The sequence below is a fragment of the Triticum aestivum genome, chromosome 3D, assembly GCF_018294505.1.
Source record: "Triticum aestivum cultivar Chinese Spring chromosome 3D, IWGSC CS RefSeq v2.1, whole genome shotgun sequence".
Lineage (NCBI taxonomy): Eukaryota > Viridiplantae > Streptophyta > Magnoliopsida > Poales > Poaceae > Triticum > Triticum aestivum.
This window is the reverse complement of record NC_057802.1, coordinates 416281158-416353246: the sequence shown is the minus strand read 5'-3', so window position 1 is coordinate 416353246 and position 72089 is coordinate 416281158. Positions and strand designations below refer to the sequence as shown.

The window sequence follows — 72089 nt, the reverse complement described above, 5'->3', positions numbered from 1 at the left end:
TGAATATGCGGTAAGCCTATCCCTTGTTCATTTAGTTCCTTTGACATGGTGTATATGAATCTATAATGTATTAATGCAATTCATTCATGTGTGCAGTATGATGCTGGAGATGATGTGTACAAGGGCAACATCGCGTCCTTCACAGCCAAGGAGGTGGAGAAGATGAAGGCCAAGGGAGTTGCTTCCTTCTACAACCGCAAGTTCAAGAAGTGGCACTGCCCCTACTGCACCACCAAGACAAAGCCAAGGGATGGCCGCTTCGATCACCTTCTGTCTCACGCTGAGGATGTAGCGATTCGCGGGGATGACTACATGATCAGGGGGCAGCATGCCGCCCTCGCGAAGGCCCTGACTCCGGCGTGATGTGATTGATGATGTGATGTTGTGAACTAAATCTTTAAGTTTATCTGTTGGGTTACTTTTGGTTTGTTGAACTGAATCTCGTTGGTTATGCTAGTAATCTGGTTCCTATCTTTATTTCTCTGTCCTTAAATTTGCATGTGGTATATTTGTCTGTCCTGAATCTATGGTTAGTTATGTCTAGATGTTGTGAACTATGATTTTAGGTGCTGCAATGATCACACATGTTGTGTAGGAAATCAAATGCATGCTCCAAATGAGATCATGTAAACCTTGGCAAACCTGGACCGTATAAGTTCAAGAAAGTGCAAAAGCAAGTAAAACCTTGGCAAACTATCTATGGTTGTGTAGGAGATCATGTGTGCAAAATTTGAAGTGATTTAGAGGAGGTCAAATAAATTTGAATTTGAGAAATGTGCTCCAAATGAGCTCCCAGGCTAGGGTAAACAGCCCATTTGTAATCAAGTTTTTTTGGACCTACTCCAAATGAGCCAAATGTTTTTTATTAACACATATTCACTTTCCATAGTGTAGATTCAAAGTCTCACTATTTTTTGAATTAATCTTCATCTTTTAACATTTTCTTTTGAATACATATGCTTTAATATAAAAACTATTAAAAACACGTTTTGAAATATGAAAATGGAAAACTAACTTCAGATCCTTCTTATTCACTTTAAAATAAAGCTTTGGTTATTTTTTTTCAAAAACAGAAGGTAACACTACCTCCTCTCCTTGAACTCTATGAAATCATGTACATGATAGCTCATATGTGTGAAGGTTTTCTCATGAAAATGACCATAGACCAAGTTTATGATTTTTGGTTGGTAACATGTCACATAAGACAACATTGTGCGCAGGTTTTATTTTTTATTTTTTATTTTTGATTTTTAAAAAATTAATGGTGCTCATTTGATCTCGATCGTGCCAGCTAGGGTTTTTTCATGAAAATGACCATAGATCAAGTTTAGTATTTTTCCTCGTTAGTTTGTCTTATAAAACGATGAACGGCGAAGGTTTCATATTTTTCGATTTTTTTTAAATTAGTTATGCTCAGTCAAAGACTTCGAAACCCCGTTGACTAGCTCAAAACCCCTCTAAACCCCACGGGGTTTCGCCTAACCCTAGCTCCCAACGTTAGCCGTCCGATCATACCCTCGCGTCAAGTGACAGCCCTCAGATTTGGTCTTCTAGAAGGAATTAGGCGGGCTGGCTGCATGCAGGCTCCGCGCCGTTGGATCACAAGGACGGCTCCGCATCGTTGGATCGTGGGGCGTCCGCGAGAGGCGATCCTATTAGTTGTGCTCGGCTGCTCACCCACCACTGACTCCGTGAAAAAAAATGTTGTTATTGGGCCCAAAAGGAAACCAAGCTCTGGTTGGGCCGTCGAATTGCGTCATTTTTTTGCATCGTTTGCTCTGTTTTTTGTGAACGTGCTGGCTCTATATTTTTGCATCGTTTGAAATCAATTGACATTGCGTAGCAAATGACAACATTTTTAAGGGCCAAATTTATTTTTATCATGCAAAATGGCCACAAACTATTCAAAAATTGTCTCTTTTTGTTCATATAATATATATGACCACGGATTCCCATGCGTGCAATTAGCTTCTTTTTCTTCTTCTTTTTCAAACCACCGCTTCCCACGCGTGTACACTCCCGATGCTGCGGTGGGTTTGAAAACGGATTACTTCACATTTGACCCCATTATTGCCACGGCCAAATAACACGTAGCACTACGGCTATTTAAGCCACCCTCTGCTTCTGCCATCCCTCATCCATATCCCATCCTCTCTGCCATCTACCCTTCTTGCTCTTCGACCACTTCTCCTTCTTCTAACACATCCTCAGCCATGCAGTACACCGGACCAACCTACCACTTCCCACCCACCATGTCAGAGAGGCTCTATCCTCCTTGCGTGTACGTTGAGCGCACACTACGTGTGTGGGCAATATCAAGGTGGAGGACCGCAAGGAACTTCACCGAGTTCTTCCTCGTGTCCGGCTACCACCACCTCCCGTGGGGATCTCCAAGGATGTTCCCTGTCGAGGAGGTCATCAAAAACGGGGTGGTGGTTGCTCTCCTTGCCCACTTCACCAACACATTTGACGCCTTCTACCTCCTCAGCCGGGTGTTTTGGTGTGGCTGCGAGTTCATCGCTTTCACCACCCACAACATGTTCATTGAGTACACCAACATCTTCCCCACCGCGTCCCGCATGCACACTCTTCCGAACCCCATCGACAACGCCCCGGAGGAGCAGTGAAGGGCGCCCGGAGGAGGAGCGAGGTGGAGAAGGCGGCGTCTAGGGCTCTAAACTCTGTATCTATTTTTCTTTTCTTTTTTTGAGTCTATGTTATGTTAAGTTGTAATCCCATTGAACTATGTGAGAGATGATATGGGCTTGTTGGCCCTTTTATCAAGTTCTATTATTAAGTTTTCTATCTATTCTATTATGAAGTTCTTCCTAGTTTCAACTATGTGATCGTGCTATGGGCTTGTTGGCCCTATCTACATGTATGTTGATTGTTTTCTTAGAGAGCTCGCTTTGTTAGTAACCACCTAGTGCATGCAGCAACAACGAACCCTTCTTTTCTTACACAAGCCACAAATATGTAACCACCTAGCTAGTGCATGCAGCCACAACATATTTGTTCAATTTATTTGTCGTAGCAAAACGGGTGCAGATGTGAGTGGATCGAAAAGGCTGCAACTGATCGTAAAAAATGATGCTCTAAATCGAGGAGACAAGTGTGCGAGAAGAGAGGAACCAGCGGCAGCGACCGTCGCTGCATCCATGGCGGCTGGCATGCACGAAAGCGGCTCGGTCAGTGCATCGTGGCGGCACGGATTAGCGCATGCAGGCTCGGTCGGCGCATCAACGCATGCAGGCAGGCTTGTTGGGTGCATGCATAGCAGGCTTCTATCGTGGCAGCGCGGTAGGCGTTTAATGCAAGGGACAGCCCAACGAAACCACGGCCCAACGGTCGAAGAGCTACACCCCAAGGCGGCCCCACTCGTCAGAGTTAACGGTCAAAGCACTGACCCTACAGCGACGTCTGTTGTGACCTCTTCTGAGGGTTTCGGGCAAGGGAGTGGGGAAAACTGAGCAAAAGTTAAGAGCGTGGGGATGGATGAGTAGAGCTAAGGAACGAGGGGCACAGATGTAAAAATCCCTTTCTTTTAATGGAGCATGCTATAGTTGGTACTCCTGGATCTCCAAGTTTCTTTGGTATTCCACCCTTAAAAGTATAATTAGCAAGCATGGTGGAAATTTCAGCTTCCTATACCTTTCTTCTATTACTAACAATATCTTTCATATACTTAGCATAAGGGGGCATTTTAACCATATTTGTCACACGCATACGCAAGAAGATAGGTCTAATCATTTCAGCAAAGTGCTCGAAATCCTCACCATCCTTTTTCTTGGATGGCTTAGGAGGAAAGGGCATGGGTTTCTGAACCCATGGTTCTCTTTCTCTACCATGTTTCCTAGCAACTAAGTCTGTCTTATCATATTGTTGATTCTTTGATTGTGGGTTATCAAGATCAACAGCATGTTCTATCTCTACATCATTATCATTACTAGGTTGAGGATCAATATGAATATCAACATTAACATTATCACTAGGTTCATGTTCATCACCAGATTGTGTCTTAGCATCAGAAATAGAAATATCATTAGGATTCTCAGGTGTATCTATAACAGGTTCACTAGAAGCATGCAAAGTCCTATTAGTTTTCTTTTTCTTTTTATTACTAGGACTAGGTGCATCAGTATTAATTCTCTAAGAATCTTGCTCAACTCTCTTAGGATGGCCCTCAGGATACAAAGGTTCCTGGGTCATTTTACCACCTCTAGTCATAACCCTAACAGCATTATCATTATTATTACTATTCAACTCATTAAGCAAATCATCTTGTGCCTTAAGTACTTGTTCTACCTGAGTTGTAACCATGGAAGTATGTTTACTAATAAGCTTAAGATCATTAATGGTTCTACTCATATAATCACCCAAGTGGTCAAGCATGTAAGCATTACATTTCAATTGTCTACTAACATAAGCATTGAAATTTTCTTGTTTAACAATAAAATTATCAAACTCATCCAAGCATTGACTAGAAGACTTATTAAGAGGAATATCGCCTTCATAAAATCTATGTTGAGAGTTTACCTCTACTACCTGTGTCGGGTTATCAAGACCATGTATTTCTTCAATAGGTGGTAGATTCTTAACATCTTCAGCTTTAATACCTTTTTCTTTCATAGATTTCTTTGCCTCTTGCATATCCTCAAGACTGAGAAATAGAATACCCCTTTTCTTTGGAGTTGGCTTAGGAATTGGTTCAGGAAGTGTCCAATCATTGTCATTTCTCAATATATTATTCAATAGCAATTCAGCTTGCTCAATAGTTCTTTCCCTGAAAACACAACCAACACAACTATCCAGGTGGTGTCTGGAAGCATCAGTTAGTCCATTATAAAAGATATTAATTAAGTATTTCATTTTTCTTGAGAGGATGATCAGGAAAAGCATTAAGTAATTGGAGAAGCCTCCCCCAAGCTTGTGGGAGACTCTCTTCTTCAATTTGCACAAAGTTAAATATTTCCCGTAAGGCACCTTGTTTCTTATGAGCAAGGAAATATTTTTTAGAGAAGTAGTAAATCATATCCTGGGGACTACGCACACAACCAGGAGCAAGAGAATTAAACCATAACTTAGCATCACCCTTTAATGAGAAAGGAAACAACTTAAGAATATAGTAATAGCGATTTTTTCCTCATGAGCAAATGGGGTGGCCATATCATTCAATTTAGTAAGATGTGCAACAACAGTTTCAGATTCATAACCATAGAAAGGATTAGATTCAACCAAAGTAATTAACTCAGGATCGACAGAGAATTCATAATCCTTATCAGTAACAAAGATAGGTGAAGTAGCAAACATAGGGTCATGTTGCATTCTAGCATTCAAAGACTTTTCTTTCAGCTTAGCTAACAGTTTCGTAAGATCATCTCTATCATTACAAGCAATAAAGTCTCTAGCAGTTTCCTCATCCATAATATAACCTCAGGTACAACAGGCAATTCATATCTAGGGGGAGAATCATAATCTTCAGTTTCAATAATATCATCAGTTTCATTAATTTCATTCTCTCTAACCCTAGCAAGTTGTTCATCAAGAAATTCACCTAGTGGCACAATATTATCAAGAAGAGAAGTAGTTTCATCATAAGCATCATGCATAGTAGAAGTGGCATCATCAATAACATGCGACATATCGGAATCTATAGCAAGTGTAGGTGTCGCAAGTTTACTCAAAACAGAAGGTGAATCAAGTGCAGAGCTAGATGGCAGTTCCTTATGTACCCTCGTAGTTGAGGGAAAAAACTTGGTTCTTTGACCTTTCAAATTCCTCATAGTGATCAACTTATATAAATCCCAAGTGACTCAGAGAATAGAGCTATTCTTCCCGGCAACGGCGCCAGAAAAAGGTCTTGATAACCCACAAGTATAAGGGATCGCAACAGTTTTCGAGGGTAGAGTATTCAACCCAAATTTATTGATTCGACACAAGGGGAGCCAAAGAATATTCTCAAGTTTTAGCAGCTGAGTTGTCAATTCAACCACACCTGAAAGACTTAATATCTGCAGCAAAGTGTTTAGTAGCAAAGTAGTATGGAAGTAACAGTAACAGTGGCAAAAAAGTAACAGTAGCAGTTTTGTAGTAATCGTAACAGTGGCAATGGAAAAGTAACTTAGCAAAGATCAATATGAAACAAGCTCGTAGGCAATGGATCAATGATGGATAATTATGTCGGATGGCATTCATCATGCAACAGTTATACCATAGGGTGACACAGAACTAGCTCCAATTCATCAATATAATATGTAGGCATGTATTCCGAATATAGTCATATGTGCTTATGGAAAAGAACTTGCATGACATCTTTTTTCCTACCCTCCCGTGGCAGCGGGGTCCTATTGGAAACTAAGGGATATTAAGGCCTCCTTTTAATAGAGAACCGGGCCAAAGCATTAGCACTTAGTGAATACACGAACTCCTCAAACTAAGGTCATCACCGGGAAGTATCCCGACTATTGTCACTCTGGGGTTGCCGGATCATAACACGTAGTAGGTGACTATAACTTGCAAGATAGGATCAAGAACACAAATATATTCATGAAAACATAATAGGTTCAGATCTGAAATCATGGCATTCGGGCCCTAGTGACAAGCATTAGGCATAGCAAAGTCATAACAACATCAATCTTAGAACATAATGGATACTAGGGATCAAACCCTAACAAAACTAACTCGATTACATGGTAAATCTCATCCAACCCATCACTGTCCAACAAGCCTACGGTGGGATTACTCACGCACAGCGGTGAGCATCATGAAATTGGTGATGGAGGATGGTTGATGATGACGATGGCGATGATTTCCCCTCTCCGGAGCCCAAAACGGACTCCAAATCTGCCCTCCCGAGGAAGAACAGGAGGTGGCGGCAGCTCCGTACTGTAAAACGCGATGAATCCTTCTCTCTGATTTTTTCTCCCCGAACATGAATATATGGAGTTGGAGTTGAGGTCGGTGGAGCCTCGTGGGACCCATAAGACCAGAGGGCGCGCCCTCCACCCTTGTGGACAGGGTGTGGGTCCCCTCTAGTTGATTCTTTTGCCAATATTTTTATTTATTCCAAAAATAATTTCCGTGAAGTTTCAGGTCATTCCGAGAACTTTTATTTCTGCACAAAAGTAACACCGTGGCAATTCGGCTGAAAACATCGTCGGTCCGGGTTAGTTCCATTCAAATCATGCAAATTAGAGTCCAAAACAAGGGCAAAAGAGTTTGGAAAAGTAGATACGATAAAGACATATCAGCTGGCTAGTCATATTTGTAACAACAAGATCAAACAGAGTTTGTAAAAAAAATTCTTTGTCACTTTCAGTTTGTCAACTGAATTGCTTGAGGACAAGCAATGGGTTAAGCTTGGAGGAGTTGATACATCTCCATCGTATCTACTTTTCCAAACTCTTTTGCCCTTGTTTTGGACTCTAGTTTCCAGGATTTGAATGGAACTAAGCCGGACTGACGTTGTTTTCAGCAGAATTGCAATGGTGTTATTTTTGTGCAGAAATAAAAGTTCTTGAATTGACCTGAAAATTTACAGAGAATATTTCTGGAATATATAAAAAATATTGACGCAAGAATCAACCAGACGGGGGCCACCGAGAGGCCACACAAGCCCTGGGGGCGCGCCCTGAAGGTTGTGGGCCCCCTAGAGCTCCTCCGACCCTAATTCCAACTCTATAAGTACCTATTCACGGAGAAAGAAATCAGAGAGAAGGATTCGTCGCGTTTTACAATACGGAGCCGCCGCCACCTCCTGTTCTTCATCGGGAGGGCTGATCTGGAGTCCGTTCGGGGCTCCGGAGAGGGGGATTCATCGCCATCATCATCACCAACCTTCCTCCATCACCAATTTCATGATGCTCACCACTGGGAGTGAGTAATGCCATCGTAGTCTTGCTGGACGGTGATGGGTTGGATGAGATTTATCATGTAATCGAGTTAGTTTTGTTAGGGTTTGATCCCTAGTATGCACTATGTTGTGATATTGGTGTTGCTATGACTTTGCTATGCTTAATGCTTGTCACCAGGGCCCGAGTGCCATGATTTCATATCTGAACCTATTATGTTTTCATGAATATATTTGTGTTCTTGATCCTATCTTGCAAGTTGTAGACACCTATTACGTGTTATGATCCGCATACCCCAAGATGACTATAATTGGGATTCTTTCTGGTGATTACCGTAGTTTGAGGAGTTCATGTATTCACTAAGTGCTAATGCTTTGGTCCGCTTCTCTATTAAAAGGAGGCCTTAATATCCCTTAGTTTCCATTAGGACCCCGCTGCCATGGGAGCGTAGGACAAAAGATGTCATGCAAGTTCTTTTCCATAAGCATGTATGACTATATATGGAATACATGCCTACATTATATTGATGAATTGGAGCTAGTTCTGTGTCACCCTAGGTTATAACTGTTGCATGATGAATGTCATCCGACATAATTATCCATCACTGATCCGTTGCCTACGAGGTTTTCACATATTGATCTTTGCTAAGTTACTTTGCCGTTGCTACTGTTACAATCACTACAAAACTGCTACTGTTAGTTTTGTCACCGTTACTGTTACTTCCATACTACTTTGCTACAAAAAACTTTGTTGCAGATATTAAGTCTTTCATGTGTGGTTGAATTGACAACTTAGTTGCGAATACTCGGGAATATTCTTTGGCTCCCCTTGTGTCGAATCAATGAATTTGGGTTGAATACTCTACCCTCGAAAACTGTTGCGGTCCCCTATACTTGTGGGTTATCAAGACACAATCTGGTAATGGACATGCACCTAGTGATAATGATAATGATGATGTTCATGTTGATGCTCAACCAAATAATGATAAAGAACCTGATAATGATGTAGAAATAGAACCTGTTGTTAATCTTGATAACCCACCTCCTAAGAATAAAAGATATGATAAAAGAGATTTCATTACTAGGAAGCATGGTAAGGAAAGAGAACCATGGGTTCAGAAACCCATGCCTTTTCCAACTAAACCTCCAAGGAATAAGGATGAAGAAGATTTTGAGCGCTTTGTTGAATGCAGGGGCCTATTTTCTTGCGCACTCGTTTGACTGATATATTGAAAATGCCTCCATATGATAAATACATGAAAGATATAGTCACTGATAAATGAAAGATACCTAAAGCTGAAATTTCCACCATGCTTGCAAATTGTTCTTTTAAGGGTGGGGTACCTAAGAAATTAGGAGATCTAGGAATACCAACTATACCATGCTCCATTAAAAGAAATTATGTCAAAACTGCTTTATGTGATTTGGGAGCCAATGTTAGTGTTATGCCTACTGAAATAAGCTCACGCCTACTGAAATATCTTTGCAAATGGCTAATAAATCAACTGATGTACCTATTGGAATTGTTGAGGATATGCCTCTTGTAGTTGCAAATGTTACTAACTTAACCGACTTTGTTATACTTGATATGCCTGAGGACGACGCTATGTCGATCATCCTTGGTAGGCCTTTCTTGAATACTGTAGGGGATGTTATTGATTGCAACAAAAGCAAGGTTACTTTTCATGTCAATGGTAATGAGCATACGGTCTATTTCTCGAAGAAACAAAGTTCGGTGAGTAGTATCAACATTATTGAAAAAAATTGCTACAATCACTATTGGAGGTTTCCAATTTCCTCTTCCATCGGTCAAAAAGAAATATGAAACTCTTATTGTTGGGGAGATACATATCCCATTGAGGTAACCTAGTGTTATATGAAAATTCTTTGGTTTCATGTTACTCGGAAATAGTTTGTTAATAAGACATGACCAACCTTATTAATGGATTCTTTTTTAGGGGCATGTGGTCGATGAATTCAGTAAGCACAACCTAGTGTACCTACCTATTGCTCTTTGTTATTTAAAGTTAATAAAGTAGAAACACCGTGATTATCCTATTTTTTTATTTATCCTTGCAATAAAAAATGTCCCAAAAATAAAAGTTCTCGGATGACCGAAAAATTTAATATGATTTTTTCTATAATATATAAGAATTTTTGGCACTGGACACACCCCAGGGGGTGCACCTATGAGCCACAAGCTCACAGGGCACGTCCACCCACTGGGCACGCCTAGTGGGCTTGTGGGTCCCACAGGCCCACTCACGTAGTGCACCAGTCCAGCACCTTCTTCCACCTCCAAAAAAAATAAACTTGCCTCATAGCCCGTGTTCTTGCCATTTTCCTGCAAATTTCGATCTCCTTGCTCGAAACTCCGTTTTCGAAACTGTTTTGGGGGATTACTCCTTGGTATGTGACTCCTCCAGTGGTCCAATTAGTTGTTTCTAGTGCTTTATATTTTGCAAATTTTTGCTACTGTGGTGACCATGTTTTTGAGCTAGCATGTTGAATCTGTGTGGTCCAAAGTAGTTCTGATGCATGATATAGCCTCTAGACACTTGTGGGAGTAGTATCTATCAATTTTGTTGAGTCTTGTTCACTTTTATTTTGAGGTACTAAAAATTTCAGAAATTTTCAGATGAAGAAAATGTTTAGGAAGATGGACCATGGTGGTTGTTTGAGCCGGACCTCGAACCACCATGAGAAGCTCTTGTGCACCCATGTGAATGGCTGTCGGACTCCCTCATGACTCGAGCCAGCATCAAGGAAGAATTTGACATGTACGTATGCAATGCCGAGCTGACGAACTTCGTGTCAGATAAGTGCTCACAATACTATAATCTCACTGATTCTTTTGTGCGGAAATTCGAGTATGTATCGCATCGCAGCTCACATGATGTTATGTTTAATATATATGAAAATCCTTTTTGCATGACTATCGAAGAATTTAGTGAATTTTGTAAAATTCCCTATTGGGGGACATGCATTGAGCCTCGCAAATCTGATTGCAATGAATTTCTTATGAGTATTAGTAGGGGTGAAACTAGAGGCATAACACAAGCTACTTTGTGGAGCATTCATTTCTTGCTATACATTATTTTTGAGGTAAATACACCAGTGGTGCTTGAACTTGCCACGGATGTGCGGTTTAGTGCCTGAACTTGTAAAATACATTGAACTGGTTCCATAACTTGGCATGAACGTGCATATACGGTTCAAATGACGTTTGTATACGTCCGCGACCCTAATGAGGCGCGCCAACATGGCATGGGACCCATTGTCAGTGATTGGACAACGGAGACAAGGGTGTGTGACCTGGTTTTTTTGCGAAAACTCCTCCGGATTTTCTTTTCATACAATAAGGCCCTTACAGAGAAACTGACAAATTTGCTGCTTCGTGATGATTCATAACCTTGCGCTATAATTATTTTTTGTACTATAATTATAAAAGACTAAAAGACTAGCGTTGTGGTGGTTAGAAAGGGTGACCTACCAGTCAAGTGCATGCCGGGCTAGCCAATAGACCACTTCACATTTGCTGCTTCATGATGATTCATAACCTTTATAAACTAGGCGGAACAACATAAATAAAAGGATTTTTTGTGAAGTATAAATAAAAGGAATTTAATGAAGCAGCAAAAATAGTACCAATTATGTGACTCGAACATCTGACCAAAGCATATAGACCAGGCACAGATGCCACTCAAACCAATGAGTTCTCATGTATCAAAAGTACAAGTAATCTTTATGACTGTCTAACAAACATAATTTCAAAAGAATGCAAAAATCTTCATGCCATTTAAAAAAATCACATGTTATTTTAAAACATACCCATTCAATTGAAAATATTTATGAATGATAAACATGTTTATATGATTCAAGTATTATTCATATGAGGATCCTCAATCAAAGGGCGCACTAGGCTTGTATTTTTTTTAGAAAACACACATTTTTTTACTTAAAGCATGAACACATTTATATACTACATGAATATTTAATTCAAAATGTGGGAATTTCAAAATTACATGAGAATTTATTTACATATATGAACGTTTGTAAAACTACTTTAATATTTTATTAAAATGCAAACATTTTTTCAAATTATAAGACATAATCTTAATTCATAATTTTATTATGTGTTTTTTTAAATTATTGCATTGGTATTTTATGAAATTATATGAAATTTTTAATGTAATTTGTTTTAGTCTATTGTTTGTAACACATGATTATAATTTACGTCTTTTTTACAAAATTTTGAAATAAAAGAAAACACGTCGAAAACTGAGCCACACTATGGTCTAGTTTAGCGAGAGGGGCTTGTTATGTTATAAACCTAAATTTATCATTTTTACTATTCGATGTCGTCAGTTGGAGTGGTATTTGCATCAGCTATATAGCCCCTGGTTGCAAGTTCAAATCAACAAGGCTATAGTGCTGGAATAAATTTTTAAATTTATGTTGTTTAGCTTTATATATATAGTGTATGAATCCTTTTATGACGCTAAATTTGAGCCGGCCTACTGGCTAGCCACAATCACATGCGCATGTCAGGTAGCTGGTTTGAACCACATACCCGTTTTAATTATTCATATTTTTTTATAATTTATCATTGCAAGAAAATAATATTCTAGAGGGTTCTCCGAGAAAACCACGCCGCACACCCTGTACCTGACAGTGAGTCCCATGCCATGACGGCACGACTCATCAGCATCACGGACGTATACAAACGAGATTTGAACCGTATATGCACATCTATGCCAAGTTACGGAACCAGTTCAATGTATTTTGCGAGTTCAGGCACTAAAGTGCACATTCATGGCAAGTTCAAGCACCAGTGGTGTATTTACCTCATTATTTTTCTTTATTCATAGGTAGATGCATTAATGGTAAACACGACCCTAGTCATCTTTGCGCTCCTGATTTGAGCATTGTTAAGAGCGCCATATTGAGAGATAGACAATTTAACTTGGGGGCTATTGTTCCACATTGCTTACATAATAATGCCCTAGTTGGTGATCTTTTTGGTAGAATTTTTGCTACTTGCTTAGTTGCAAATCTTGGTATACCCATAAAAGAAAAATGATACCTTGTTGCCACCTAGCTTCTTAGATTATGAGGCTATGGAGCGTCACCAGTTCCTTGAATAGGACGACCCACTGTTTCAATACAGACTAATCTTTAACACGCGCAGTGTCGTCCGTATTACTTTGCCTGCTCCTGCCTTATTTAACTTTCAGGAAAAACACAGATATTTTATACTTGAGGAGGAGGCCGAGGAGTACGAGAGACAAGGGAGACCGCCCGTCGTAACGAGGCAGCCCACTAGGCTGTGGCAGCTGCACTCGAGTACAACCCAAACTACGACGACGTGTATTATCCAGGCCACCAGGGGCCATAGACCAACTTAGGCCAAAATCCTAAGCTTGGGGGAGAACATATTTCTCACCGACATTATATTCATGTACCACAGATTCATTCCAGTTGTCGGTGTACATCCTTTTCCATTTTATATCCATGTTACTTTTATTTTCGCTTTCTTCTTGTGTGTTTGATAAACTTCGAAAACCCAAACATATTTCTCGCTTCTTTTCGATTATTCTTTCTTGTTGGGAGCCTTCCTGTGTAGAATTAAAAGAAAAACCAAAAATATTCCTCCTTTTGTTCTTTTGCTTGTTGGGAGCTTTCCTGTGTAAATAGTTTTTCTCATTTTTTTCCTTCGATAGTTTGCTTTCTTCAGAAAAAAAAACAAAAACTCCAAAAATATTTCAGTGTGTTTCTCTGAAATTCTTTTGTTTTCTTTGAGTTGTCGTAAGGAGAAGACCACGATGAACATTTTGAGTGGCTCTCATATGCATTATTGTTGATCTAATAAAGAGCCAATATTACCTTGTATTCTCCTTTGAATAAAATATTTGTAGATTCCAGTTTAGTCCACGGCGTACTTGCACTATTATTATTTTCACACCATCTGGTCGTGCAAGTGAAAGGCAATAATGACGATGATTTGATAAAGTGATTGCGGTGAAGGGATGTTGGTTTGTACTCTTCTTGTTTTTGTTTTTGCAAATATGTTTAGCTCATTGTTCTTGATTTAGCATATTATGAGTAAACATGTTTGTGATGACAATTAGAGATTATAGTTGCTCATGCCATGCTTTAATAACTAGAAGTGGATAATGATTTATCTTGAGTGTCAACATGCATTAAAATGGTTATGATATAGTATGATAGTATGGTATCCTCCTCTGAATGATTCAAGTGGCTTGACTTGGCACATGTTCACACATTTGGTTGATTCAAAACCAACAAAGCCTTAAATATATTTATGTTCATGGTGTTTTATATTCTACTCATGCTCGTATTCGATGTTAATTATTCTCAATGCATGATTATGACAATTTTTTCTCTCTGGTTGGTTGGTTCTCAATCTATTTGCTAGCCTTCGCCTGTACTAAGCGGGAATACTGCTTGTGCATCCAAATCCCTAGACCCAAAGTTATTCCAGATGAGTCCACTATATCTACCTATATGCAGTATTACTCTGCTGTTCCAAGTAAATTTTCATGTGCCACCTCTAATCATTTAAATACTCATATGTTTTGTGTGCCTGTACCGCTCATGGAGCGACAGGGGGCAGTCAGTATCTTCCATGCTAAGCGGGTTATTCTCATGATGGGTGTTTATTCGCTTGTAATTGCACCAGAGAGGCTGGTAATTGGGATGCCCAGTCCTATAATCAAAATGAAAAATTATATTTAATGAAACAAACTCCCCCGAAAAGTTGTTGATATGGAGGGCGCCCGTGAATTCGGCTAGCCATGGCTTGTGTTTGTTGGTTGAGGGGGGTAAACTTTACCTTTTCGCTTGGGAACCGCCGATAATGTGTTTAACATGGAAGATGTTGAAAAGTCTTAGTCGTAATATTGACAGGAAAAAGCATACCTCTCAAAATTATATTCATCTCTGTTTTAAACTTTGAGTTTTGGCACCTCTGCAAATCCCTACTTCCCTCTACGAAGGGCCTATCTCTTTACTTTTATGCTATTTACTTTTATTATTGAGTCATCACCTTCTCATTCAAGCACCAATTGGAGAGCACTATTGTCATTCTTATGCATTGAGTATAGTTAATGTTGAGTGTGACATGACTGGATCTCTTTTACCATGAATTACAATGTTTATTCGTTGCTTGAACTTCAGAGGTGCTCTGCATTTATGTTTTGCGTCCTCAGAAAGGGCTAGCGAGATACCATGTTATCATATTATATCATGGTTGTTTTGAAAAATTGTTGGCATCTGAGATATCTTATTATTGCTCGCTAGTTGGTTATGTTATTGGTATGAGTAAATATGAGACCTAAGTGTTATCATTCAGATGGTTAGTTCATAATCTTTGCTGAAAACTTGAACATTAGTTAAGCATATATACAACAAGAACAAAAAGAGATTGTAGAAGTTTTTCTTTATCACTTTTAGTTTGTCAACTGAATTGCTTGAGGACAAGCAATGAGTTAAGCTTGGGGGAGTTGATACGTCCCAAACGTATCTACTTTTCCAACCACTTTTGCTCTTGTTTTGGACTCTAATTTGAATGATTTGAATGGAACTAACCTGGACTGACGTTGTTTTCATCAGAATTGCCATGGTGTTGTTTTTGTGCAGAAATAAAAGTTCTCGGATTGGGCTACAAATTTACGGAGAATATTTCCAGAATATATAAAAAATATTGGCGAAGAGAACTACCGGAGGGGGCCACCCAGGAGCCGCAAGCTTAGGGGGTGTGACCACCCTCCCAGGGCGCGCCCCCAAGCTTGTGGGCCCCTAGAGCCTCTGGCAACCCTAATTGCAACTCCATATATACCTATTCGTGGAGAAAAAAATTGAAGAGAATGAATCATCCAGTTTTACGATACAAAGCCACCACCACCTCCTGTTCTTCATCGGGAGGGCTGACCGGGAGTCTGTTCAGGGCTCCGGAGGGTGGAAATCATCGTCGTCGTCATCATAAAAATTTCTCCATCAACAATTCCATGATGCTCACCACCGAAAGTGAGTTATTCCTTCGTAGGCTTGCTGGACGGTGATGGAGTTGGATGAGATTTGTCATGTAATTGAGTCAATTTGTTAGGGCTTGATCCCTAGTATCCACTATGTTCTGAGACTGATGTTGTTATGACTTTGTTGTGCTTAATGCTTGTCACTAGGGCCCGAGTGCCATGATTTCATATCTGAACCCTTTATGTTTTCATGAATATATTTGAGTTCCTGATCCTATCTTGCAAGTTGTATGCACCTATTACGTGTTATGATCCCCATACCCCGAGGTGACAATAATTGGGATTCTTTCTGGTGATCACCGTAGTTTAAGGAGTTCATGTATTCACTATGAGCTAATGCTTTGTTATGGTTTTCTATTAAAAGGAGGCCTTAATATCCCTTAGATTTTTTATGGACCCCACTGCCACGGGAGGGTTGGACAAAAGATGTCATGCAAGTTCTTATTATAAAGTACGCATGACTATATACGGAATACATGCCTATATTACATTGATGAATTGGAGCTATTGTGTATCGCTCTAGGTTGTGACTGTTATATGATGAATATCATCCAACACAAATATCCATCACTGTTCCAATGCCTACGCTTTTCGCATATTGATCTTTGCTAAGTTACTTTCGTTTCTGCTACCGTTACTATTGTTACTATTACTATTGCTATCAAACTATCATACTACTGTGCTACTAAACACTTTGTTGCAGATATTTGATTCTCCAGGTGTGGTTGAATTGACAACTCAACTGCTAATACTTGCAAATATTCTTTGGCTCCCCTTCTGTCGAATCAATAAATTTGGGTGAAATACTATCCTCGAAAACTGTTGCGATCCCCTATACTTGTGGGTTATCAGCAAGCAAGTTGGATGCACACCCACTTACTTCTCAATTTGAGCTTTCATACACCTATAGCTCTTATTGTATCTGTTGCATAGCAATCCCTACTCCTCTCATTGACATCGATTGATAGGCATCGCCATAGCCCATTGATCAGCCGCGTCGATGTGAGACTATCTCCCTTTTTGTCTTCTCCATATTAATCTCTACCACCGCATTTTGTTCCACTCATACTGCTATGTCCATGGCTTACACTCATGTATTGTGTGGGGGTTGAAAAAGCTGAAGCGCGTTAAAAAGTATGAACCAATTGCTTGGCTGACACCGGGGTAGTACATGATTTATATTTTGTGTTATGAAGATGGAGCATGACTAGGCTATATGATTTTGTAGGGATAGCATTCTTTAGCATTTATAGTTTGAAAGGAATGATTGTTTGTTGGTATGCCTGAGTATTGATGTCTTTATGTCAAATTATAGACTATTTCTTTGAATCATTCGGATCTAAACATTCATACCATAAAACAAAGATTACATGATGAACATATGTTAGGTAGCATTCCACATCAAAAAATTTGTTTCTATCATTTACCTACTCGAGGATGGGCAGGAATTAAGCTTGAAGATGCTTAATACGTCTCTAACGTATCTATAATTTTTGATTGTTACATGCTATTATAGTATCAATTGGAGGTTTTATAATCAATTATATGCCATTTCATATCATTTTTTGGGACTATTTATTAACCCAGTGTCAAGTGCAAGTTGTTGTTTTCTGCTTGTTTTTGGTTTTCCAGGAAATCAGTACAAAACGGAGTACAAACACTACGAAAATTTGTAACAATTTTTTTCTGGACAAAAGAGACACTAGAAGCTTCGGGAGGAGACCAGACGAGAAGCGAGGAGATGGCAAGGCAACATGGCGCACCCTGTTACCTTGTGGGCCCCACGTGTCTCCGTCTGACCTAATTCCACCTCTATAAATTCTCTAAAATTGGGAAACCAACAGAGAGCCACCCCAAACACTTTTTCCACCACCGCAACTTTCTGTTCTTCCGCGATCCCATCTGGAGGCCTTTTCCGGCACCCCGCCGGAGGGGGAATTGATCACGGAGGGCTTCTACATCATCCTTGTTGCCCTCCGATGATGTGTGCGTAGTTCACCACAGACCTACGGGTCCACATCATATTTTCTCTCTTTGATCTTCAATACAATATTTTCCTCAATGTTCTTGGAGTTCTATCCGTTGTTATCTTCTTTTGCGGTGTATTTGTTGGGATCCAATGAATTGTGGGTTTATGATCAGATTATTCATGAATATTAATTGAGTCTTTTCTGAATTCTTTTATGCATGATTATAGCTTTGTATTTCCCTCCGATCTATCCATTTAGTTTGGCCAACTAGATTGATTTATCTTGCAATGGGAGAGGTGCTTTGTACTGGGTTCAATCTTGCGGTACTCTATCCCAGTGACAGAAAGGGACAAGACACATATTTATATTGTTCCCATTAAGGACAAAACGACGGGGTTTATATGTTGCTTGGTTTTACTTTGTCTACATCATGTCATCTTGCTTAAGGCGTTACTCTGTTTTATACTTAATACCCTAGATGCATGCTAGATAGCGGTCGATGGGTGGAGTAATAGTAGTAGATGCAGGCAGGAGTCGGTCCGTCTACTTGTCTCGGACGTGATGCCTATGTACATGATCACTGCCTTGAATATCGTCATAACTATGCACTTTTCTATCAATTGCCCAATAGTAATTTGTTCACCCATTGTATGTTATGTGCTCTAGAGAGAAGCCTCTATTGAAAACTATGCCCCCCCCCCCCCCCCGGTCTACTTTTATCATATATAAAAACACAAAAATACCTTGTTGCACTTTTACTTATTTTATTTTATTTTGCAATTTATCTTATTACCTACCACTACGAGATTTAATCCTTGCAAGTAACCGCCAAGGGGATAGACAACCCCCTTGTTTGTGTTGGGTGCAAGTATATCCTTTTGTGTGTGCAGGTGCTGCTAATGAAGTTCTGTGTGGTTCTCCTACTAGATTAATAACATTCGTTCTTAACTGAGCGAAATACTTATCTCTACTTGTAGGATCGAAAGTAGGTCTAGAGGGGGGTGATTAGACTACTTGACCAAATAAAAATCTAACATTTTCCCAATTTTAGTTGTGGGCAGATTTTAGCAATTAACACAAGTCAAGCAATCAACCTACACATGCAATTCTAAGATTGTAGCAGCGGAAAGTAAAACATTGCATATGAAGGTAAAGGGAAGGGTTTGGAGAGTGCAAACACAATGATGACACAGAGATTTTTGGCGTGGTTCCGATAGGTGGTGCTATCGTACATCCACGTTGATGGAAACTTCAACCAACGAAGGGTAGCGGTTGCGCGAGCCCACGGAAGGCTCCACCCACGAAGGGTCCATGAAGAAGCAACTTTTTCTATCCCACCATGGCCATCGCCCATGAAGGACTTGTCTCACTCGGGTAGATCTTCATGAAGTAGGCGATCTCCTTGCCCTTACAAACTTCTTGGTTCAACTCCACAATCTTGTCGGAGGCTCCCAAGTGACACCTAACCAATCTAGGAGACACCACTCTCCAAAAGGTAATATATGTTGTGTTGATGATGAACTCCTTGCTCTTGTGCTTCAAATGATAGTCTCCCCAACAGTCAACTCTCTCTCACAAATTTGGATATGGTGGAAAGATGATTTGAGTGAAAAGCAACTTGGGGAAGGCTAGAAATCAAGAATCTTGTGGTAGGATTGCAATATCTTGATCTCAACACATGAGTAGGTGGTTCTCTCTCAGAAAATATAAGTTGGAAGTGTAGGCACATTCTGATGTCTCTCTCACATATGGAGAAGGGGGTGGAGGGGTATATATAGCCTCGACACAAAATCCAACTGTTACACACAGTTGACCCAACTCGGTCAGACTGAATAGGAGAACTCGGTGAGACCGATTCGGTTCAAAATGTGAATGTTAGGAATCTCTATGGGACCGATGTGCTAGGGCTAGGGCAAAACCTCATCACAGTGGTGCCGATTGCGTGAACTTGGTGAGACCGATTTCAGCAAAGAGCAAACAGAGAGTTGGTCAAGCAAACTCTGTGTGACCGATCGCTCATTTCGGTGAGACCGAAATGTTACAAAAGGGAAACATAGAGTTTGCAGGGCCATCCCGGTGAGATCGAGATCCGTGTCGGTGTGACCAAGGTGTTAGGTTTTCTGGCAGTGGCTATGTCAAATGAACTCGGTGGCGCCGGATAGGAAAATTCGGTGGGGCCGAGTTTGATTTTGGGTTCTGGACATATTTGGAATGAGAAAGTGGTTGAGGCCTTTGGAGCAATATCACTAAGCATTTTGAGTAAGTAGACCATTAAGCAACACCTCACCCCCTTTTAATAGTATTGGCTTTCCTATGGACTCAATGTGATCTTGGATCACTAAAATAGAAATGAAGAGTCTTGAGCTTTTGCCAATATGTGTCCTTAGCATTTTGAGGGGTCCACATCTCTAGTCCATGCCATTCATTGAACTTTCTAAAATATTAGACTTGAATGGATATTAGTCCAATGACCTATATGTTTTTATGAATTACCAAAATCACCCGGGGATTAGTTGCACTTTCACTACTGTACTGCTTCATCCTCTCCTCTTCGGGGAAATCCCAACGCAGCTCACAAGTAGCAGCCATCATCATCACCAACCCTTTCTCATCAACAACTTCATGATGCTCACCACCGGGAGTGAGTAATTCCTTCGTAGGCTTGTTGGACGATGGAGTTGGATGAGATTTGTCATGTAATCGAGTCAATTTGTTAGGGCTTCATCCCTAGTATCCACTATGTTCTTAGATTGATGTTGTTATGACTTTGCTATGCTTAATGCTTATCACTAGGGCCCGAGTGCCATGATTTCAGATCTGAACCTATTATGTTTTCATGAATATAACTATGTTTTGGATCCTATCTTGCAAGTTGTATGCATCTATTACATGTTATGATCCGCAGTCCCCAAAGTGAAAATAGTTGGGTTTCACTCCGGTGATGATCGTATTATGAGGAGTTCATGTATTCACTAAGTGATAATACTTTGTTCCGGATTAAAAGGACGCCTTAATATCCCTTAGTTTCCTTATGGATCCCGCTGCCATGGGAGGGTAGAACAAAAGATGTCATGCAAATTCTTATTATAAGCACGTATAACTATATACGGATTACATGCCTACACTGAATTGATGAATTGGAGTTATTGTGTATTGCTCTAGGTTGTGGCTGTTACATGATGAATATCATCCAACACAAATATCCACCGCTGATCCAATGCCTACGCTTTTCTCATATTGATCTTTGCTAAGTTACTTTCGTTGATGCTACTGTTACAATCATTACAAAACTGCTATTGTTACTGTTATTACAACTATCAAATTATCATAATATTGTGCTACTAAACAATTTGCTGCAAATATTTATTTCTCCAGATGTGGTTGAATTGATAACTCAACTACTAATACTCATAAATATTATTTGGCTCCCCTTGTGTCGAATCAATAAATTTGGGAAATACTATCCTCGAAGACTGTCGTGATCCCCTATACCTGTGAGTTATCACTAGGTAGTATCCCTTATTGTATTGGTGGCCATTGACCTCAAAGTTGACCTTTGGGCAGTTGCCTTTTGCAAGCATTCCGAACACTGGAGACCGCTGAAGCACGTTGACGTCATTGTAAGAACCTGCCATGTCAACAAAGAGTGTCAAATCTAGATATCTTGTGATGCCATAACTTCGAGTATGCAAGCTCTAACATGCCCCTTATATTGCCCCTGCCAAGCAAATGGAAAGTTCTTCCACTTTTGGTGCATACACTCTATGCTATCGAGCATTCCTGGAAACTAGGCATGTCCAAGTCCGCCTGTCGGTGCCATGTACAACAGCAGGCATGTCCAAGTCCGTGCCCGCCGGCGATGATCATGGAGGTGAGGGCGGCGCCGGTGCTGGTGAAGGACCCTGCCTTCTCATGCTCCGACGGCGGCGAGGGTGACCATAGATGCCGGCAAGGGGTGGGCCTCGGTGGATGCGGCGTGGCCGTGGGGAACTGGTTGGATGCGGCGGCGGCCTGAGTACTGTCGAACCGACCAGAAAATGGGTGGCGGCGACGAGGGCAGGGGTGTCGAGCATTGAGGAGGGGGGAGGAATTACTGATGTGCCACCAATGGGCGGACCAGGGAGAGGACAAGGACGGGCGTCGTGCACGTCGGCGCTGTGTCTGCGATACCGCAAACTGACTGCGGCTTGAAGCTACGTCGGTATTTCCCCAAAGAGGAAGGGATGATGCAGCACAGCGGCGGTAGGTATTTCCCTCAGTGATGAAACCAAGGTTATCGAACCAGTAGGAGAACCAAGCAACACAACGTAAACAGCCCCTGCACACAAATAACAACTACTCGCAACCCGACGTGTAAAAGGGGTTCTCAATCCCTTTCGGGTAGCGGCGCCTCAAGATAGGCAAACGAACGTGAATAAAAATGTAGTAGATTGATAGATCGAACGCCAAATAAAATAAATAAGAATAAAACGCAGCAAGGTATTTTTGTATTTTTGGTTTAATAGATCTGAAAATAAAAGCAAAGGAAAAGTAGATCGCAAAGGCAAATATATGAGAAAGAGACCCGGGGCCGTAGGTTTCACTAATGGCTTCTCTCGAGAAAAATAGCAAACGGTGGGTAAAGAAATTACTGTTGGGCAATTGATAGAACTTCAAATAATAATGACGATATCCAGGCAATGATCATTATATAGGCATCACGTCCAAGATTAGTAGACCGATTCCTGCCTGCATCTACTACTATTACTCCACACATCGACCGCTATCTAGCATGCATCTAGTGTATTAAGTTCATGGAGAAACGGAGTAATGCAATAAGAACGATGACATGATGTAGACAAGATCTATCTACGTAGAGATAGACCCCATCGTTTTATCCTTAGTAGCAACGATACATACGTGTCGGTTCCCCTTCTGTCACTAGGATCAAGCACCGTAAGATCGAACCCATTACAAAGCACCTCTTCCCATTGCAAGATAAATAGATCAAGTTGGCCAAACAAAACCCGAATACCGAAGAAGAAATACGAGGCTATAAGAAATCATGCATATAAGAGATCAAAGAAACTCAAATAACTTTCATGGATATAAAAAGATAGATCTGATCATAAACTCAAAGTTCATCCGATCCCAACAAACACACCGCAAAAAGAGTTACATCATATGGATCTCCAAGAGACCATTGTATTGAGAATCCAGCGAGAGAGAGGAAGTCATCTACCTACTAACTACGGACCCGAAGGTCTACAAAGAACTACTCACGCATCATCGGAGAGGCACCAATGGAAATGGTGAACCCCTCCATGATGGTGTCTAGATTGGATCTGGTGGTTCTGAACTCTGCGGCGGCTGGAATTGATTTTCGTCGACTCCCCTAGGGTTTCTGGAATATTGGGGTATTTACAGAGCAAAGAGGCGGTCCGGGGGGCACCCGAGGTGGGCACAACCCACCAAGGCGCGCCTGGGCCTCCTGGCGCACCCTGGTGGGTTGTGCTCCCCTCAGAGCACCCCCCCAGGCGCATCCTTGGCCCATTGGGTGTCTTCTGGTCCATAAAAATTCTCCCTGAAGTTTCGTTGCATTTGGACTCCGTTTGGTATTGATTTCCTGCGATGTGAAAAACATGCAGAAAACAGCAACTGGCACTTGGCACTATGTCAATAGGTTAGTACAAAAAATGATATAAAATGATTATAAAACATCCAAGATTGATAATATAACAGCATGGAACAATAAAAAATTATAGATACGTTGGAGACGTATCACAAACCCGGCCCAACTTTGGACCGAACATGGGTCACGGCGGACAGAAAAACGGACACCCGTCCATTTTCGTCGGTGCATTGGGCCACGTTTTCTATCTGCACATATCCAACTGGACGCGGCCGGACCAAATGGGTCGCCGCATTGGAGCTGGCCTAATTTCATGTCTGGAGAGTAGAGAAAACCTTTTAAAAATTGGGGGTCGGGTGTTGTTAAATCTTGTACAAACATGATTTTTGGTTCTTAAATTTGGTTTTAGCTTTGCTAAAAAAGATAGTCATTTATCAAAAGACAAGACTAGTCTTTTTTTGGCAAAGACGAGTCTAGTCTTTTTTCTTGCATGGTAATACGTGTCTTATTAATAAAATAAAGATTCAGTTACAAGCCATGTAAACACCGACATTTCATGACTGAAAAGATAGGATAATCCTATGCAAAAAACCAGCGTCCGTCTCTCTCTACCAAGGAAAAGAAGACAAATCACCTCTTCACCCGAGCTCGATGCGACTCCATCGCAGTTCTGCAGCTTTACGAACCTCCAAAGTAGTTTGTCTGAAGCAAAATCATAGCCGTTGAAAGAATCAGACCGGCGCAACGTGTCCGCGGACACGCAATCTAATTGCAGAATTGGCACCTCGCACGACTACGATGTCGGAGGAGGAAACCGGAACTCTCAGCTGCCAACCACCAACCCAGCACAACATGCACCTTCTTCCAGCTGTCACCTGCGTAGACAACCGTCTGTGCGTACTCCCGGACGGCAAAACCTCCTAGCTCCACCGTGACGTCGGAGACAACGCCACAGCTACGGGGATAAAGCAGAAGGAGAAACACACCTGAAGGGGTCGCCGCCGCCGCCGCCTCCCCGAGACCATCCGTGAACCCTAACGCCGCTGATCTAAAGGATCGGTAAACACACGATGCCATCAACTCCCAGACACCGCCGTGAAGGACACTGCCGATGTGAGAGTGGAACTGAGACAGATTTATTCGCCCGGGCGCCGCTCCCACAACTCCAACGACGCACCACGACCTGCAGAACCAAACCCTAACTACTATGCAGTGGAACAGGGTCCCCCTCCCTTCTCCCGTCAGAGCAGTAGTCTTTTTTTTTTTGCGGGTGATCGGAGCAGTAATCGGAGGGAGAAGGGACCAGCCCTGGCCGGTGGAGATCTGAGGTAGAGGATCGCCTCCCTAGTCGCCCTCACGTGGCAGCGGCTAGGTTAAGACGAGCCCAGTCTAACACGACCAATTGATTTGGCAGCTCGTCGTAGTGGATGTGCGTACCGGACCTACGTATGCGTAAAGCGACGCGTGGCCCGGGCGGCAGCGCACGGCGCGCGTACCCAACCCAACCCTCGGCGGTCCGGGCCGGGCGGGCGCCGCGTCTTGGATCGTGCGAGCCGCCGCCGTCGGAGCGCGCGGTGCGGGGCCGTAAAACGCACCCGTTGTCGAGCGACGTCACACGCCGCCCGCATGCGCGGATGAGTCCCACAACCGCATGGCATCGCTCGCGTGATCAGTGTGTAGGTGCAAGGGGGGCGCATGCGTGCTCTAACAAACTGGCCATGAGCATCTAACTAATGGTTCATGCATATGCATGAATGGAGAAGATACTCGTTTTTTCGCAAGGAACATGCATGAGGGTATGGATATGGCCAAGGTAGCGTGCCTTTTGCAGGTAGGCTAGCAGCTCTCCGGTCTAAGTTTTGAGGCCTAGCTAGTGCATGGAACTGAGCAGAATTAGATAATTTTTCCTTGATTGCTAATGTCGTGTCAGCCTTAGAATCAAGTATTGGAGAGCGGTTGATGCGGATGGAAGGCAGATATATGCTTGGGAGAGCCGTTAATTTGCTCACACCACAGACCAAATTGGTCCTGATTTATTAAGAAACTCCACTAGTAAAGCATATATCTTTCTTTAGCATACATGTACATTCCAAGCATATATATTTTGAGTGGAATCAGTTGAAACACACGTTATGTATTGGTTGATGAATTAACACTTATTGGAATGACAGGCTCATCCACATATTGTTTACGTTTCATTTCTATGCTTGTTCAAGTCATGTAGCTGGTCGCCGTTGCTTTCATACGTACGACTTGTTCCAATTCAGAAACCAAATCAAGAAAAAATGAGTTATTGGATCTCTCTTCTCTTTCCAAAGGATTCCAAGACTTGTCTAGACCACATTTTGTCCCAGAAATCAAACAACAGCTTAATTACGACGACTCCAGAATAAACGCACACCTGACTGGCCAATGATGATAACTTACTTAATTTCTCCCATAGTTTATACAGGACTGACGAAGGAGACGGTATCTAGCTATCTATATATCTATATCTAGCAGCGGGAGACAAGATGATGATCAAGTCCAACCTGAACCAACTACAATTCCCGCTGCACCTGATGTCTGTTGGATCGTCGTCCTCGTCCATACCAAGTCAAAACCTACACCGTTTTCTACACACGTAGCCGCTGGAACTACACGCCGGCACCTGGACATGCGCTGAAAACAATCCGGTACGTGGTACTTGGATCCATCCGTTTAATTCCTGCCTGCACCACGGTTCACGGACAAGCGGATGATGAAAACCCTAAAAATGATTAACTAAGTGAGCATCATCCATGACACCTACTGTGCGTGATGGATGGATGCCGGGAGGAAGAATTGGGCACAACGCTGGCTGCTGGAGGCCATTAGTTTACTCCTGCGAGATCCCAGACAGGGATATGCTCCGTTTGCCTAGTTTAACACAATGCGTACGTAAGAATGCGATGGCCAGCCCAGACAGACGACGATCGTGCGTCAGTGGCCGGGCGGTCCGCTGCAACTTGCGCCTACAAAATGCGATATATATACTTATATAGCAAGTCCCGTTATGTAGCTAGCTAGCAGGGGGAATCCTCAACCTCCTCCTATAGACAAATTAACTATGGGATACGTAATTATTTTCATGAGCTAATTAGGCTAGTTCTCAAGTTAATTAGCCATCCTTGTTAATCAGCTTGCCGGGATGAAGCAGCGATTGAGTGATTAGAGGGATTCCGTTCCCTACGTAATAAGCAAGCCTAAGGCTAACGATGTTTTATCTCAAGTCAAGTCTGGGTGATGTACTCCCAAATTAATCAAATTCAAACGGCAGTTTTATGTGTCCTCTCCTCCGTACTCATACATGCCTTTCATACATACATATAGTAGTAGACTAGCGTCGCGGTGACGTGAGAGGAATAACGATGGGCGTTGGAGCTGGACTAGCGAGCTGATGAATGGAACGAAAGCCACTCCCTGAATTTGTTATGCGCTAATTGGCGCCGTGTGTTCCATACGGAAAGCAACCGCGGACCCGACCGGGGCAAACAGACCTTGATGATCCGAGACTAGCTAGCAAGACAAGAGAGAAATGAAGGGATCGACGTCAATGGTGCCGGCCGTCACGATCGGGTGCTATCGATCGGTCGGCACCCGAGGAACAGACGGGGATGGCATAAAATGTTACTACCAGTAATTCAAATGATCCCCGTGATCTCGATCGTTCATTCCCGGCCGTCTCCGGTGGCCGGCACCGGCACCGGCAGGCCGGCCACCACCACCACGTACCAATCAGCTGATGCCCGCAGGCGTGCATGCACCGAGCAGCAGCATATACTCCTACTTTACTCGTGCGGGCCGGGCGTCAATCAACATGGATGCATGGCTACTTGCGTAGGGTGATTGGCTCATTGGCTTGGCCCGTTGGCATGCATGCCGTTTACGACGAATCACTAGTAGGATCTATCGACTAGATTGTGTTCACCAGTAGGATATAGACAGGGGAATTATTCGTCCTCGGGCCCGAGTAATCCAGGCATGTACCTTGACTTGGCGCCACGATTGTCTTTGCTTTCCTCGGCATATCCCGACCACACGGCCCTTGAATTAGTAGCAGGACGGTACGTACGTAGTTTCTTGCTTGCTGCTATATCCTATAGCAGATTAGGTAATCGGCTGGCTGCCGCTGATGGATCGAGTCTTTGATCAAGTCTTGAGTGACATCAGTGAGTTGATTGTTGATTCCACGGAGCAGTGCAAGTGCAACCTGCGGTGGTTGGGCTTGGCTTTGGGCAAGACGGGACAGGTGCCGCCGCGTCCATGTGTGCCTGCTTTTGGACTGGACGACTTTTGCACTGCACAAGGCACATCGCTTTCGAGTTTTAACCGGGCTGTATGTATGCCCAATATGCAATGTATATAGCCTCCAGCCCTTTACTGGCTACTGCAACAGAAACACCAGCTAATTCTCTTACTATAAGAGGCGAGGCGAGGCGAGGCTCGGATAGATTCTTAAGAGGATTGTGTGTAGATATTATGTACCTGCAGTCCGTAAACCAGCAGGCAAGGGGGACACTTTGAGCTTGCTGTTGGTGGGGATGTTGAACAGCAAAGTGGCACTGTGTTGTGTCTAGGCTCGGTTAACCTGACAAAAAGGGGGAGATTTGATTCGACTTTAGGTACTTTTATTTGCTTTTGGAGCTAGCTAGTGCTAGTCCAACGTACTCCATAGGAGTATAGTCATTTCCACTCTCCTCTTAATTATAGTTAGGACTACACAACAGAATAATGGCAATGGCTAGCTCCTACGTACATTCATGTTCAAAAAGAAAAAGCTCCTACGTACGTACATATGATATGAGTACGCATTATTACTAACAAAGAGAGAGGCCGGAAATGATTCTTGTCGCCCAAAGAAAATCCACTCTCGATCCTCCAAACCTAGCCACTCTATCTGTTCTTACAAAACGCACGCACATCCAGCCTCGACCAAGATAGTCGTCGTCCCGCACGTCGTGTCTACTCCGATCCTACTGCCACAGCCAGAGCTACACCGCGTAGGCAATTTAGGTCGGGGCCGCGTCCGGACCGAATCCAAAACGCCGACGGGAACAGGCCGACCGTATGAATCACCGCTGTCCGCCGTAGCGTGGATGGAGTCCAACTCCATCGGCGCCCAGTCCCCGACGCGCCCCTACGACGGCCAATGCCGTTTGTCCTTTCACGAGGCTGCTATCCTCGCCACCCTCACGTACTCGTCCCTACCTACACGGCTACACCACCACCATCACTACCACTACACGGCGCGCACTGACCGGCGATCGATCATCTATCGATGACCACATGCGCGCTGGGCGGTTGGGTCGCCGTCGATCGTCATCTGGCCGGCGCCTTGTTGGAACGCGGCGGCGTCTCGGCCGGGACAACTCATATTTCTTTCTTTGCTTGCGTCGCATTGCATTGATCGGCGTGAAAACAGTGCCCCGATCCTGACAAGTCACACTTTAGGCGGTGCACGGCGGATCCTGATATTGACCGCGCCGCGCCGCTCTGACTTTGAGACCGAGCTACGGCCTACACGCCACGCTAGACACCACCTGCAGACACCATGGTCACCAGCTGACGAGCTGCCTACGAGCTGACCCAACCCGAACCGGTGGACGTGTGCGGGGACAGCACGGCTCTGTAGGCGTGCGACCAAGGGACACGCCTACGGGCCGGACCACCTCCAAATTAGTTGACACAAGCAAACATGCAGAGAGGGGATCGACCGATCATGGCGCGTACGCGGCTTGATTAACCCAGTCACCGGGCAAGACCCGTTGCTGTCCTCGTAGTCCCCGGCCCGATCGAGCCGTCCTACGTGTTGATCCGACATGTCGTAAGCGTGTGATGTTACTGCTCACACAAGATATGGTATCTCGCTATCACGCGACTACACGAGGGCAGGAACATGCTCCGGTGGAGAAACCGAAGTTTGCACGTTGGATCGAGACATGTGATAGCTAGCCAAGTGTCCATCAAACTTGACTGATCATTACTGTGAGATTCGACATTGATCGACTCATGTTCGTAAGGGCGTCATAATCGAAGCCGCCAGACACGGGACGCCGCGCTGCAGGTGCTTTATGCACTTTGGAGAGGCTGCTTACAAATAGGCTTGTGGTACTTCCATTTGAACTTTTTAGAGGATTTGATCACTCGCTTCTTAAGAAGTCACACCTTCTACTTTCATTTTCTGTGCTAGCATTATACGTTTCTAGGCAGGCACCTAGCTTTGTTTCTAGATTCAAGACTATCCTTCATTTTGGTTGCACCAGATGCTATTTTTTATGTTGTTTTCCCGTTATCTAATGATAGTGGAGCCCGGCCATGAAGAGCCATGTTCTACGTATGAACGTGTACAGCCGTACAGTCACTACGTAAGAGGTCATGTGCTACGTATGCACAAGATTGGTACGTATGGTTTAGATATCATACTGTGGTTCCTAGCTAGCAGCAGCTGTTAATATATGATATATCCTTTCTGGTCAAAGTCAACAATCACACGAGCAAAATCAACACGAGCGAATCCTGAAATGTTGACGGAGAATTATCAATTATCTGGTCGAGAAATCGCGGCGTTCAGAAACATTATTTCATCCTCGTTGCACTTTCGTTTTCTGTGCTAGCATTATAGGTCACCTAGCTTCGTTTCCAGATTCAAGACCATCCTTCATTTTGGTTGCACCAGATGCTATTTTTTATGTTGTTGTTCCGTTATCTAATGATAGTGGAGCCCGGCCACAAAGAGTCATGCTCTACGCCTGAACATGTACAGCCGTACAATCACTACGTAAGAAGTCATGTGCTACGTATGCACAAGATTTGTACGTACGGTTTGGATACATATTGTGGTTCCTAGCAGCGGCTGTTAATATATCCTTCCTGAACAGATTGGCCATGTTGGTCGACTGGTCAAAGTCAATAATTCCACTAGCAAAATCAACACGATGATCATCTGGTCATGAAATCGCCAGAATACAAATCAATCAACCAGAAAAATAAATAAAGTAATTGAATCAAACTCGTGCCTTCGGTCCAAAACCGCCGGCAACCAGTGGGCAGCGGCTGCTCGATCGTCTAAACCTCACGCCGGCTGATGGAATCAAACTGTCGTAGGCCGGCCGTCTTCTTTACCTTGAAGCCACCTCCAACTACAACGTGCATGCATGGTGGTATATCTTGGGCAGTGCCCGGATTAGACAGTACGACTCCTTGAGAATGAGCCAGAGAACTTGTAACATATCTTTTTCTTTTATAAAAATATGATACGTCATTGGCGTACTCTAAAAAAAAGAGTGAGTCGAGGCAACGAAATAACAGTACGGTCGACGGCTGACCTCATGCATGTGTTCCTGACCTGTCTTTCCTTGCCCGACAAATCTCTTTTGCACCAAGCCACTACCACTAGCTGTCAAGCGTCAACTATGCTGACATTGCATGGAGCAGCAGCTGGCAGGAGCGCCCGAGGCAAGGCGTTCCAGAAGTGCAAGGAAAAATAAACTTGTCGTGGCAGCAGTAGTGTAGATTCTAGGGAAGCATACACACGGGAGAGTCTGTGGCTCGACAGGTGGCCCATTTTTCTCCTTTGTTTTCCCAATGTGGAGCAGTGAGACTTGGACGGACGAAGTTACCTGTCGTCGCAAAATTCTTCGTGTGAGCCTAACTTTCCTGGTAGGATCCGACTTGTGATCTCTTGTGTGCAAGCAACGACGATGTCATCCGGCACCGGCAGAGCCTCAAGGGGATTTGATTTTGTCGCAAAATTCCTTACGACGTTTCCTTGTCTATCCTTTGATCAGACAATCCAAAAACGAGAATATATGCCTGCCCGCAGCGCAGGCACGCCCCAGGAACGCGCCCATGAGCACAAGCAGCGTACCGAGACGAATTGGACTGTTGCTGGGATATGGAAACTGGTTTGCCATTTCCGAGAAACGGGGCTCACTCCACTCCAGGTGCACCTGGCACCATCACCTGACCGTTCTTGGGTCGACAAGCAAACTGAAGGCCGCAGGAAGGGGGTTAATTGCCCGGGCTGCTAACAGAGCATCTGCGCGCTTAATTTGTGGAAATTAGAGGACGGGAACAGGCAAGCATTTCGGTGGCCATGCAATGGCATGTGCCACCTCCATCATCAGACGGTCATTACCGAGCATGCGGCATCATCATCAGCTTATGCCGAGAATCTCATAAGCAGGATGAGGTTGCAAGGAAAGAAGGGGAGAAAGGATCTTCCCAATAGATTAGCATCAGTTGCGACTAATTTGCCTCCAGCGGACAAGTACGAGAGCTGCATTTGCATTAGCACAGGTGATGTGCTGTCAGCGGAATATGTCAGCTCTGCACCTACATCAGATCAGAGGCCTAACGACGCACCGACTCGGAGCTAAGTTCACATCTCGACCAACTGAATGTTACAGGAAACGGAAATGCTTTCAGAACCATGCTTCGACCAAAGACTGCAAGGCTGAAGAACCTTTAAGAGGTAACTGTTCATTGACCTATGCAAATTGTAAACAACAAAGATGTCAGTTATCACACAAACAAGAAAGAAACAAACAAAGAGGCCACACTATACAAAGAAGCACTTACCAGAAGCTGAGCTCAAGTTACTCTTCACACTTATCTGCAGATCTCAATGCCCTGTTCATGTTATCTAAATAACCCTGTCCACAAAGGAAAATTCTCAATGCGTCTAATAGCAGTTCTCAACTGAACGACCCAAAGATCTACTATAATGGTTATGACAACTGAAAACATGAACCGAGTGACTGGAGTATGATGTCATCCTGGATTTGGTGGGCGCACCTGGAGTATGCAAACTGCAGCAAATTTATCTGTCATTGTTTTGGTCTCAACTGGATCATTTAGTTTCAGAGGATTTAAAAGGGCTTCTACGCACTGGAGAAACAGCATCATTTGAACCAAAAAGCAAGATCGATCAGAAAACTTCACAACCAAATACTTGTAGAAGAGACATGACAGTCATTTCCCAACAAAACAGCCTAATAGCAGTCTTAAAAACTACAATGTATCCGATGGCCAAAACAGTACTGCAGTCCACACCTTATCCTATTTGAATAAGAAGACACACAGAGAAAAAGGGGCTATCACCTTTGAGGTAAAATTTTCATCCCAATATGTGTAGCTCAAATCATCAAGTTTCCCAGTTTTACAAAGCTCTCCTACAAGAAGGCTTACTTGTGATGCCTGTTTTACAGAAAAAGAAACATTAGAAAACATAAAGTGAAACAGGAGGTGAACTATACTACCAAAAGGGCATCGTACATCTGGAGAAGATTGACCCTGTAGGTTGAATGGATAACCCACAACAAGCCCAGCAAGGGAGTAGTTTTTAACCTATTCACAAAACAAAAGAATGGCATTATCTTCGATATGCATAATTGAAAATTAAAGAGAGGTCAGAAATCCAGAAAAAATATAACATATGGAACAACTGAAAAAAGTAATGAATGAGAAATCACTAAGTTTGTAAACTTGTCAAACACTACTACCAGTGTTTGATGTCTTGTGCCGCACTGTGATTTGAAATCTATAAGAATCCTTACTAACTCTAGTAAGATAGTTTTGTTATGGTTCTAGAAAAAAGGATAATAGCAAAGCTACACTTGAAAGGCCACCAGATGCCCAACGGAGCCTAAATGAGTTATCTATGCATAATATGGTGCAGTATTGCTTCTTAATAAATTACATGCAGTTCTCCTGCATATTATTGGCAAAATATTTGGTGCAGTATTGAAAAGGCCAACATATTTGGGTAATATTTCCTTCGTGTTATCAGTGCATGCTTTGCCAGGTGATGGCTTTCGCTTGAACTTCTGGAATATATGTCGCATATATCTTCTCGCTAGAAGATTCTACATATTCCTCTTATTCCAGATGCGCCATAAGATTGACAATACTACCCGATTTTAGTGTTTGCTGGCTCCCAGCGGACATCTGTAAATTAACTTTGACCAAGCCTGCATCAGCTCCATTCTATGCACAAATCTAAGTTAAGAGTTGCGATACCCATCCATGAGGCCATGACACTCCAAGTTAGCACCAGCATTGCGATATAACATGCCTGCAATTTTTTAGTTGAATTTTGCAAAGTGGGACCAATGGTCATTTGCCCATCAACAGATTAAAAGCCTATCAGAGGTGAGCATCTTTTCTGTACAGCTAGATACACACAAAAATCTACCCATTCCACATATATATGATGCTGTTTTGATTTGTTTGTGGTCAATTATCAATGTCACCCATAAATATCTTAGAAAGGTAAATGAAATGGGTAACTTGAGTAAAAAGAAGCCAATACAGATAGACCTGAAACCCTGACTTAATGCCAATAAGAGCACATTCCCTTTTTCGGTTTTCCACATTAAGTTGAAGCAAAATTTGCATTTTCAGAATGCAAAATCAGTTTCAATCAAAGATAATTTTTGAAAAATGGTGGTGGGAGCGAGCAAGCATTAATTACAGAACAAAATGATATTTTTTATCGAGTACTTGATCTTGTGTTTATCAGTAAGTTTTAAACGTGAACAAGTACAACATACCAGTGTTTTGAAATCATCTGCCATCAAATTAATGTTTGTCTTTGTCCTACCCAAGACACTGCAGAATATCAATGCACTTGTCAATCCCAATATGTAATTTTACCTTATTAAGGAAATGCAAGCGTGTCATCTATCTCATCACCAAATTATAGAAAAGAGAAGCTACTGGGCTATCATTATTTTTTCTCTCAAGATAAAAGTACTCACGACAATAGACCAAGCACATTATTGCAGAATTAAGACGACATCCCATGTCCAAGAAACTGGGAGTATAATGGCAACGACAATCATGACTACACTGAGTCAAGCCACTCTGGTCTGGGTGAAACACATCAAACACAGGAAAGTCATGATTACTATCCAAACAAGCCTTACAGGGCACATAAATATGAAAGCAAAGAAGTTGTGTGATCGAAACAGGTCCCTAAATAGAAATGTGTGTCACAGGATTTTCTAAACCACAACACTAGTTTTTCCCTAACAAAATTGAAGGTCTACAGTCATTTCATATAAAATGAAGTTATGCCAACATCAACATACAGACATCGCTCTAGTCCTAACACAATCGTGCACAGAGTAAGCCCACATACAAATTCAATGAATTACTAGAAGTGCTTTGTTTGCAGTTGGACAGTCCAATTCCAACAGGGTGATAGTTTGTACTATTACTTACAGAAAAATTTCAAACGTTGAGTGAATGGACTGTAAATACTCCACTCCATTCAGCCATTAAGAGGAATGGAATATAACCATTCTTGTGCATTACTTAGGAGCATACATGACCACTTACATTTGCATCAAGAAACATGTCCTCAACACCAATTGCTAGAAGCCCATACCTTAGAGGCAAGGCAATCCTGTTTTTCTGATCAGAAACTGCCAGCCCGACGTACTTACTACCAACATCGAGCCCGAGAAGCCGAGGCTGTTTCTTGGACCCACCCTCAAGCAATTTCCGGAACAACTCCTCCGCTTTCAACAGCCTCATTGTACACCTCCTGTGCTTTCAAGTGCGAACACAGAAAGACGTAAGACAAATGTGGTATTGCAAGTAAGCATATAACACAAACCTTCAATCATACACATCTGAATACGTAGTTCATTTGCTAAATATCACTGATCTACACTGAAGGGACGAGGTGAGTGCGTGGTGAGCCGGGAGGGAGCGGCGCCTTGGGATGCTAGAGAGAGGGGCTAGCAGACTGTGATCTGAGGGGAGGCGTTGGCGAACAGACAGCGGCCTTAGAGGAGGTGTCGGAGAGCCGGCGACCTAGGTCTAGGAGCCAGTCGACGGCATCTGATTGGAGAGACCTTGGAGCGAGAGATCTAGGATTTTAAAACAGGGTGGTCCATCTTCTTTCGACAACAAATATGACATGGCAACGTTCTAATTAATTTACCAATAGCACATAGAAATAGATCAATATGGTCTTACGGACATATTAAAATTCTCAATTTTGCATAAGAGAATACTACTTACATAATACATATCTTGAGAAGTTCAAAAAAGACAGTGTGGCATTGCTAATTTGTTTAAGAGTGGCGTCGTTAGAGTAACTTGTTAAGAGTGGCAAACAATCAAACAAATCTTGTCATTGATCGGGTGTTCAAGTACTGGATAGCAAAATTATGTGTATGTGCTCACAGGACTGTGTGTACATGTACTGGATAGCAAGTCCGGTTGTTTAGCTAACGCAATAGACTTGACTCTACCACCTGATTGATGCAATAGACAGCAAAGAGCAAACCCTGAATCAGGAATTGGGAAAGGGCAGTGCCACAGTCGACAACTTACCTCAAGTCCTCAAATCGGACTCAAGGCTTGCTGCCGGAGTCGGCGGAGAGCGGACTGGGCGGCCGGTGCCTGCTTGCAGGGGCACCAAGGAAGCGCAGTGGCGCCGAGCGCTGCGGGCGGCTCCTGGACGTCTAGCGATGAGGAGGCAGACAGCGACGTCCGACGGCGTCCGGCGAGGCAGCGAGATCGGGAGCCGAGCCGCCGAGGTCGGGGACGAGCAGGGGCTCGGTGCGTCTGCCTGTCCCAGTGTTTGTTGGGCTGAGACGGGCCGGGACGACTTTGTTGGGCCTTTCTTTCTCAGGCCCATCTGTAATTTCCTATGGCCTGGCCGGTCTAAAAATCTGTAGCGTCCACACTGTAGATCCGACCATGGTCACGCTGAACTGAACTCAAGTGGTGCTCAGATTCCCGAGCCCTCCGCTTTTTCGGCCAGCGGTCATCGGAGAGACGGAGACTGCGCGAGGACGAGGGGAGGAGCTCCCATGGCGGAGGCGGCACGGAAGCAGCGGAGCCCCGCCGCGCCCCGCCCCGTCCGCTGCATCGTTAAGCTAGGTGCTCTCTCCAGCCGTATGTTTCCTTGTGTGCCTCTGTACCGGCGTGCGCCTCTCCAGCCGGGGCTGATTCGACGAACTCTGTGCTGGCGCAGGCGGAGCGGCCATCACGAACAAGGGGAAGCTGGAGAGCATCGACGAGGAGAGCCTGCGGTCGGCGTGCGCGCAGCTGCGGCAGGCCATGTCCGAGTCCGACGGCACCGCCCCGGAGAAGGTTAGGGGGATGGACTGGAGCAGGAGGCCCGGCGATCCGGCCGACCCGGTCGTGGACGCGGAGGGGTTCGCGGGTATGGCGGGGCTGGGGCTCGACAGCAACTTCGTCGTCGTCCACGGCGCAGGTATATATAGCTCGGAATCTGTGTTGCCTCTGGGCACTGGCTCTCTGTCTTACGCTTGCTGATGAGCTGAACTAGGTGATTTCTGATTTGGGTGTAGAATCCAGACGAACTGATGAACATAATTTGGGATGCTATGTGCTGTCAGAATTGACGCTAACTACCAAGTGACCTTGAAATGCCTCTCAGTGAGCGAGCCATGCTTACATTATTAGTGCAAATAACCTGCTTGGAAGATATTTAGCATGCAATGGGTCTGATTGATAGTCTCTAGGGTCTGCCTGTAGGATAGTGCTGAAGAACCAGGGAATTTGGTCAGTTCCAATGTTATACGGTACCCGTAATCCCTGTAACTATAATTGGGCTGCTAGAGTTTGAGTTTGTAAAATTAGTGTCATGATATCAAGATTGTAATAGTCCTCTATCTGAATTTACTACTTCAGGTTCTTTTGGCCACTTCCAAGCAAGTAGATCTGGAGTACATAAAGGAGGGTTGCATTCAACACTGGTGAAGGCTGGCTTTGTGGCTACAAGAATTTCAGTACGGTGCACTTCTAAAATTTCACTATCATGTGGATATCGTAACTTCCAGTTCCATATTTTTTTTCAGGATCTTGTCGATGTATGCCATGCTTCTTTGATGCAATGCTTAAACAGTGTTCTAATAATATATATGTTGCAACATAGGTGACTTCTCTCAACCAGGAAATTGTTAGAGCCTTGGCAAGAGGTACACTACATAGAAATGAAGACTAGTGCATTTTATGCTAATAATTCAGCTACATGCTTATCATGGTAATCTGTCATTATGGTGAACTAATCAACTAGTGTGTTGTCATTAGTGTCGTCTTGAATAGGTATTGAAAGTTCATGATTATGTTTATTATTGTTTTTCCACAGGATCTGCATGTGTTCCTTTGTCTGGATGAATTATGTCGTGATCTGAAGTTTTTACTTAAATTGCAAGGATGCATGTTCATATAGCAATAACAATTCATATATCTACTATGTATTTTCAATGACCTGACCAGCTTATATATCAATTTTGTGATATATGTTTTATAAAAACTATTAATTTTTAAGTGTGAATCAGTGGTAAATAAATGACTTGTGGAAGTGCTTCTGCAGAAGGAATACCGTCTGTTGGGATGTCACCATTTGCTTGTGGATGGTCTACTCAGCGAAGAGATGTGAGCAAACTAGAGGATTCTTGCATCTTTGGATAGACACCTGACAATACACAGTTTTTGTGGATATATGTCTAATCGTGTAAACAAAGATGTTGACATATGTGCATTTGCAGCTTGCATCAGCCAATGCTTCTCAAATCATTGAGTCACTCCATGCTGGTTTTGTCCCTGTAAGCTATTGCACCTTAGGTTCTTTAGTAATTATTTCTGTAGAAATTTTCTTTGATCTAAGTTTGCAGCCCAAGTACGGCAATTATGTGAATCATATGCGGCAAAAATGTTGTTTCTGGATATTAGTAGCATATTCTTTAGACTTGTGTTTAATGAGCATTGTTTACATGGATCTTTCACTAATGCTTTTGGTAAGCTGCAATGATTCGCAATACATATATGTTCCCAACATAGCTCTGGGTGTATTGTTAAGTAATAGATCAGTTCTGACATTTGAAATAGCTCGGACAGTTTTTCAGTAATGTTATAAGAATAAGGGAAGCATCGCCTAACTTCCACGTGTTCTTTTTTCATCTACATATGAAGAAGAATACAAACTTGCAGCTATGGTTTTCTGTGTAGAATAATGGTCTGTTTCCTCGCAGGTTTTGCACGGAGATGCTGTTCTTGATGAATCGCTGGTGAGTTTTAAATTGGATTATGCCCACATTCTTGTTTAGATTCACATACAGGTTGGGACACACTATTTATTCACTTGTACTGAGACTGATGTTAGGATTAAATGACCAGGACTGCACCATATTGAGTGGGGATGTCATTATACGCCACCTTGCACAGCTTTTGACTCCAAAATATGTCGTGTTTCTGGTACTGTTACCTTGTCTCCTTACCATGACTTGATCATTTATTGTAACAGTATGGCAACTTGCTGACTTAGCTGTACTGTCTTTCTTATAATTCAATTTTGTTGTTATAAGATGGGCTTCATCTTATTTCATTTGTATGCACCATGCTTCATATGTTTCATTGTTTTGCCAAGTTTTTCTTTACTCTGACAATTGATATTTAGACAGATGTTCATGGAGTATATGACCGTCCTCCAACTGACCCAAATGCAGTACTTCTCAAAGAGATAGGTTAGTATCCACCCGTTGTAGATCAACTTTGTCTGCATGTGTAATCTTCTTGGTTGATATACATCAATTATTGTAGGGAAATGCAGGAAAAAACATGCAATTCCAGTTTACTGACATGTGCTGCTTAACAGAGGTAGATGACAACGGAGGCTGGTCGATTGTAAAACCTGCATTACAAGGCAACAGAAAAGAAGGTATCATCATGTCTCCCTTCCATGTGTACCATGATGGTTGAGTGGTTGATGTCTGCATAGTTGTGTAGTATATACTGATGAAGGCATGCCGCTACAGCCTGCAGAGGTTGAACATAGCAATTTCAAGTTGATAATTGTAAAACAAAAAAATGCTTGATTCAAGTAGTCAGTGATGATTTCCTAAGTGACAACCTTATTATCACCAAATGCATTCTTTGTTCTTATGTATCGTTTGAAGGGGGGGAAATGCTTTGAGGGAGCAATTATCTGTAACATGAGTCGCTGTCATCAAAATTATGGTTTATTGGACTGAGAACAGACTAATTTCATGATCCAGATGTACTGCTTGTAAACTAGTATCGCTTGTATAAGCCTAAGATATCCAGCGATTCACTGCAGTGGAGATATCAGTAGCCGCACACGACACCACTGGAGGAATGGAGACCAAAATACTGGAAGCTGCCGCGATAGCTAGGCTTGGAGTTGATGTGTACATCACAAAGGTGTGAATATTTCCTCTGCTCATACCGTAAAACGTGACTAAAACGATAACTAAATTCATAATGCGACAGTACAGTTTTTGTTAAAAAGTTGTTTTGTGATGCAGGTTGACACTGAGCACTCCCTGAGAGCCTTGAAGGGGGATGTGAACACAAGCTCGGACGATTGGCTTGGGACTGTTATACGCGCTGCCAAATAGAGTTCTTGCCACAGAAGAGAAGCAACGCAAATTTTTATGTCGCGTAGGGTTCGCTGATGAGCTTTGATGTTCGCCAGATGATAATTTAGAGGTTTATTCCTACTGCGATCACTTTTTTTGCTGAATGGCACGCTAGTGTTGTGACCAATGGTAATACCTCCATATGTCCGAGAACACGGAACATTCCTTTGTGATTTACAGTAGCCATTTATTACTTTTACGAGAAAAATGCAGTTGTTTGTCAGCTGGAGTGAGGTGGATTTTCTGTAATCAGGACCATAAACCAATAGGTTTATATAAATAATACCCCTCTGTAAACAAATAAGTTATCTAAAACGTCTTATATTTGTTTACAGAGGGATTGTTACTGAACTGAAATAATGAGTTAAACGTTGAGGAAATCATTTGCAAATCGTGTAACCTATTTTTGATAGTTTGATAATCAAATTGAAGGCAAGGCAACCATAGGGTGCCTCGCAAATAAATAAATAAAAATAAAGCAACCATATGGTGCGATGCAGTACCTTTTCATTTCTACATTTCCCGGCAGAAATTTAACTCGAATTCCACGAAAATCTTAATGCAGGCAGCAAACGCTCGGGCTAAAGAACGAACGACTGGTCCAGGGCGGCGAGTTGGGAGCTGGGGCGCCCTATCCACCAAACATCAACCACTACCGTAGGCATAGCAGCAGCGACAGAGCGCAACACCAACGCAACCCCGTTCCGTACCCTGGCGCCGCGCAGCGCCCACGCGTTCCCTGCGCCCGCTCCAGCGGTCCCTCGCTGCGTGTACCGGCGCCGCACCGTGCTTTCCTCCTCTCCCCCAAGCCCAAGGCCGCCGCCTCCGGTAACCGAGCTCTGCTCCCTCCCCGCCCCGCCTTGATTTTTCCGTGCCCCGCCGCCGCCGCACCCTGTAGCATCGTCCCCCTCTCGTCTCGATACTTGAACGCCAGTTCTGCAACTCAAAAACAGATTGACCAACATTTAGGGATTAGAAGAACATGCCCCGCAATTTTTTTTAAGTAGGATTTCTAGCACTGCTTTTAAATAGGAATACGCCTTTGTTAATTCAGGTGTATTTTGTGGTTTCAACCTATTTAGCAGAATTATAACGAGTTTCAGGCAAAGTTGCTTCAGTTCATCTTATTAGAGCATGTCATTGTTTGTTTGTGTGCTCTGGTGCAGTTGTATGTCCCATTAACTAGCTGCTTACGACTGTATGTAGGTGTGGGTATTGTGCCGCTCCAGCTGTGGCGATCGACCCGTGCATGTTTTGGACCTATCACATTGCGTATATACAATGCAAGGCATATCTGTGTGCGATTCGGTCGCCACGCCCCACGGAACAAACTGCAGATCAGCCTGTGTTGCTAGGAATGATCTGAGGTTCTGTTACAAAATAAATCCTGCAAGCCGTGGGGCATACGCGTGGCGCTGGTGTGCGGAAAAGCTGCACATGGGGACCAACCGTGGAAAAATAAACACCACAGTAAGGACCAATGCCAGATGGTTCTTTGGAGGAGATGCTCGTAACAGTAACAGTAACAATAATGCGGCCGCGAGGCTGGAGCGCAGTGAGTCTGCTAACGAAGACATCTTGATCTTCTACTTTCAGCTGGATGTACAGACTCGGATACAGGTGAGTGTTTGCTTCTTTGCCACCACCTCACCGCAATTACTAATATCTGTCATACTGTAATTTTTTACCAGTCAATTGTCTAGATTACAGTTTACTAGTTGAATCTAACATCGTTTCACTGTTGTTTCCACTGACAACTGATACATCCAAATGTTTGATAATTATTTATGCAAATCGAACCTCACTATTGAACTCTGCTTGGTTCTTGCCAGTATGCATTGAATATAGAGCAGTTTGATGCGGCAAAGCAATTAAGGGAAAAGCTTGCTGAGGTACCTTAATGGCGTTCACTTCTAAGATAAGTGAATTTTGAGGATAATTTCTCTGTGAAGAAAGTCTTATCTCTTATTTTGTAGATCGAAACAGAGGTAACTAGGCAGCGTGAAGCTAAAAGAGGTTCATCGAAGAATGAAGCTCAGGATAAATCTTTAAATCTCCTACGCGCGCGGTATGTTGATATTTCCTTGGTACCCGTAAGGAGAAGATTTAAAATACTATAACATGTACATTTTCCCAATATAATGATTATGCTCTGGTGCTCCATTTTCTTAATTAACATATAGGCTAATCTCGTAAGGGAAAATTTGTTGTGGAACACTCCAAAGTTGGTTCATTTGGCAGAGAGCTCACCTTTATCCTTTTGTTGCAGTGCAGATTTGCAGAATGCTATTGAGAGCGAGAACTATGCTTTGGCAGCTGAGCTGCGTGACACAATCTCTAAGCTTGAGGTATGCCAAAACTTAGGTGCACCAGTCATGTCATGATTATGTTAAATAGCTTTACTTCAAATGTCATGTAGGGTGATTCTCTGGCACTTTCTGCTAAAGCCCTGGCCTACCAAAGTGTGAAATATGAGTTTCGACTAGGGCAGAAAGTACGCCACAAAGTACATGGTGAGTAATTTTGCACCATCTGTTATTGTTAAAAGCTCTGGCATGCTAAAGGACTGCTAATAATTCCATTGATTGTTACTCCCTCCGTTCCAAAATAGATGACCCAACTTTGTACTAAAGTTAGTACAAAGTTGGGTCATCTATTTTGGAACGGAGGGAGTATTTCTAAGTAAACATATCAGTGTTGGTCACTATCTTTTTTTGTCAACAATAGTTTGTCGATTGTTAAGTTGTTCAAGTTTGCGTTCCTACAGTCGGAGACTGAACTGAACCACTGAAAGTAATCATATGTATCTCTAGCTGATATGTAGGTGTGACCTATATTTAGGTAATTATACTGTAGTAGTATATGGTTTGAAAGATTTGAGATATTTTTTTATCTTTATTCATTTGTTTGTCATTAGGCTTAATTTTTGTAGTTCAGCACTCACGATTCATTCATGTGAGACACTTTGTCTTTTGATTTCTCCTGCTGAAGGATATAGAGCTGTGATATGTGGCATGGATCCTGTGTGCTGTGAATCCAAGTCATGGATGGAGACGGCAAATGTGGAGAAGTTATCTAAAGGACCAAATCAACCTTTTTATCAAGTAAATGTTGCTTCCAGTTTAAGTTGTTCCTCAGTATCCACAGTTCCAAGCAAATCTCAGTTCTTTTTTCTTGTAGCATCTGCAAGATATATTTTAGTGCTAATTTTGTCAAGTTTAGAGCTTAGATTGTGTTACATGGACGTAATATTAGCGCAATGACAACCATTGATACATGATTCTGGCAACGGCTAACTTAGTGACATGGTACATCTTGTACTTGACTTATCCTTCTGTGGCCAGTTGGCCCATAGTCCTGATTTTAAATCCACGATTGTACACCTTGCACACAAGTCCTGAAATTGCTGAGAATCTTTTGCAAGGTTGTGATGGGAACTTTCATTTATTATAACTTAGTTACCATCTAAGCTAGCTCATCATAGCAATATCTATCTATCCTTCTTCTTACTTTCCTCCTTGCAATATAGCACATAAAGGCTTTGAATTATGGATTTGAGGTGATGGAAAATAGGGGAGCCCCCTGACAATATAATAAGTAGGAACCCAAATCCGTGTCCACAAGGACATAAACCAGGTGGTGGGATTGTACATCCTCCCCTACCCAGGTGAGCTAGGCTCACTTCCTGAGGTGATGATATTCACAATTGTCCTTTTTTTTAACCCTGAACTAGTTAACCATCCCCTTCATAAGGAAAATTTGTTAGTGTAAACACTGTTTCTCTCTGGAATCTGGATTGGCATCTTCGTTGGACTCTGCTTTAACTTCAGCATGGTTTTGCATGCTGATATGTGTGCAATTTAATCTACAGGGTTCCAAATCTTTGTTTTAACTGGTTCCAAAAAAAATCGTACACATTATGATGCTGTGGTATTGCTATATTTTCAGGTGCTGGTTGATGTATATGCTGATCCAGAACTCCTTGTTGCATATGGTACTATTCTCTTCTTTTCCTAATCCATATATATGTGGGGCTTTTGAAATTGTTCTTTTTTTCAGTTGAAACAGTGCATGCCCTTTCTGTGCTCTTCAGATACCGTGTGCTGAATATTTTTTGTTCCAAAATTTTGTTTCTGCTATGCTATTATTCATAAAACTTCCCAAAATATGCATCAAAATAGATCAGTATTTCACTATGTCTCCTAACTCCTTGCACCCTTTTTGTCAAGAATGAAGGGGGAAACCTTCTGAGTTCTAATATCCGAAGCCAGCCTACAGTTCATCAACAGTGTTTAAAACAACCGAAAATAAAAAGAAATCAGCAACTATATTTTCCTTTGTACCTACCCTGAAAAAATGTAGAATGCAGATCTTCTCCAGTCTGTTTACTATATATAATCTTCGCTTGGCGAAGGTGGATCGCTGTGTGTTGACTGTTCTGGTACACCATTGTGGAGACAATGCCACGATATCTAGAAAGCTGGTGGAACCAAATCAACAACGTCTAAGATGTGGAACTTTAATAAGCATACCTTTTTATGTTTTAAGTACTGTACAAGAAAACAATATAGCAGGCTATTTCATATAAAAAAATCCGTTCATACTTTTTTTTTGTCTATCATTGCCATTTTGAGATATGTTTATCGCTTTGTAATTTCAGTCGCAGAAGAAAATCTTTCAGAAGCTGAAGAATCAGAGAAAGTGAGTTTGAGTTCCTCGTTTGCTCGGCTGTTTACCTTTTTTTTTTGCCAAAGTGAATTGTTGATTATTCCGTTATTAATATATAGGGAAGGTTTGAGCACCCCTACACCGAATTCCTATTTTATGGCGAGGACACAGCTCGGGACTTCATTCCTGTGAAGCAACTCCGTGAGAAGTATGACCAGCCACGCTATGAAGCTTCTGGAGATGAAAATGACGACGATGGCACTACAAATAGCTAAACGGTGAGGCTGCACTGAGAATGTGGAGTTTGTCTATTTGGAATAGACTATCAACTCTTCTTTTTGCAAGGAAAATAGACTAGCAAATTGACCTGATTTTCATTCAGGTAGCAGGATTTTTCTAAGAACATTCCTTATTCACCACCACCAATGAGGATCAGAGAAGATAGAGAATCAAGATACTATCTAGCGTAGCTACAGTAGCACTGAGTGGGCAGGTGTAATTAAGACCGAGTCATCGCGGATATTGCAAGAAATCACAAAAACCTGCAATGAGAGGAGCTACATGCAGTATCCGACCTTGCAGATTGGGGAAGCATTGCGCTGATAAAATGTGCAACTTCCTCCTGCGCTTTTGAGTGCAAGTGGTTCTAAAGTCAATGAATGTGAAGAAGATCCTGATAGATATTCAGTGTATATTTGGCCGAGTTCTACTGCAGCTCTGTCCCCTCTGATGGGCATATGTACATAGCATGATTACTACTACATCATACGTACTTGCAGTTTTGCTGGAGTATATGGTATATGCAGGGCTTCACGTACAGTACAGTACAGATGTTGGACTTCTTGTGTTTGGTTAAGCTTAAGCTGCCAACTTCTGGGTCCAAAAGCTATAAGCTGAAGGTCTTCAGCAAACCAACTTCCTTAGGGCAAGTCCAACACGAATCACCAAGACGAACACATCAAATGTCCGTAGAGGCGTAGACAGACATGTCTGCGGATATTGAATGGGGGAGCCAGCTATCCAACCAGAGTCGCCAAATGCCCGCGCCTGGTCCGGCCTTCTCCATTTGACATGCATATATCAATACCACCTTAATCATATGTTTAATTGTTGTAAACATGTGCAATCACAAACAAAAAGCATCGGATGTTCAATATGTATTTACCTCCAACTGATCCCAAAAGTCCGGTTGTTTGTGCCAAAGACGCCCTTCTTTGGCTCCAGCCCGGCTATCTGTGGCAAATACTTCACCCTTCGACACCCTCAAATTGCCCAAAGCGCTTCAACAAGCAGACATGGTAGGCTAGGACAATCTTTGCCAAATCAGAATCCTAATCCAACATCTTCATGAACAATATCTTGGAGTCATTGGAAGTAACCTTGGTCTCAAGATTCTTCACCTGGAGCTTGAGCTTGTCTTGCATCTTCAGGAACTAGCTAAACCTCTTCGTCGTCTTTGACTCCTTCACCTCAGGCGCTTGACACATGTCTCCTTCGTAATGATGACCTCGAACTTCTCCTTCATCTTGTCCGCCGCCCCTTCTCGTTTCTCCTTCTCCTTTACCCACTTCCTCCCTCAATTCCTAATCACCTTCTTCGCCGGAGCAAAGCCCTTCTTGTGTTGGAACGACTAGATCATCACCTTCTCCTTCATTGAGCACGGCGGTCTTGATGAAATTGGCAATAGTGGCAGGTCGTTTAATTTGCTCATTCAACTTCATCCAACAATGCATAAGAAGGTTATTAAACTAAAGATTCAACAAATGATCTCATATCCTTATTAACGTTTTTTTGTATCTAAACATACCAAGGTTCGTCCACATCCCTGAGAACTAGGAGTTTTACTCGTACATAGGAATGGCAGATATCATGTAAATAGTGATGGTAATCATGGATGGATCAAACAAGTAATACATGTAACAATCCACAAAGGGTTGGTATTACAACAAGATGGAGATGGAGGATGTTGATGATGGATGATGGAGATGGTTGATGTCGTTGTCCCCTTGCATGTGGTGGTGAAGATGACGATCTCCTCCTTGCCAGTCCCCCCCTCCAAATGCCTTCTGGAGGCTAGGGTTTTGTGTTCTAGATGAGTTTCTGGTCTGTGTGTGCGTCTGATCCACAACCCGATTCCACGGGATGGAAGTAGTCGACGAAGAGGAGGCGGCGGCGGCTGGTACGAGCGCTTGTACTAGACGGTGCCTTGCACTCTAGAAGCGCTACGCTACCTCTGGCTTTCTTCAAATTGCTTCATTCTTTTATGGTAGTTATTAATCTCATCATTTGACGTGATTTTAGCATCATTTCCCGGAGTTCTTTCCTTAGTTCTCCATTTACTTCCAAAAACACATCCTGGGGGAAGTTGACAAAAAAAAGTGCTCGAACGCTGCAAAATTCCACAAAGCCTACCTTGATCCTTTCAGCATGGTACCTCTGGTGGCAACACCATCAGCTGGTAAAGGGCTTAGTGATCCAATCATCGGAGAAAACAATGATGTCCGTTAAAGTCCTAGCAACAACCTATATCAGACCGTTGACCACAAGCCATCGGCTCAAAGGGGGTGATCACATGTTGGGAAACGTCGCATGCAATTTTACAAAATTTCCTACGCTCACGCAAGATCTATCTAGGAGATGCATAGCAACGAGAGGGGGAGAGTGTGTCCTGCTACCTCTTGAGCTTGGGTTGGTTTTTCCCTTGAAGAGGAAAGGGTGATGCAGCAAAGTAGAGTAAGTATTTCCCTTAGTTTTGAGAACCAAGGTATCAATCCAGTAGGAGACAACGCACAAGCCACCGAATACCTGCACAAACAAACACCAACTTGCACCCAACGCGATAAAGGGGTTGTCAATCCCTTCACGGTTATTTGCAAAGTGAGATCTGATATAGATGGATAAACGGTAAAGTAATATTTTTGGTATTTTTGGTTTATAAAACGGAAAGTAAAAGATTGCAAAGAAAGTAAATAGGAAACTAAAATTGTAGATCGGAAACCTATATGATGGAAAGTAGACCCGGGGGCCATAGGTTTCACTAGAGGCTTCTCTCAAGATAGAAAATATTATGGTGGGTGAACAAATTACTGCCGAGCAATTGATAGAAAAGCGCAAAGTTATGGCGATATCTAAGGCAATGATCATGAATATAGGCACCGTGTCCGTATCAAGTAGACCGACTCCCACCTGCATCTACTACTATTACTCCACACATCGACCGACTCCTGCCTGCATCTAGAGTATTAAGTTCATAGAACAGAGTAACGCATTAAGTAAGATGACATGACGTAGTGGAATTAACTCAAGCAATATGATGAAAACCCCATCTTGTTATCCTCGATGGCAACAATACAATACATGTCGGTTCCCCTTCTGTCACTAGGATCGAGCACCGCAAGATTGAACCCAAAGCTAAGCACTTCTCCCATTGCAAGAAAAACCAATCTAGTTGGCCAAACCAAATTCATAGTTCGAAGAGACTTGCAAAGATACCAAATCATGCATATAAGAATTCAGAGGAGATTCAAATAATATTCATAGATAAGCTAATCATAAATCCACAATTCATCGGATCTTGGCAAACACACCGCAAAAGAGTATTACATCGAATAGATCTCCAAGAACATCGAAGAGAACATGGTATTGAGAATCAAAGAGAGAGAAGAAGCCATCTAGCTATTAGCTATGGACCCGTAGGTCTGTGGTAAACTACTCACGCTTCATCGGAGGGGCAATGGTGTTGATGTAGAAGCCCTCCGTGATCGAATCCCCCTCCGGCAGGACGCCGGAAAAGGCCCCTAAATGGGATCTCACGGGTACAGAAGGTTGCGGAGGTGGAAAAGTGGTTTCGTGGCTCCCCTGGAAGGTTTTGTAATATTTGAGAATATATAGGCGGAAGAAATAGGTCGGTGGAGTCACGCGGGGGCCACAAGGGTGGGGGCGCACCTCCCGACCTTGTGGTCGCCTCGTGGCTTTCCTGACATGCACTCCAAGCCCTCTGGATGTCTTCTGGTCCAAGAAAAATCATCGCGAAAGTTCCATTCCGTTTGGTATTTCTTTTCTGCGAAGCTCTAAAACAAGGAAGAAAACAGGAACTGGCACTGGGCTCTAGGTTAATAGGTTAGTCCCAAAAATCATATAAGATAGCATATTAATGCATCTAAAACATCCAAAACAGATAATATAATAGCATGGAACAATAAAAAAATATAGATACGGAGACATATCATGTCCACGTACCCTCGTAGACCGAAAGCGGAAGCATTTGACAACGCGGTTGATGTAGTTGAACTTCTTCTCGTTCCGACCGATCAAGCACCGAACGTACGACACCTCCGAGTTCTGCACACGTTCAACTCGAGGACGTCCCTCGAACTCTTGATCTAGCAAAGTGTCGAGGGAGAGTTTCGTCAGCACGACGGCGTGGTGACAGTGATGGTGAAGTGATCCGCGCAGGGCTTCGCCTAAGCACTACGTGAATATGACCGGAGGCGTAAACTGTGGAGGGGGACGCCGCACACGGCTAACAATTGTTGATGTGTGTTCTAGCGGTGCCCCCCACATATATATATATATATATATATATATATATATATATATATATATATAGGTTGGAGGGGAGGATAGGCAGCCAGGGGGTGTCCCAAGTAGGAGGAATCCTACTTGGGCGCCTCCCAAGTCGGCCTCCCCCTTACCATATCCACCGGAGGGGGAAGGAAAGAGGAGGGAGGAGGGAAGGAAGGGGGAGGCCGAATCCCTCCCCTTCCTTCTCTCTTCCCCCTTTCCTTCCTCCTAAGGTGCGGCCCATATGGGGGGCGCAGCAACCCCTGCTGGCTGATGCGTTTCCCCTCTTGGCCCATTAGGCCCATATAGTTGTCGGGGGGTGCCCGGAACCCCTTCCTGTGACCCGATATGTACCCGATACCCCCAGAACACTTCTGGTGTCCAAATATCATCGTCCTATATATGAATCTTTACCTCTCGACCATTTGGAGACTCCTCGTCATGCCCGTGATCTCATCCGGAACTCCGAACAACATTCGGTCACCAAATCACATCACTCATATAATACAAAATTGTCATCAAACGTTAAGCGTGCGGACCCTACGGGTTCGAGAACTATGTAGACATGACCGAGACACCTCTCCGGTCAATAACCAACAGGGGAACCTGGATGCTCATATTGGTTCCCACATATTCTACGAAGATCTTTATCGGTCGTACCGTAATGACAACATACGTTATTCCCTTTGTCATCGGTATGTTACTTGCCCGAGATTCGATCGTCGGTATCTACATACCTAGTTCAATCTCGTTACTGGCAAGTGATGTCTACTACGCAACTTTATTCTTGTAGACACGTGTTGGGCCTCCAAGCGCAGAGTTTTGTACGACAATAGCAATTTTCCCTCAAGTGGATGACCTAAGGTTTATCAATCCGTGGGAGGCGTAGGATGAGGATAGTCTCCCTCAAATGACCCTGGAACCAAATACAAGAAATCTCTTGTGTCCCCAACACACCCAATACAGTGGCAAATTGTATAGGTGCACTAGTTCGGCGAAGAGATGGTGATAAAAGTGTAATATGGATGGTAGAAATATATTTTTATAATCTGAATAAATAAAAACAGCAAGGTAGCAAATAGTAAACGGGCACAAAAACGGTATTGCAATGCTTGAAAATGAGGCCTAGGGTCCGTACTTTCGCTAGTACAATCTCTTAACAATGCTAATATAATTGGATCATATAACCACCCCTCAAAGTGCGATGAAGAATCACTCCGAAGTTCCTATCTAGCGGAGAACATAAGAATAAATTGTTTGCAGGGTACGAAACCACCTCAAAGCTATTCTTTCTATTCGATCTATTCAAGAGTTCGTACTAGAATTACACAAAGCTATTCTTTCCGTTTGATCTATCCTAGTGTTCGTACTAAAATAATACCAAAGAAAATTCATATTCGTAATACTCAATCCAACACAAAGAACTTCAAAGAGTGCCCCAAGATTTCTACCGGAGAAACAAAGATAAGAACGTGCATCAACCCCTATGCATAGATTACCCCAATGTCACCTCGGGAATCCGCGAGTTGAGTGCCAAAACATATATCAAGTGAATCAATACGATACCCCATTGTCACCACGAGTATTCAATTGCAAGACATATATCAAGTGTTCTCAAATCCATAAAGGTATTCAATCCGATAAAACAAAATCTCAAAGGGAAAACTCAATTCATCACAAGATAGAGAGGGGAAAACACCATATGATCCGACTATATTAACAAAGCCCGCGATACATCAAGATCGTGCAATCTCAAGAACATGAGAGAGAGAGAGATTAAACACGTAGCTACTAGTACAAACCCTCAGCCCCGAGGGTGGACTACTCCCTCCTCATCGTGGTGGTCGCTGGGATGATGAAGATGGCCACCGGAGATGATTCACCCCTCCGGCAGGGTGCCGGAACGGGGTCTAGATTGGTTTCTCGTGGCTTCAGAGCCTTGCAGCGGTGGAACTTCTGATCTAGGTTAACCCCAAGGGTTTTTGGAATATTTGGGATTTTATAGGGCAAAGAGGGGGTGCGGGAGGCCACCCAGGTGCAGCTCTGGCCTATTGGAAGTGTCCTGGTCCATAAAAAATCCACAAAAAGTTTCGCGGTGTTTGGACTCCGTTTCATATTGATTTCCTGCGATGTAAAAAACATGCAAAAAAACAACAACTGGCACTTGGCACTATGTCAATAGGTTAGTACCAAAAAATGATATAAAATGACTATAAAATGATTATAAAACATCCAAGAATGATAATATAACAGCCTGGAACAATCAAAAATTATAGATACGCTGGAGACGTATCAGCATCCCCAAGCTTAATTCCTGCTCGTCCTCAAGTAGGTAAATGATAAAAACAAATATTTTTATGTGGAATGATGCCTATCATGTCATCTCATATTCTTTTCTTTGTAGCATGGACATTTGGACTTTTATATGGTTCAAAGCAATAGTCTAGTTTTGACATGAGGACTTTAATACTCAAGCATACCAACAAGCAACCATGTCTTTCAAAATATCAACGCTAAAATAAGTTATCCCTAGCCCATCATGCTCAATCATTGATCCATTCATGAAACACACTCGCATATTAGCTACACCCAATGCTCAAGTACGATCATAGTTTCTCCTAGTTGGTGCTTTATAAGAGAAGATGGAGACTCAAATTTAAAATAAAAATTGCATAAAGTAAAAGAAAGGCCCTTCGCAGAGGGAAGTAGGGATTTGTAGAGGTGCCAGAGCTCAAAGCGAAAATTGAGAGATAAAAACATTTTGAGAGGCATACTTTTACCACCAACGAAAACGACTTAGAGCTCCCAACACTTTCCATGCTAGATATATCGTAGGCGGTTCCCAAACAGAAAATAAAGTTTATTCCTTTTTCCACCACACTTTCACTTTCCATGGCTAACTGTATCCACGGGTGCCCTCCATACCAACATTTTCCAAGGAACTTATTATTTGACAACATAAAGTAAATTCATTTTTCATTTCGGGACTAGGCATCCCTAATACATTTGCCTTACTCTCATCCAATGACAAGTGAATAAATACTCATCGTGAGAATAACACATCTAGCATGGAAAATATTGGCCACCCCTCACCGCCTTGCGAGCGGTACGAGCACACAAAAGAGAAATTTATTTTGAAAATTAGAGATGGCACATACAAATTTTCTTAGAATGGCAAAAGAATACTGCATATAGGTAGGTATAGTGGACTCATGTGGCAAAACTGGTTTAAAAGATTTTGGATGCACAAGTAGTGATCATACTTAGTGCAAAATGAAGGCTAGCAAAAGATTGAGAAGTGACCAACTAAGAAACGAATAATCACATAAGCGAGCATTAAGCATAATTAACACCAAATAATGCACCACAAGTAGGATATAATTTCATTGCATAACTATTGACATTCGTGCTTGGATAGGGAATCACAAACCTTAACACCAACATTCTTACTAAAGCATAATTACTCATCAACATGACTCACATATCACATCATCATATCTTAAAACTATTACAAGGAATCAAGTTTATTTTGTCCAATGATCTTCATGAAAGTTTTTATTATATCCTTCTTGGATATCTATCACTTTGGGACTAACTTTCATGTGTTGCTTTTGAAAAGCTCAAACAAATATAAGTGAAGATCATGAGCATAATATTTATTTATCTCAAATTAATTTAAGTGAAGCAAGAGAGAATTTCTTCGAAAATACTAAAGCACACCGTGCTCAAAAAGATATAAGTGAAGCACTAGAGCAATTCCAAAGAAAAGAGCTTCATTGATGGGATGTGAGTGCCGCTTACCTAGCCTCCCTGGCAACTATTTGAGGACTCTATTTTATTTAAAAACTTTCTGATCTAATTATTTTATTAAAACAGCAAGCAAAATAAAAATAAAATGATATTCTAAGAATATCACAACTCATGTGAAGAAGCAAAAACTTAGGCTCAACGGATACTAACCGGTAATTGTTGAAGAAAAAAGGTGGGATGCCTACCGGGGCATCCCCAAGCTTAGATGCTTGAGACTTCTTGAAATATTATCTTGGGATGCCTTGGGCATCCCCAAGCTTGAGCTGTTGTGTCTCCTTAATCCCTCTCATATCACGATTTTCCTAAATCTCAAAAGCTTCATCCACACAAAACTCAACAAGAACTCGTGAGATAAGTTAGTATAAATCAATGCAAAAACCTTATCATTCTCTACTGTAGCAAATCATTAAAATTATTATTCAACATCGCATAATAAATGCCTCTGCATATTTAATACTCATATCCTCAAATAGAATCGTTAAACAAGCAAACATATGCAAACAATGCAAACATAACAGCAATCTGCCAAAACAGTACAGTCTGTAGAGAATGCAATATTCACCATACTTCCCTAACTCCAAAAATTCTGAAAAAATTACCACACTTTAGAAAATTTATCAGAGATTATTTTTCAAAAAGTTTCAACATTTTATCACATTCTGAATTTTCTAGGGAATTTTTGCAACATCAGTAAACTTTCTGTTTTCAAACAGCAACATGTAGACTTGTAAAATAAGCATAGTAAAGGCTATCAATGCCACTTTTATTGAATAAAATATGCAAAACATTGTTCTAAATAACAGCAAGCAAATAATAAAAAAATAAATTGACGCTCCAAGCAAAACACATATCATGTGGCGAATGAAAACATAGCTCCAAGTGAGGTTACCGATAATGTTGAAGACGAAAGAGGGGATGCCTTCCGGGGCATCCCCAAGCTTAGTTGCTTGGATATTCCTTGGATATTAACTTGGAGTTCCTTGAGCATCCCCAAGATTAGGGTATTGTCACTCCTTATTCTCCTCATATCGACATATCACCCAAAACTTCAAAACTTCAATCACACACAACTTAACGGAACTTCGTGAGATAGGTTAGTATGATAAATAGCAAACCATTTTACTTTGGTACTGTCAAAGACAAGATTCATAATTGTTTCCAAACAATTACTACTGTAGCATATCATTTCCACATTTCATATTGAGCAATAGAAGCCATCGAAACTAGAAAGCAAGCAAACTATGCATTGAAAACAGAATCTGTCAAAAACAGAACAGTCCGTAATGATCTGGATAAATACCATACTTATGCTACTCCAAAAATTATGAAAAAATTAGTAACACGTGATAAATTTGTATATTAAAGTTCTGCAAAAAGAAATAACTCAAAAGCACTCTTCTGTTAAAAATGAGACTTATTTTCGTGGGCGCAAAAGTTTCTGTTTTTCAGCAAGATCAAATCAACTATCACCCAACATGATCCCAAAGGCTTTACTTGGCACTTTATTGAAACAAAAGCAATAAAACATGATCAATACAGTAGCATAATCATGTGAACACACAAAAACAGTAGGTAAAAGTGTTGGGTTCTCTCTCAACAAGCGTTTTTCTTTAATGCCTTGTAGCTAGGCATGATGATTTCAATGATGCTCGCATAAAAGATAAGAATTGAAACACAAAGAGAGCATAATGAAGCACATGGAAAGCACATTTAAGTCTAACCCACTTCCTATGCATAGGGACTTTGTGAGCAAATAATTCATGGGAACAAGAATCATCTAGCATAGGAAGGCAAAACAAGCATAACTTCAAGGTTTTCAACACATAGAGAGGAAACTTGATATTATTGCAATTCCTACAAGCATAAGTTCCTCCCTCATAATAATTTTTAGTAGTATCATGAAAGAATTCAAAAATATAGCTATAAACTAAAGCATTCTTTTCATGATGCATAAGCATAAAAAAAATTGTTACTCTCCACATAAGCAAATTTATTCTCATCAATAGTAGTGGGAGCAAACTCAAAAAAATAAATATCATGTGATTGAAAATTAAAATCATGATGAAAAGTTTCATGGTTATCATTATTATAGCATACATGTCATCGCCATAATCATCATAGATAGCAAACTTGTTCTCATAGTCAATTGAAGCCCCATCCAAAATGGTGGATTCATCACTAAATAAAGTCATGACCTCTCCAAATTCACTTTCATCATTATAATCTGTTGGGGAACGTAGTAATTTCAAAAAAATTCCTACGCACACGCAAGATCATGGTGATGCATAGCAACGAGAGGGGAGAGTGTTGTCTACATACCCTCGTAGACCGAAAGCGGAAGCGTTATCACAACGCGGTTGATGTAGTCGTACGTCTTCACGATCCGACCGATCAAGTACCGAACGCACGGCACCTCCGAGTTCTACACACGTTCAGCTCGATGACGTCCCTCGAACTCCGATCCAGCCGAGTGTTGAGGGAGAGTTTCGTCAGCACGACGGCGTGGTGACGATGATGATGTTCCACCGACGCAGGGCTTCGCCTAAGCTCCGTAACGGTATTATCGAGGTGTAATATGGTGGAGGGGGGCACCGCACACGGCTAAGAGATCTCAAGGATCAATTGTTGTGTCTCTGGGGTGCCCCCCTGCCCCCGTATATAAAGGAGCAAGGGAGGAGGAGGCCGGCCCTAGGAGGGGGCGCACCAAGTGTGGAGTCCTACTAGGACTCCCTAGTCCTAGTAGGATTCCACCTCCCATATGGAATAGAAAAAGAGGAAGGGAAAAAGAGAAGGAAGGAAGGGGGCGCCCCCCTTCCCTAGTCCAATTCGGACCAGACCAAGGGGAGGGGTGCGGCCACCCTTGAGGCCCTTTTTCTTCTTTCCCGTATGGCCCAATAAGGCCCAATACGTATTCCCGTAACTCTCCGGTACTCCGAAAAATACCCGAATCACTCGGAACCTTTCCGAAGTCCGAATATAGTCGTCCAATATATCGATCTTTACGTCTCGACCATTTCGAGACTCCTCGTCATATCCCCAATCTCATCCGGGACTCCGAACTCCTTCGGTACATCAAAACTCAATAAAACTGTCATCGTAACGTTAAGCGTGCGGACCCTACGGGTTTGAGAACTATGTAGACATGACCGAGACACGTCTCCGGTCAATAACCAATAGCGGGACCTGGATGCCCATATTGGCTCCCACATATTCTACGAAGATCTTTATCGGTCGGACCGCATAACAACATACGTTGTTCCCTTTGTCACCGGTATGTTACTTGCCCGAGATTTGATCGTCGGTATCTCGATACCTAGTTCAATCTCGTTACCGGCAAGTCTCTTTACTCGTTCCGTAACACATCATCCCGCAACTAACTCATTAGTCACAATGCTGGCAAGGCTTATAGTGATGTGCATTACCGAGTGGGCCCAGAGATGCCTCTCCGACAATTGGAGTGACAAATCCTAATCTCGAAATACGCCAACCCTACAAGTACCTTTGGAGACACCTGTAGAGCACCTTTATAATCACCCATTTACGTTGTGACGTTTGGTAGCACAGAAAGTGTTCCTCCGGTAAACGGGAGTTGCATAATCTCATAGTCATAGGAACATGTATAAGTCATGAAGAAAGCAATAGCAACATACTAAATGATCGAGTGCTAAGCTAACGGAATGGGTCAAGTCAATCACGTCATTCTCCTAATGAGGTGATCTCATTAATCAAATGACAACTTATGTCTATGGCTAGGAAACATAACCATCTTTGATTAACGAGCTAGTCAAGTAGAGGCATACTAGTGACACTCTGTTTGTTTATATATTCACACATGTATTATGTTTCCGGTTAATACAATTCTAGCATGAATAATAAACATTTATCATGATATAAGGAAATAAATAATACTTTATTATTGCCTCTAGGGCATATTTCCTTCAGTCTCCCACTTGCACTAGAGTCAATAATCTAGATCACATCGCCATGTGATTTAACATCAATAGTTTACATCACCATGTGATTAACACCCATAGTTCACATCGTCATGTGACCAACACCCAAAGGGTTTACTAGAGTCAATAATCTAGTTCACATAGCTATGTGATTAACACCCAAAGAGTACTAAGGTGTGATCATGTTTTGCTTGTGAGATAATTTTAGTCAACGGGTCTTTCACATTCAGATCCGTAAGTATTTTGCAAATTTCTATGTCTACAATGCTCTGCACGGAGCTACTCTAGCTAATTGCTCCCACTTTCAATATGTATCTAGACCGAGACTTAGAGTCATCTAGATTAGTGTCAAAAACTTGTATCGACGTAACCCTTTACGACGAACCTTTTTTCACTTCCATAATCAAGAAACATATCCTTATTCCACCAAGGATAATTTTGACCGCTGTCCAGTGATCTACTCCTAGATCACTATTGTACTCCCTTGCCAAAATCAGTGTAGGGTACATAGTAGATCTGGTACACAGCATGGCATACTTTATAGAACCTATGGCCAAGGCATAGGGAATGACTCTCATTCTCTTTCTATCTTCTGTCGTGGTCGGGCTTTGAGTCTTACTCAATTTCATACCTTGTAACACAGGCAAGAACTCTTTCTTTGACTGTTCTATTTTGAACGACTTCAAAATCTTGTTAAGGTATGTACTCATTGAAAAAACTTATCAAGCGTCTTGATCTATCTCTATAGATCTTGATGCTCAATATGTAAGCAGCTTCACTGAGGTCTTTCTTTGAAAAACTCCTTTCAAACACTCCTTTATGCTTTGCAGAATAATTCTACATTATTTCCGATCAACAATATGTCATTTACATATACTTATCAGAAATGTTGTAGTGCTCCCACTCACTTTCTTGTAAATACAGGCTTCACCGCAAGTCTGTATAAAACTATATCCTTTGATCAACTTATCAAAGCGTATATTCCAACTCCGAGATGCTTGCACCAGTCCATAGATGGATCGCTGGAACTTGCATATTTTGTTAGCACTTTTAGGATTGACAAAACCTCTTGGTTGCATCATATACAACTCTTCTTTAATAAATCCATTAAGGAATGCAGTTTTGTTTATCCATTTGCCATATTTCATCAAATGCGGCAATTGCTAACATGATTCGGACAGACTTAAGCATAGATACGAGTGACAAACTCTCATCGTAGTCAACACCTTGAACTTGTCGAAAAACCTTTTTGCGACAATTCTAGCTTTGTAGATAGTAACACTACTATCAGCGTCCGTCTTCCTCTTGACGATCCATTTATTCTCAATTGCTTGCCGATCATTGGGCAAGTCAATCAAAGTCCATACTTTGTTCTCATATATGGATCTTATCTTAGATTTCATGGCCTCAAGCCATTTTGCGGAATCTGGGCTCACCATCGCTTCTTCATAGTTCGTAGGTTCGTCATTGTCTAGTAACATAACCTCCAGAACAGGATTACCGTACCACTCTGGTGCGGATCTTACTCTGGTTTACCTACGAGGTTTGGTAGTAACTTGATCTGAAGTTACATGATCATCATCATTAACTTCCTCACTAATTGGTGTAGAAGTCACAGGAACAAATTTCTGTGATGAACTACTTTCCAATAAGGGAGCAGGTACAGTTACCTTATCAAGTTCTACTTTCCTCCCACTCACTTCTTTCGAGAGAAACTCCTTCTCTAGAAAGGATCCATTCTTAGCAACGAATATCTTGCCTTCGGATCTGTGATAGAAGGTGTACCCAACTGTCTTCTTTGGGTATCCTATGAAGACACATTTCTCCGATTTGGGTTTGAGCTTATCAGGATGAAACTTTTTCACGTAAGCATCGCAACCCCAAACTTTAAGAAATGACAACTTTGGTTTCTTGCCAAACCACAGTTCATAAGGCGTCGTCTCAACGGATTTTGATGGTGCCCTATTTAACATGAATGTAGTTGTCTCTAATGCATAACCCCAAAACGATAGTGGCAAATTGGTAAGAGACATCATAGATTGCACTATATCCAATAAAGTACGGTTATGACGTTCGGACACACCATTATGCTGTGGTGTTTCAGGTGGCATAAATTTGTGAAACTATTCCACATTGTTTTAATTGAAGACCAAACTCGTAACTCAAATATTTGTCTCCACGATCAGATCATAGAAACTTTATTTTCTTGTCACGATGATTTTCCACTTCACTCTGAAATTCTTTGAACTTTTCAAATGTTTCAGACTTATGTTTCATCAAGTAGATATACCCATATCTGCTCAAATCATCTGTGAAGGTGAGAAAATAACGATATCCGCCACGAGCCTCAATATTCATTGGACCACATACATCTGTATGTATGACTTCCAACAAATTTGTTGCTCTCTCCACAGTTCCGGAGAACGGCGTATTAGTCATCTTGCCTATGAGGCACGGTTCGCAAGCATCAAGTGATTCATAATCAAGTGATTCCAAAATCCCATCAGTATGGAGTTTCTTCATGCGCTTTACACCAATATGACCTAAACGGCAGTGCCACAAATAAGTTGCACTATCATTATTAACTTTGCATCTTTTGGCTTCATTATTATGAATATGTGTATCACTACGATCGAGATCCAACAAACCATTTTATTGGGTGTATGACCATAGAAGGTTTTATTCATGTAAACAGAACAACAATTGTTCTCTAACTTAAATGAATAACCGTATTGCAAAAAACATGATCAAATCATATTCATGCTCAACGCAAACACCAAATAACACTTATTTAGTTTCAATACTAATCCCGAAAGTATAGGGAGTGTGCGATGATGATCATATCAATCTTGGAACTACTTCCAACACACATCGTCACGTCTCCTTTTATTAGTCTCTGTTTATTATGCAACTCCCGTTTCGAGTTACTACTCTTAGCAACTGAACCAGTATCAAAATACCGAAGGGTTGCTATAAACACTAGTAAAGTACACATCAATAACATGTATATCCAATATACCTTTGTTCACTTTGCCATCCTTCTTATCCACCAAATAGTTGGGGTAGTTCCGCTTCCAGTGACTAGTCCCTTTGCAGTAGAAGCACTTAGTCTCAGGCTTAGGACCAGACTTAGGCTTCTTCACTTGAGCAGCAACTTGCTTGCCGTTCTTCTTGAAGTTCCCCTTCTTCCCTTTGCCCTTTTCTTGAAACTAGTGGTCTCGTTAACCATCAACACTTGATGTTTTTCTTGATTTCTACCTTCGTCGATTTCAGCATCACGAAGAGCTCGGGAATTACTTTCGTCATCCCTTGCATACTATAGTTCATCACGAAGTTCTACTAACTTGGTGATGGTGACTAGAGAATTCTGTCAATCACTATTTTATCTGGAAGATTAACTCCCACTTGATTCAAGCGATTGTAGTACCCAGACAATCTGAGCACATGCTCACTAGTTGAGCGATTCTCCTCCATCTTTTAGCTATAGAACTTGTTGGAGACTTCATATCTCTCAACTCGGGTATTTGCTTGAAATATTAACTTCAACTCCTGGAACATCTTATATGGTCCATGACGTTCAAAACGTCTTTGAAGTCCCGATTCTAAGACGTTAAGCATGGTGCACTAAACTATCAAGTAGTCATCATATTGAGCTAGCCAAACGTTCATAACGTCTGCATCTGGTCCTGCAATAGGTCTGTCACCTAGCGGTGCATCAAGGACATAATTCTTCTGTGCAGCAATGAGGATAATCCTTAGAACACGGATCTAATCCGCATCTTTGCTACTAACATCTTTCAACATAATTTTTCTCTAGGAACATATCAAAAATAAACACAGGGAAGCAACAACGCGAGCTATTGATCTACAACATAATTTTCAAAATACTATCAGGACTAAGTTCATGATAAATTTAAGTTCAATTAATCATATTACTTAAGAACTCCCACTTAGATAGACATCCCTCTAATCCTCTAAGTGATCACGTGATCCATATCAACTAAACCATGTCCGATCATCACGTGAGATGGAGTAGTTTCAACGGTGAACATCACTATGTTGATCATATCTACTATATGATTCACGCTCGACCTTTCGGTCTCCGTGTTCCGAGGCCATATCTGTTATATGCTAGGCTCGTCAAGTTTAACCTGAGTATTCCGCGTGTGCAACTGTTTTACACCCGTTGTATTTGAACGTAGAGCCTATCACACCCGATCATCACGTGGTGTCTCAGCACAAAGAACTTTCGCAACGGTGCATACTCAGGGAGAACACTTATACTTTGATAATTTAGTGAAGGATCATCTTATAATGCTACCGTCAAACAAAGCAAGATAAGATGCATAAAGGATTAACATCACATGCAATCAATATAAGTGATATGATATGGCCATCATCATCTTGTGCTTGTGATCTCCATCTCCGAAGCACCGTGCTTGTGATCTCCATCTCTGAAGCACCGTCATGATCACCATTGTCACCGGCGCGACACCTTGATCTCCATCGTAGTATCGTTGTCGTCTCGCCAACTTATTTCTTTTACGACTATCGCTACCGCTTAGTGATAAAGTAAAACTATTACATGGCGATTGCATTTCATACAATAAAGCGACAACCATATGGCTCCTGCCAGTTGCCGATAACTCGGTTACAAAACATTATCATCTCATACAACAAATTATATCACATCATGTCTTGACCATATCACATCACAACATGCCCTGCAAAAACAAGTTAGACGTCCTCTACTTTGTTGTTGCAAGTTTTACGTGGCTGCTACGGGCTTAGCAAGAACCGTTCTTACCTACGCATCAAAACCACAACGATAGTTTGTCAAGTTGGTGTTGTTTTAACCTTCACAAGGACCGGGCGTAGCCACACTCGGTTCAACTAAAGTGAGAGAGACAGACACCCGCCGATCACCTTTAAGCAACGAGTGCTCGCAACGGTGAAACCAGTCTCGCGTAAGCGTACGCGTAATGTCGGTCCGGGGCGCTTCATCTCACAATACCGCTGAACCAAAGTATGACATGCTGGTAAGCAGTATGACTTATATCGCCCACAACTCACTTGTGTTCTACTCGTGCATAGCATCAACGCATAAAACCTGGCTCGGATGCCACTGTTGGGGAACGTAGTAATTTCAAAAAATTTCCTACGCACACGCAAGATCATGGTGATGCATAGCAACGAGAGGGGAGAGTGTTGTCTACATACCCTCGTAGACCGAAAGCGGAAGCGTTATCACAACGCGGTTGATGTAGTCGTACGTCTTCACGATCCGACCGATCAAGTACCGAACGCACGGCACCTCCGAGTTCTACACACGTTCAACTCGATGACGTCCCTCGAACTCCGATCCAGCCGAGTGTTGAGGGAAAGTTTCGTCAGCACGACGGCGTGGTGACGATGATGATGTTCCACCGACGCAGGGCTTCGCCTAAGCTCCGCAACGGTATTATCGAGGTGTAATATGGTGGAGGGGGGCACCGCACACGACTAAGAGATCTCAAGGATGCCCCCTGCCCCCATATATAAAGGAGCAAGGGAGGAGGAGGCCGGCCCTAGGAGGGGGCGCACCAAGTGTGGAGTCCTACTAGGACTCCCTAGTCCTAGTAGGATTCCACCTCCCATATGGAATAGAAAAAGAGGAAGGGAAAAAGAGAAGGAAGGAAGGGGGCGCCCCCCTTCCCTAGTCCAATTCGGACCAGACCAAGGGGAGGGGTGCGGCCACCCTTGAGGCCCTTTTTCTTCTTTCCCGTATGGCCCAATAAGGCCCAATACGTATTCCCGTAACTCTCCGGTACTCCGAAAAATACCCGAATCGCTCGGAACCTTTCCGAAGTCCGAATATAGTCGTCCAATATATCGATCTTTACGTCTCGACCATTTCGAGACTCCTCGTCATATCCCCGATCTCATCCGGGACTCCGAACTCCTTCGGTACATCGAAACTCAATAAAATTGTCATCGTAACGTTAAGCGTGCGGACCCTACGGGTTCGAGAACTATGTAGACATGACCGAGACACGTCTCCGGTCAATAACCAATAGCGGGACCTGGATGCCCATATTGGCTCCCACATATTCTACGAAGATCTTTATCGGTCAGACCGCATAACAACATACGTTGTTCCCTTTGTCACCGGTATGTTACTTGCCCGAGATTTGATCGTCGGTATCTCGATACCTAGTTCAATCTCGTTACCGGCAAGTCTCTTTACTCATTCCGTAACACATCATCCCGCAACTAACTCATTAGTCACAATGCTTGCAAGGCTGATAGTGATGTGCATTACCGAGTGGGCCCAGAGATACCTCTCCGACAATTGGAGTGACAAATCCTAATCTCGAAATACGCCAACCCAACAAGTACCTTTGGAGACACCTGTAGAGCACCTTTATAATCACCCATTTACGTTGTGACGTTTGGTAGCACACAAAGTGTTCCTCCGGTAAACGGGAGTTGCATAATCTCATAGTCATAGGAACATGTATAAGTCATGAAGAAAGCAATAGCAACATACTAAACGATCGAGTGCTAAGCTAACGGAATGGGTCAAGTCAATCACGTCATTCTCCTAATGAGGTGATCTCATTAATCAAATGACAACTTATGTCTATGGCTAGGAAACATAACCATCTTTGATTAACGAGCTAGTCAAGTAGAGGCATACTAGTGACACTCTGTTTGTCTATATATTATGTTTCCGGTTAATACAATTCTAGCATGAATAATAAACATTTATCATGATATAAGGAAATAAATAATACTTTATTATTGCCTCTAGGGCATATTTCCTTCATAATCATCATAAATAGGAGGCATGCAATCATTATAACAAATTTGCACATCAAATCTTGGGGGAATAATAATATCATCTTCATCAAACATAGCATCCCCAAGCTTATGGCTTTGCATATCGTTAGCATCATGGATATTCAAATAATTCATACTAACAACATTCCAATCATGCCCATCATTTATACCAAACATTCTATTGAATTCTTCTTCTATCAATTGAGCACAATTTTCCTTTCCATCATTTTCACGAAATACATTATAAGGATGAACAATATGATGCAACTGCAATTCCATTTTTTTGTAGTTTTCTTTTATAAACCAAACTAGTGATAAAACAAGAAACTAAAAGATTCAATTGCAAGATCTAAAGATATACCTTCATGCACTCACCTCCCCGGCAATGGCGCCAGAAAAAGAGCTTGATGTCTACTACGCAACTTTATTCTTATAGACACGTGTTGGGCCTCCAAGCGCAGAGTTTTGTAGGACCGTAGCAATTTTCCCTCAAGTGGATGACCTAAGGTTTATCAATCCTTGGGAGACGTAGGACGAAGATAGTCTCTCTCAAATGACCCTGCAACCAAATACAAGAAATCTCTTGTGTCCCCAACACATCCAATCCAATCGTAAATTGTATAGGTGCACTAGTTCGGCGAAGAGATGGTGATAAAAGTGTAATATGGATGGTATATATATTTTTATAATCTGAATAAATAAAAACAGCAAGGTAGCAAATAGTAAACGGGCACAAAAAGGGTATTGCAATGCTTGAAAATGAGGCCTAGGGTTCGTACTTTCGCTAGTGCAATCTCTCAACAATGCTAATATAATTGGATCATATAACCACCCCTCAAAGTGCGATGAAGAATCACTCCAAAGTTCCTATCTAGCGGAGAACATAAGAATAAATTGTTCGTATGGTACGAAACCACCTCAAAGCTATTCTTTACGTTCGATCTATTCAAGAGTTCGTACTAAAATAACACAAAGCTATTCTTTCCGTTCGATCTATCCTAGAGTTCGTACTAAAATAACACCAAAGCAAATTCATATTCGTAATACTCAATCCAACACAAAGAACTTCAAAGAGTGCCCCAAGATTTCTACCGAAGAAACAAAGACAAGAACATGCATCAACCCCTATGCATAGATTACCCCAATGTCACCTCGGGAATCCGTGAGTTGAGTGCCAAAACATATATCAAGTGAATCAATACGATACCCCATTGTCACCATGATTATTCAATTGCAAGACATATATCAAGTGCTCTCAAATCCATAAAAGTATTCAATCCGATAAAATGAAATCTCAAAGGGAAAACTCAATTCATCACAAGATAGAGAGGGGAAAACACCATATGATCCGACTATATTAACAAAGCCCGCGGTACATCAAGATCGTGCAATCTCAAGAACACGAGAGAGAGAGAGATTAAACACATAGCTACTGGTACAAACCCTCAGCCCCGAGGGTGGACTACTCCCACTACAAAAAAAGACACATCCGTGACATTTTGGGCCGAACGAAATTTTTTCTGTCATACTTATGACACTTCTATGACGATAATTGTGACAAAACCCGGTATCATCATAGATGTGGTGGGGTCCTACTTCTATGGCAAAAAATCATGACAGAAAATTGGCTTTTCGTCCTGGGCGGGCCGGAGACGCAGCTGCATGACATTCTTTGGGCCTTCCATGACGGAAAAAACCATGGTAGAAGCGAGGGCGAGGAAAATATCGGGGTGTTCCCGGTTACGGTGGGTGGTCGGGCCGAGCGATGCGCGTTTCTCTCGTACACGCACGCGCGTGGGTGCGAGGCGTTGGGCTCTAACTGAACCCGAGCGAGGCGTTGGGTTCTAACTGAACCCGAGCGATTACATTGCAGGCTACGCATTACTGAACCCGAGTGATCGATCGATGGCTGTTAACTGAACCCAATTGAGCGATTCCTTCGCTACTGCTGCTAACTGAAGCCGATCGATGTTGCCTCTGGATGAACAGTGAGCGTTGCTGGGGGGTTTGGATGAACAGTTCCCGGTGGGGGGTGGATGAACAGGACCCCGTGGTGTTGCCTCTGGATGAACAGTGAGCGTTGCTGGGGGGGTTTGGATGAATAGTTCCCGGTGGGGGTGGATGAACAAGACCCCGTGGTGTTGCCTCTGGATGAACAGGACCCCGATCGATCGAGCCGGTTGGGGCTGGATGAACAGGACCCCGTGGAGGGCTGGATGAACAGGACCACCCCGTGGAGGGCAGGATGAACAGTAGACGGTGGAGGGCTGGATGAACAGTAGCCCGTGGAGGGGTGGTTGAACAGGAGCCCGTGGAGAGGGCTGGTTGAACAGTAGCCGGTGGAGTAGCGCGCGGTGGAGGCTGGATGAACAGGAGCCCGTGGATGAACAGTCGCAGGTGGAGGCTGGAGGAGGTCGACGGTGGATGAACAATAGCCTGTGGAGGCTGGAGGGGGTCGACGGTGGAGATGCACAGTATCCCGTGGAGTCCCTTTTTGCGGTACGCCATACCCCTCCCGATGAACAGGACCCTCGTTTCGACCGTAGCGCTCAAACACAAGTCTGTTTCCTCCGTTTTGCGGTACGCCACACCCCTCCCGATCAACAGGACCCCCGTTTCGACCGTAGGAGGTCCGTTTCCTCCGTTTTGTGGTACACCAGACCCCTCCCGATGAACAGGATCCCGTTTCGACCGTGGCCAGTCGAACACAAGGCCGTTTCCTCCGTTCTACGGTATGCCAGGCCTCGTTTCCATCGGCTGTTCCGTCCAAGCCGGTTGGCTCCCACGTGTTCCGTTGCCTCTTGATGAACACGACGCATTCCGTTGCCTCCCCATGAACACGACGACGACACAGTTTCTCCGTTCCGACCCAGCCATGTACACGAGCCCTAGCCGTAAGTATGCGCGAGTAGGCGTTCGAGACCCTGCCCGTATGTACGTACGTGGCCGTATTTTCTTTCTTGCACACTGGCCGCTGTACGTACATGTACATGCTACGTGCGCGCCTCTACTACGACACATGCGCGCCTCTACATCGACCAGTATGTACGTACACGTTCGCGACCAGAATGACAACGCTACGTACGCTTCGACCAGGTGGGTCCCGACTGTCAGGCACTTCCTTGCCTGCGAAGATGTAGCTGGTGGTTCCCAGCAGTCAGGGGGGCAAATCATTTTTTTTGCCGGGACGCACTTCTTTGCGTGCGAAGATGTAGCTGGTGGGTCCCAACAGTCAGGGGGAAACGTTTTTTCGTGAAATACGGTGGCCCCTCCGGTGGGTCCCTGCTGTCAGGTGCAGGAATAATTATTTTGCGCGTAATAAGGAGGCACTTCCTTGCTGCGGCCGTGGACCCAGCTGTCAGCCTCTCCACGTACAGTCCACGTCCGATGGAACCTTTCCTTGACCACGTTGACCACGCCGCGCCGAGAGCACCAGGGCGGTGGACGACGGCGAGGCCTAGGAAGGGGACGACGCAGAGCCGGGGAAGACGCGGCAGTGGAAGCCCGCGCGGAGAGGAGTACGAGGGTTCACTGGTTCGGCTGCAGTGTGAGGCTGTCGTCGCCGCAGAATAACAGGGGATATGGGTGAGTGGAGGGATGGCCTGGCCAGCGGTCGGAGTAGTAGGGGGCAGTGAGGCCTCCGCGGTAGCACAGCCGGCCACGGGAGGCAGGAGCATGAGGCACGACCGGCGCTGGTTTGGGCGGCTGGAGCAAGAAGACCAGAGGTTAAAGAAACACTACGGCCGTTGGATGGACATCGTACGGTCACTGGAGTTAGAATCGTGCATATTGACTAAGTTGACAAAGCCCTCCGTCCCCGTCAACTTAGTAGGCCCACAAGTCAGCCTGCCACTATACTGGGTCCCAGCTAACAGGGGGAGTATTCATTTTTTTGTCCGTAATAAGGAGGCACTTCCTTGCGTGCGAAGATATAGCTGGTGGGTCCGAGCTGTCAGCGGCGGTAACGTTTTTTTCGTGAAATACAGAGGCCATTTCGGTGGGTCCCAGATGTCAGGTGGAGGAATCATTATTTTGCACGTAATAAGGAGGCATTTCCTTGCGTGCGGCCGTGGACCCAACTGTCGGCCTCTCCACGTACAGTCCACTTCAGATGCATGTCGGTCGTTGACCACGTTGACTAGGCCGCGCTGAGAGCACCAGGGCGGTGGACGACGGCGAGGCCTAGGAAGGGAACGACACAGAGGCAGGGAAGACTCGGCAGTTGTTTCCCACGCGGAGGGGAGTACAACTGTACGAGGGTTTACTGGTTCGTCTGCTGTCGCCGGATAATAACAACAGGTGTGGGTGAGTAGAGGGATGGCTAGGCCAGCGATGGGAGTACGGTGGGGCGGTGAGGCCTGCGCGGCAGCACAGCCGGCCGCGGGGAGGAGAGAGCAGGCAGTCCCGCCGGCACTTGTTTGGGCAGCTGGAGCAGGAAGAGCAGAGATTGAAGAAGCATGACGGCCGTTGGATGGACATCCAATAGTCACTGCTTGTGCATCAACCTTTTTTTAGGAAAGCCTCAAATTTGTGGAAAACATCATACATCCCATCTGCCATTATTTCTAATAATTTACAGCCCATTTACTAATTCTTAGGCTGCGTTTGGTAGCAAAGTTTTTTAAAGTTTTTTGAGAATACTGTGGTTTCTGGAAAAAAAACCATGGTTTTGAATACTTTGCTGCATTTGGCATTAGAAAAAACTGAAGTTTTGTAAACCACAATATGCCAGAAACCATGGTATTTTTGCGGTTTCTGGAAAAGAGGTCCCGACCACTTTTTTTTAAAACAGAACGGAGAGAAATCGTCGGGAGATTGCAGTTGACCTTGCCGTCTACATCGAGATAAGAATACCAGCTGCGATCCGATCCTATTTTCCCTCTTTCTGTTATATGGAAACCCTTGGTTCTAGCCAATCCCATCCTATTTACGAGTAGTAGGTCTCTCAGGTTCTTCTTCCAGCTGGCATCCCATGCAAGTCCCGTCTCTTCTCTGCAGCGCCATGAGTGAATCAAGCGGGATATATGTAGGTGGCTTATTTGAAACCTTCAATGCCAGCAGCCCATGCATGTAGGTGCATTAGGGGTAGTCTACAGATCCTAGCATCTAGGTCCGGTGGATGTCTGCATGGCAGCTGCATGCAGCAGGCTGCTGTTTGTAGCCGCTAATTACTCTCAGTCAATCAATCATCCACGCTAAAATACTTGGTCAAAACTTTGGTAAAACAACACCAACCAAACGCATGTAAAAATGAGAAAAACATTGTTTTTAAAAAACTGTAGTATTCAATGCCCACCCAGGAGAATACTCTGGTTTTCAATTACCACAGTTTTAAAAATACTTTGCTGCCAAACTAAGCCTTAAGGTTTTTTTGGAGCCATATTCTTTTTGTTAGCATTACAGCCCATATTGTGGCCACGGTTAAAAAATTATACGAAATTTTGCATATTTCGGTGCAGTCCGAACTGTTTTTAATCCCAAAATTTCGAGTCACATTCAAACTGATTTTAAAAATAAATGTATATCAATATAAAATCCAAAAAATTGTCCATGCATAAAAATCAATGCAATTTAAAATCTCAAAATGAAAAAAATAAATTTGAAACTAATTGCCGGTTTGATGTGTTTTAAAAATGTACAACCCATTTCTCATTACTGATAGGCCATTTCTCGGCCAGCCGAATGAAGCTCTCCTCGTCTTGAAAGATTTGCAGCCCAACAGGCCTGACAAAGCGCCTTACTTGGCAAATCACAAAAAAACTGGGCTGTGGCCGTGGACCTAGCTACGGCCATGGACCCAGCTGTCAGCCTCTCCACGTACAGTACTCATCCGATGGAAGTCCGTCGTTGACCACATTGACCACGCCGCGCCGAGAGCACCAAGGCGGTGGACGACGGTGAGGCCTAGGAAGGGGACGACGCGGAGCCGGGGAAGACGCGACAGTGGATGCCCACGCGGAGAGGAGTACGAGGGTTCACTGGTTCGGCTGCGGTGTGAGGCTGCCGTCACTGCAGAATAACAGGGGGTGTGGGTGAGTGGAGCGATGGCCTGGCCAGTGGTGGGAGTAGTATGGGGGCGGTGAGGCCTCCACGGCTGCACAGCCGGCCACAGGAGGCAAGAGCAGGCGGCACGACCGGCGCTGCTTTGGGCGGCTGGAGCAAGAAGACCAGAGGTTGAAGAAGCACTATGGCCGTTGGATGGACATCGTACGGTCACTGGAGCTAGAATCATTCATATTGACTAAGTTGACAAAGCCCTCTGTCCCCGTCAACTTAGTAGGCCCACAACTCAGCCACCCACTATGGTGGGTCCCAGCTAGCAGGGGGGTTTTCATTTTTTTGTGCGTCATAAGGAGGCACTTCCTTGCGTGCAAAGATATAGCTGGTGGGTCCGACCTGTCAGCGGGGGGAACGTTTTTTTCGCGAAATACAGAAGCCCTTCCCATGGGTCCTAGCTGTCAGGTGGAGGAATCATTATTTTGCGCGTAATAAGGAGGCATTTCCTTGCGTGCGGCCATGGACCCAGCTGTCAGCCTCTCCACGTACAGTCCACTTCCGGTGGATGTCGTTCATTGACCACATTGACCAGGCCACGCCGAGAGCACCAGGGCGGTGGACGACGGCGAGGCCTAGGAAGGGAACGACACGGAGCTAGGGAAGACTCGGCAATTGTTTCCCACACGGAGAGTACGAGGGTTTAGTGGTTCGTCTGCCGTCCCCGGAGAATAACAGCAGGTGTGGGTGAGTAGAGGGGTGGCTAGGCCAGCGATGGGAGTACGGTGGGGCGGTGAGGCCTGCGCGGCAGCATAGCCGGCCGCGGGAGGAGGGAGCAGGCAGTCCCGCCGGCGCTTGTTTGAGCGGGTGGAGCAGGAAAAGCAGAGAGTGAAGAAGCACGACAGCCGTTGGATGGACATCCAACAGTCACTGCTCTCTTGTGCATTATTTCTAATAATGTACAGCCCATTTGCTAATTCTTAAGAATTTTTTTGGAGCCCATCTTCTTTTTTTAGCATTACACCCCATATTGTGGCCACGGTTAAAACGTATACGATTTTTTTTGCATATTTCGGTGCGGTCAACTGTTTTTAATCCCGAAATATCGATTCACATTCAAACTATTTTGAAAAATAATTTATATAAATATAAAATCCAAATAATTGTCCACGCATAAAAATCAATGGAATTTAAAATCTTGTAATAACAAAAATTGAAACTAATTCCCGGTTTGATGTGTTTTAAAAATGTACAGCCCATTTCTGGGCAAACCGAATGAAACTCTCCTCGTCTTGAAAGATTTGCAGCCCAGCAGGGCTGATAAAGAAAGTAGGCCTCGTTTGGGTATTTCTTTTAAAAAATAGAACTGGGCTAGCCATTTTCAGCAAGAAAAAAACACAACTGGGCTCATGATGTGGTAAACATAAATAAAACCCTGGCTAGACGGGCCACAGCCCCCGCACAGCCCCGTTGTTACCCTGATCCGTCGCTAAAACTAGTATAAATAACAAATGCTTGTTCCTCAAAAAAAACTGCGCGACCTGCTGGGTCCCTGGTGTCAGCCGCTCATAGTGTAATTCTCTCATTTATTGACTACGTTGACAATGGCGTGAGCCCCAGATGTCCAACCATTAGGAGGAACCATATTTTTGGGCTTGTAATAAAGAGGCACTTGCTTGTGTACTGCCATGACGCTGGTGGGTCCCTACTGTCATCCTCTCCACGTACAGTCATCTCCTTGTTCCTCTCGGTTGTGGACAACGTTGACAACGCAAGAGGGCGGCACACCGCGCACGGCGAGCGAACCAAGGCCGCAAGGCGGAGGACGACAGCGAGGCCTCGGACGGAACGAACAGGAGCCGTGGAAGATGCGCCGGTCCAGTCATAGGCGGAGGGGAGTACGAGGGTTTACTGGTTCGGGTGCGGGTGCGTGTTGGGGCTGACGTCGCTGGAGAATAACAGGACGTGTGGGGGAATAGAGGGAGGGACTGGCCAACGTTGGAGGGTACGTATAGTAGGGCGGCGGAGGCGCAGCCAGCCATGGGAGGCGGGAGCAGGCGGAGCCGACGGGGTGGTTTTGTTTGGGTGGCTGGAGGAAGAAGAAGACAAGAGATAGAATATACACGACAGATGTTGGATGTCAATCCAACGGCTGGTAGGTAGAATCGTTTGTTGACTGGCTAGTAAGTCGACACCACCTTGGATAGGCTATTTCCTCGCGGGTCCCAAATGTCAGAATCCAAATCTGTCACGGTCATGCAGCCCTTCCTATGAAAATTTACAGCCCATTTGATGTGCTAGTTGGAAATAAGTTTGTGGGTGCTGGTGGGGGCTAATCACTTGG

The 72089-nt window shown here is 43.2% G+C and overlaps 2 protein-coding genes and 1 pseudogene across 4 annotated transcripts; 2 read left to right on the top strand and 1 right to left on the bottom strand.

The window, feature by feature from the left end:
* Positions 1–31686: 31686 nt before the first annotated feature.
* On the bottom strand, positions 31687–36093 carry LOC123079272 (putative pre-16S rRNA nuclease; annotated as a pseudogene).
* A 106-nt stretch (positions 36094–36199) lies between these two features.
* Positions 36200–40292, top strand: LOC123079271 (isopentenyl phosphate kinase). Of its 2 annotated transcripts, XM_044502004.1 has the most exons (12): positions 36202–36408; positions 36503–36745; positions 37186–37283; positions 37430–37472; positions 37871–37932; positions 38046–38102; positions 38529–38564; positions 38674–38751; positions 38954–39020; positions 39152–39214; positions 39614–39717; positions 39822–40292. In XM_044502004.1, the coding sequence occupies exons 1-12, from the start codon at positions 36339–36341 to the stop codon at positions 39912–39914; spliced, it is 1014 nt and encodes a 337-aa protein (XP_044357939.1). In that variant the 5' UTR covers positions 36202–36338; the 3' UTR covers positions 39915–40292. The 2 variants fall into 2 exon arrangements, with proteins under 2 accessions (XP_044357940.1, XP_044357939.1); XM_044502005.1 differs by lacking the exon at positions 39822–40292 and having other exon boundaries at positions 36200–36408; positions 39552–39659.
* Positions 40293–40523: 231 nt separating this feature from the next.
* On the top strand, positions 40524–45430 carry LOC123079268 (clp protease adapter protein ClpF, chloroplastic). Of its 2 annotated transcripts, none has more exons than XM_044502003.1 (11): positions 40524–40763; positions 41142–41555; positions 41768–41827; positions 41912–42003; positions 42205–42283; positions 42355–42448; positions 42927–43039; positions 43884–43929; positions 44596–44636; positions 44723–44881; positions 44993–45430. In XM_044502003.1, the coding sequence occupies exons 2-10, from the start codon at positions 41217–41219 to the stop codon at positions 44876–44878; spliced, it is 1020 nt and encodes a 339-aa protein (XP_044357938.1). In that variant the 5' UTR covers positions 40524–40763; positions 41142–41216; the 3' UTR covers positions 44879–44881; positions 44993–45430. The 2 variants fall into 2 exon arrangements, with proteins under 2 accessions (XP_044357938.1, XP_044357937.1); XM_044502002.1 differs by having other exon boundaries at positions 40525–40763; positions 44986–45430.
* Positions 45431–72089: the final 26659 nt, after the last annotated feature.

Bases quoted from the DNA above. Each gene is read 5' to 3' on its own strand.
- LOC123079271 (XM_044502004.1), top strand. From the start codon at position 36,339: ATGGCGGAGGCGGCACGGAAGCAGCGGAGCCCCGCCGCGCCCCGCCCC. The intron at 37,284-37,429 runs GTACGGTGCACT...GTTGCAACATAG, and splicing joins TTGTGGCTACAAGAATTTCA to GTGACTTCTCTCAACCAGGA. The intron at 39,215-39,613 runs GTATCATCATGT...GATTCACTGCAG, and splicing joins ACAAGGCAACAGAAAAGAAG to TGGAGATATCAGTAGCCGCA.
- LOC123079268 (XM_044502003.1), top strand. From the start codon at position 41,217: ATGCAAGGCATATCTGTGTGCGATTCGGTCGCCACGCCCCACGGAACA. The intron at 42,004-42,204 runs GTATGTTGATAT...CTTTTGTTGCAG, and splicing joins TTAAATCTCCTACGCGCGCG to TGCAGATTTGCAGAATGCTA. The intron at 44,637-44,722 runs GTGAGTTTGAGT...ATTAATATATAG, and splicing joins AAGCTGAAGAATCAGAGAAA to GGAAGGTTTGAGCACCCCTA.